Genomic DNA, 72,089 nt, shown 5'->3' with positions numbered 1-72,089 from the left:
CAAGCCCAGGTGTTGCTAACCAACTTCACCGAAGAATACCGGCATCTGAACAAAGGTACGACGATCGCTTTCCTCGACGAGCTGGCAGACATCAGAGACGTATTTACCCTACCCGACCAACCCGCAGAATTATCTGAACAAGGCCATCAACACACGTTCGACATCAACCCGGCATTACCCCGGAGCAGACAAGACCAAATACGCAGTCTTCTTCAAAGGTACACCGATTGCTTCTCATCAGCATCGAATGTGCGACGAACCCGGCTTGCCAAGCACCGCATTGTCACAGACGAACACGCACGACCACTGCGACAGAGCCCCTACCGCGTATCGCCGCTAGAACGCCAAGCTATCCGCAAGCAAGTTGAGGAAATGCTTCGTGACGACGTCATCCAGCCATTGAGGAGCCCCTGGGCAGCACCGGTCGTCCTAGTGAAAAAGAAAGACGGCACCCTTCGCTTTTGCGTCGATTACCGCCACCTGAACAACATTACGAAGAAGGATGTCTACCCCCTCCCCCGCATCGACGATACATTGGACCGGCTGTGCAACGCTAAGTACTTCTCATCGATGGACTTGAAGAGCGGCTACTGGCAAATTGAAGTCGACGAAAGAGATCGCGAGAAGACTGCGTTCATCACGCCAGACGGACTCTTCGAGTTCAAGGTGATGCCATTCGGCCTCTGCTCTGCCCCAGCGACGTTCCAGCGAGTAATGGATACGGTGCTCGCAGGCTTGAAGTGGCAGATTTGCCTAGTCTACTTAGATGACCTTGTTGTCTTCTCCTCAAGCTTTGAAGACCACCTCAGAAGGCTTCGGATAGTGCTGGAAACGATCAAGTCTTCAGGCCTGACACTGAAACCAGAGAAGTGCCACTTCGCCTACGAGGAGCTGCTGTTCCTTGGTCACGTCGTAAGCAAGGATGGAGTTCGCCCAGACCCGAAGAAGACGGCTGCGATCGCAGAGTTTCCACAGCCTAATGACAAGAAGGCTATACGCAGATTCCTTGGATTGTGCGCTTATTACCGGCGATTCGTCAAGAACTTTTCGCGCATCGCTGAACCTTTGACCCAACTTACCAAGGCTGACGTGCCTTTTGAATGGGAAAGGCCGCAAGAGGAAGCTTTCAACGAACTGAAGCGCCGCTTACTGTCCCCTCCTGTGCTCGGGCACTTTGATGAAAACGCCGAAACCGAAGTTCATACCGATGCAAGCAGTGTGGGCTTAGGAGCGGTCCTCGTTCAGAAAAATGGCTGACAGGAGAAAGTTATCGCGTACGCTAGCCGTTCAGTGTCGAAAGCCGAAGCAACTATTCGACGACAGAGAAAGAATGTCTCGCTATTATTTGGGCCACGTCCAAATTTCGCCCCTACCTATACGGACGACCATTCAAGGTTGTGAGCGATCACCATGCTCTGTGCTGGTTGGCCAATTTGAAAGATGCCTGCGGCCGCCTTGCCCGTTGGAGCCTGCGTCAAGAATTCGACATAACTATAGTCTACAAATCTGGCCGCAAGCATTCCGATGCAGACTGCCTATCGCGAGCCCCCGTAGACGCAGCACCGGAAGAGGAAGACGACGACGCTTTCTTAGGACCGGTCAGTGCCAGCAGTTTCGCGCAGCAGCAGCGCTCGGATCCTGAGTTGCAAAGCCTAGTTGATTATTTGAAAGGCAAGACCGCATCGCCTCCCCGGGGGTTCAAGCGCCAACTGTCGTCCTTCGTCCTTCACAATAATGTCCTTCTGAAGAAGAACTTCGCGCCCAACAGGACAGTGCATCTTGTTGTCGTGCCCAAAAATCTCAGGCAAGAAATTATGCAGGCATGTCATGATGAGCTGACTGCAGGGCATCTCGGGATTGCTCGCACGTTGCACCGCATCCAGGAGAAGTACTATTGGCCGCGGCAAGCTAGCGACGTTTCCCATTACGTGAAAACGTGCCGTGAGTGTCAGCGACGCAAAACGCCTCCGACTAGACCAGCCGGACTCCTGAACCCCATACCACCGCCAACTTAGCCCTTTCAGCAAATCGGGATGGACCTCCTCGGCCCCTTTCTGACTTCATCATCAGGTAACAAGCGGATCATCGTGGCCACCGACTACATGACCCGCTACGCCGAAGCAAAAGCGTTGCCTAGTGGTACCGGAACAGAAGTTGCAAAATTTTTTGTCGAACAAATTCTCCTCCGACACGGCGCACCCGAAGTGCTCATCACAGACAGAGGAACAGCATTTACAGCGGAGCTGATGCAAGCCATTTTAAAGTACAGCCAGACAAGCCATCGGAGGACAACTGCCTATCATCCGCAAACCAACGGACTCACAGAGCGTCTGAACAAGACCATCGCAGACATGCTCTCCATGTACATCGACGCCGAACACAAGACGTGGGACTCTATTCTGCCCTACGTGATCTTCGCCTATAATACTGCCGCCCAGGAGACAACCAGGTTTACTCCATTCCAGCTGGTATACGGCAGGAAGCCCACGACAACACTCGACGCAATGCTCCCGCACGTTTCCGACGAAGACCACCTCGACGTCGCCGCCTACCTTCATCGCGCCGAGGAAGCCCGACGACTTGCACGGTTTCGCATTGAAGACCAGCAGCACACCGACGCCCGACGCTACAATCTGCGCCGACGAGACACGCATTACAACCCAGGTGATCGGGTTTGGATATGGACGCCAGTTCGCCGCCGTGGATTGAGCGAAAAGTTGCTGCGACGCTACTTTGGCCACTACAGGGTTCTCCGTCGCATCGGTGACCTCGACTATGAAGTCATCCCCGACGGCACGACAGCATCTCAGCGACGCCGCCTACGCCCGGAAGTCGTACATGTCGTACGTCTGAAGCCATATTATGAACGCTAAAAGACTCGAAGTTTCATTCTCCGTGTTTATTTTCTTTTTAAAGCATCGAGACGATGCTTCTTTGGAAGGGGGGTAATGCCACGTATCATTGTAGTGTTTATTCGTTCACACTCAAGGCTGCAGGAAAGGGTTGTTATCGCTTTTGTTCGTGACGCGAGAAGCGACCACACTAATCTCGATTGATCGCAGCCATGAAAGGCTGCATCTAGGTTTTTCCAGATTGCTGTAGATGATCTTGTCTTGTTATCTGGAAGTTTCCTTGCCGGCTTTAAATTGAGCCATGCCGCGAGCGGCGGACATTCGTAGTTCGACGATTGACGAGCACGCTTGTTGCTTACGCCGCCACCGAGTGATTCAGTTCTTTTGCGGGCGCAAGTCAGTCCAAATAAAGAGCTTCGTTTGCAAGTCTTTCTGGTGTCTTCCTGACCGCTGGACTGCCGTCACTACAACGTGACAATATCCAATGAAGAATGCATGTCATATATTAGGTCTGCGGTAAAATGTAGTATCAAAAACGTCTGATTACAAAGTTTTGAGTACAACACCGATCAAAACATTCATTTAACATGTTTAATAATGAAGGCAGAGTGTACAACACGGATCGTTCCTCATAGGATGTTCTAGGGGTTGGTACAAGCCGCATTTCGTTGTCGTGTCTGACGAAAGCTCGTATTTGCCCGCAGTAGTTTTACAATATGAACTGCGTCTTGAATACCAAATTTGGCAATGTTCTTACTGCGCAATGCAGGCCTGTAAGTGCGCAAACAAAACACTAAGAATTTCATATTCCAAAAAATGATTTTAGTGCTTAATAACAGCGTACATCAACTGTTTATCAGACGGATGTTTCCTGAAGCAACCAGACAAATTTTCCGCGCCGTTCGTGCCGCACTTCATGCAGCACTACTGCAAGAGAGACAACACTAAATCAGTGTGAAGAATAATTTTCGCCTCAGCAGGAAGAAGGCGTCTGGAGCATGCTTATACATTAATCGGAAATGAGTCGACGCCCTGATTCCAAGTAAGCTTCTTTGAAAATCACGCTCCAGTGATAGTATCAGAATGCACAATTTCAGGTTCTCCAGTCTAGAAAAAGATTGGATTCCATTCTAAACGTTTTTCCGCAAGTCTTCTATTATATGATTTTCGTTTTCTTAAGGTTTACACGTAAACAGTTCGCCATTGTTCAGGGGTTTAAATCATGTTCTGTCTTATTTGTATTTCTAACTATATCTTTTTCGAGGTTTCCTGTAATACAGATTATCGTATTGTAAATAAGAAGACGAACACGCGTGACTAAGACGACGATAAACGTGCTCTTCAGTGGCATCGCGACCTCCGTGTGTTTCAGTGCTCGACCTGAATGGTCCCGGACTGTTTTCGCCACTGCTCCCGTCGTCCCAGTTATTTTCAAAAAACCCCCACCTTACAGTATCACCACGAATCAAAGCTTATGTAGAGTTATCTGTACAGTGTGCAATGACATGTCCGTAAGTAAAAAATAATATGACGTCTAAAATGCGTCGATGTGGTACTGCAGCAAAAACTGGCTTCTTCGAAGATGTCAGTACTGACATCTACGAACTGCATCTTTTTATAAAGATTGTAAGACTAGGCGCGGTTACTCGACTCGGTTACTCACACTTACAAAAGACAATTTAATAATTGATTAGGTTTGAAGCCTCCGATAAATGACACACACACACACACCCACACCCACACACACACACACACACACACACACACACACACACACACACACACACACACACACACACACACACACACACACACACACACACACACACACACACGCACACGCGCACACACACACACACGCACACACACACACACACTCGAAAAAGGCTGGTCCTCCATCCGAGACGTGGTTAATTAAATGCTGTTTTCAATTCTGGTGACTTTATCTGGTGACTTTATCGCAGCTGATTGATCAATCAGCTGCGAAGAAATCGCGCATATATATATATATATATATATATATATATATATATATATATATATATATATATATATATATATTTCAGTCACGAAAGCTGTTTCTGTAGGACGGTGCTTTCCAAAACTATGATGAAAATTAAGGCGCAAGTTGTGTGCGTGAAAGTATGATAATATTCTCACATGTATTATTTTTTCGATACCTTTTGAAAATACCGGAACTACTGGTGAGGCCAATAAGTACAGAGAAAAGTATTTGCACTGCGCGTAAAGACACCCACAGCGTGGGAAATCTGTGTTTGCTTAGGAAACCTACCTCGGGATACTACATATAAATATTGGTATGTGGAGCACTGAAAATATCGTGTACATAATTCACAGGGGGAATCTGGATCGCGTCAGTATCATGTGCACGTGGCTATTATTTGTTACGCAGGTGCAGGAAAAAAACTTTAGAGGAATTTGCTGTTGTGTTTTGGAAAAGCAACAATGCATTTCTGTTAACTGGTAAAAGCTGAGCACAAGTATTAAGACCTTATCCCGGCACTGAGAGAGTCTTTCAGCGAAAAGTCATTTTGACGCATATAATAATGCATTAACAGAAAGTTGTTGTCTATCATTATAGAAAATGACAGGAATTGTTGAATGAACCTTAGGCTGTTAAAACGAGTTTAATCTGCGTCAGATTATGTGACTGATGGTCTGCAGGATCACTGAAGATTCCTAAAAAGTAAACATCTTTTGGTGCTCTAAACTAAGTTGTCCCATTTTTCTGCGCTATATAAACTGGTTGAAGAGGGCTAAACTTCTAGATTTCAGAAATTGAGCGTACAAAAGATGTTTGTATTTATTATTATCTACATTCAGCTCGGAAGACAGCCATAGTTTCCTGCCTCAGCCTAATTATTTTTTTACTTGGAATTGTGCATTGTAGGTGGCTTTTAAACGTTAATAAAAGGTGATAATGTAGAATCATGTTCTTGTACCTGCAAACGTTGTACCTTACGTCCTCGTTAATAGCCCGGCGAAGAGGTTCAAGATTGGAGGAAGGCACTGAATGAACGTAGACTGCTTTCTCAGTTTCCGTGTAATATGATGTGTATTGCTCACCAGAAGAACTCTCTTTATTTGGTTGCTACTGAGTATAAATAAGTTTGCCTTTATTGCAATACATATATATTCATTCCAGATATTAACATTAGCATATTAGATAACATATTTGTTGTTACGTCTCCTGAAATAAGCTTCGTTTTTTCTTACGTCGCATAAGCGAAGAAGTTATCAAGGCAAGCAAAAGTGCGGCTAACTTCAACACGTGGTGTTGTATACATAACAGCAAACTAACCACCGTATTCACGAACTTAACCTTCCCTTAACTTTCGTCTCCAGCCACTTTAACGCTCCTTAAACTGTTTCATAAACTGTACCTATCAACAAATCTATCCTTTTCTTAAACTACACTGATCCGAAAATTTAGATAAGGGCCTGCTTAACTTAAGCTATACTTTAGTATCATTTTCAACATGGGGGACTACGGCGAAATGGAGAGAACATGAGTGAGTTCTTGTAGTTCAACAGCTGTGTAGAAGAAACAGAAGAGAGAGAAACGTATGTGTAAACGCCACCGCCCAAGCAGACGATAAGGGACCGCCGGAACGCCATGCAGGTTTTTTGCGAGTTATAGAGTTTCTGTGCGGCTCTCATTTTGGAAGCCAGCTTTGCTGCACCTACTCGAGATGCTACACTTTCCAGCCACCGCTGACTAACACGGTAACGTGATGAGGACTTTCCTCAATCGTCTGGTCGCGTTCCGGTTCTAGCAGGCTGGGTGCTTACAAACCATGGCCGACGATCTGGCTTGCAGTTCACAGCCTGCAATGTCGCTGGTATGTCGCGGGTTATGATCACCGCAACTGTGTTTCCCGCTCTCGTGAAGCTACCAAGTGTTGGGGAAGCCAAAGCGGTAATGCTAGAATTTTACGGCTTCGGGAAGTTCCCCGGCGTGAAAGGCTTCATTTGACTGCACTCGTGCCAGTGAAGAGCCCGGGAGGGGACAACACCGAAGTTTTTACAAACAGGAATGGACATTTCTCTTTGAGTGTCCAGGTAAGTGCATATCACTTGGTGAAAATAGTTGACTATCAGTTGTACCGTTTTGACCCCCGCCGCGGTAGCTTAGTGTATAGGGCATTCAATTAGACTTCTGAGACCAAAGACGCAGGTTCAATACCGGCCGCGGCAGCTGCGTTTCGATCGAGGTTATCCCAAGGCACTGGCGTGCTGTGCGATGTTAGTGCACGTTAAAGAACCCGGGATGGCCGCCGATGTCGCCTTCGGGCGTTAAAGCGCACGTACCATACCATACCATACCATACCATACCATACCATACCATACCATACCATACCATACCATACCATACCATACCATACCATACCATACCATACCGTACCATACCATAACATACCATACCATACCATACCATACCTTATCATACCATACCATACCATACCATACCGTGTTAATGTTGATCGATAATTCTCCTTGCCGCTGGCAAATTTATTACCGTTTTAAGGTGCGGTTATGCAAAGCTTTTTGTTGGTGCGGTTGTTTGAGTACTTGAGGCTGTGTTAACTGGACAGATGGAGTTAAGCTTACATGACGTTCTTTCATTTTAACATTACATAGAAAGATTCAAGTAGTGCTAGTAACAAATTAAATTTAGTAGGATCTCACTTTATCACTGTAACCACTATTAACTACTTTCGTTAGCTCTTCCTTACACTGTTATATGCCACATACACAGTGCAAGCCCATGGAAAAATTTTAAGTACGACCAAGTTCTTCGACATTTTAGAGCGCAGACCTTTGGCGCCCATTTCTGCGTACATATAAAGACAAACAGGAATTTCTCACCACTTACGCGGGAGAACATCCCGGTCAGCTCACGGCAGCCGCGTCTTTAATAGCAGCAATGTTCGTGTTCAGTAAATGAGTGGCAACACGGCTGCTCTGCTTCTCGGAGACCAGAGATATCTCTGCCGCCCATACCTGATGAATGCAACGAGAGACCCTTGACAAGCAGGTACCGCACAACCTAAGCTAATGTGCCCAACGCACTTTACCTCTAAACTGGTCCACAGAATTCGTTTTGAAAGGTATTTGCCCAAAATAAAGATGAACACATGAGGCAATGAGCAAAAAAAAGCTTGTAAATGCAGCATTATTTACTTCCAGATTTACCAATTAACTGTGTAGTGTTGATATTTTTTTTAAGCATCTTACTTAGTTCCATCTTAGTTGATGCAACTGAAGTGCCACGTCAAAAACATGCTACTTTTAGGCCGCCGCTGTGGCTCAGTGGTTATGGTGCTCGGCTGCTGACCCGAAAGACGCGGGTTCGATCCCGGCCGCGGCGGTTGAATTTCTTTGGAGGAGAAATTCTAGAGGCCCGTGTACTGTGCGATGTCAGTGCACGTTAAAGAACCCCAGGTGGCCGAAATTTCCGGAGCCCTCCACTACGGCCTCTCTCATAGCCTTAGTCGCTTTGGGACGTTTAACCCCATAAACCAAACCTTTAGTTGAGCGTGCAAGGAAACAACAAGTGAGCGTTTCTTGCTGCGTTCCATAGCCTCGAGGTTTTCAAATGACGAAGTGTTGGTCAATTTTATCATAGACACCGTGCAAAGAACGGGCACGACGTGCAAAGAACGGGCATTTGATAATGCCTCGCACGAGGCTATTGTCACGAACCTATCTGACATTAATCCCGGGGTGCGGGTATTCACAAATATCCGCCCCTTCCTTTCAGAGAGGACCGCGGAGCTCGCAGTTGGTGAGATCAAGTATTTCCTCATCCCCCTCGGAGGCAGAGAGACACCTCAAGCTTCAGACTTTTCGCCTTTTCTGTTCAATCTGTCCCTCATCGAACTTCCACCAAAACTCGCCGCCATACCCGGGTCGCATCATACTTTCTACGCGGACGACATCACTCTGTGGGTAACAAAAGGGAGTGACGGCCAAGTGGAGAGTACACTGCAGCAAGCGGTAGACGTGGTCGAAACATACGCCGAAGCGGCGGGCCTCTCATTCTCGCATCAAAAACCTGAACTCTTTGTACTCAGAAAAAAGCACAGAGGCTTACACCTCAAAAATTACGTTCCCCCTCCTGTGTGTGGGAGGTTTGCCCGTGAAGGAGGTATAAACATACGCATCCTAGGGCTATACATGCAACCCAAACAAAACAACACCCAAACTATTGACAAACTTAAATCTACTGTCAGTATGACGAGGAGACTCATCAGCCGAATAGCCAACCGCAGACGGGGCGACAATGAAAAGGATCTTTGTAGCCTGGTTCAGGCCTTCGTTCTAAACAGAGTCTAATACTGAGTCCCCTACCTACGCCTCTATGCAGCGGAGAAGCATAACATCGATAGTCTCACCAGACAAGCGTACAAGACCGCCCTCGGTCTACCGCGTCACACGTGAACAGAGAGGCTCTTAAGGTCGATTCACACTGCGGAAACAGTCCCCCAACCCGTCCGACAAAACAGTGTTTTCGTCGGGTTGGCGATCCTGTCACACTACGTCAACACGAACAGTGGGTAAACGTGTCGCTGTCTCCCGCCAGCCTGTGTTGGCCACATGTGCGCCACTTGTTCAGAAACACCCTGTCACACCAGAAAAACCACTTCAATCGCGTTCCCCGGCGCTTCTCTGCCTTTGCTCGCGCGCTCTCCTCCATGCGTGTGCACAACCGCGGAAACTGGAGACACCTTGCGCTGTCGTAGCTACTGGCGGTTTTGAAGAATATCGGGCTAACTATGACCGTGCGCGGCGGCTGAGGTGCAGCATTGCTCGATTCTGACTCGGACGACCGGCCGCCACCGCAGAGAAACCGCGCTGGATGATCGACTGGTTGAGAAAGGCGCATGAGCGAAGCTTTTTCGAAAACTTCATGCGAAAGAATTAAGCACGGGCTACACGCATCTGCTTTCTGTGCCCTGTGTCTACTTCTACACATTTTGTGTTTTGCGCTGCTGTTCCACAATGCATTATTAACCCGGCCGGTCACTACAAATCACGCCACAATCTCGGCAGATTCATCGAGATTGTTCCACGCTATCAGAGTACTAAAAAAAGGGTATAATTATACGCATCATTCTTGCAATCAAATTGGAACCCAGTAAAGTTATTCTGATTGCTATCTCAAAGAAAAAAATGCAGCACTGCTTTCTTCATCTCAAGTTCAAAAATAGCAGGACAGGTAACTGGTAATTCAGGCTTACCTTTGAAATACAGTCCCAACTTGCGATCTCTTGAAACACAGATTCCTTCAGATCACACCGTTGATATTTTGGGTCTGTTATATCCCATGGAAAACGCCTCTCTTCAATCATCGCGATCAGGTCACTTTCCTGGCGGCACGAGCACGACGGCGGCATGTTCTCGCCAGCAACTGGCACGTTCGTACGCCGGCTCCTGCTCGGGTGGTTCTCGCGCACAAACCCGTCAAGGAACTGCTGGAGCTCGCGGCCGAGGCAGTCCCTGGAACAGGACATTCCTCCTGGCTCCCTACAGAACCGCGTTTGTCAGAAGTGTACGCTTGCTCACAAGAATGCGACGGGGATCGAACGTGCTTCTCCACGGCGGCCGCATCCGCCAGCCGACGGTGGCCACGGCAGCCTTCCCGTCTGTATGCGCCCGCCTTCAAGACGTCGTACCGCAGCAGAAAGCATTACCACGAAAGGAAACGCTCTTTTTTGCACTTTGCAAACGACGTTTCCAAGCGCGAAAGGCTCAAAAGCGGTTAATCACCGCAATGTGCTTGGTTTGGTTGGTGCGGTGTCTCCAGGAAATTCGCCCGGCCGGCGAACAGCGCCAACCGGGTCCACGAACGCTGTTTGTTTATTGTTCCGGTTCCCGGAAGCTGTCATATCGAGCCAACACCCCAGCAACCCGTCTCGTTTCCCTGCCGTTCGTGCAGTGTGACAAGAAGTTGTACGACGAGTTGGTCAGGCGACTTGTTGACGGCTCGCTTGCGAACGTGTTTGGTTCATGTTGTTGTTGTGTTTCCGCAGTGTGACTCGGGCTTTAGGGTTTGACATACACAACACGCAAGATGAACTGCCTCCCGACACAAGCTGTGAGACTCACTCCCACTAGTGCGCGCAGAGCCATTCTCTCCCGACTAGGAATGGGCAACGCACCTCTGAGAGGAGAGGCGACAACTCAGTTACCGAAACATATTAGGAAGAACCTGCTCATAAAACAAATCCCCAAGAACATGCAGCCCGTGCACCACGAGGGACGTCGTAGGGCCAGAGCACGCGCTCTGCATGAAAAGTGCAGACAGCACTCAAGAGCGGTGAACGTGGATGCTGCGGAGTACCAACACAACAAGGCCTATGCATTGGTGGCAGTGGATGGGCCCGACGGATTCCTCGCTGCCGCAACTATCATAACAAGCTCCTCTGAGATCGCGGAGGAGGCAGCTAGTCCGGGCCGTCGAGTGGGCCAACAAGGTCGCCAACAGTCATGGACTAGCGGCCACCTAACACGGCCCTCCAATCACCAAGCTCTTCTTGACGAAATAAATATTTTCCAATCCAAATTTTGGAAAGGAATCTTTTGTTATAAAACTGCTTGTACCAAGGATTTACTTAGTTCCGAAGCTGGCTAAAGGAGAGTGCACCGATTCTCTACGCATCCTTGACAAAGCAGCGCTTGGATGCTATGCATTCCGGTAAGGTCTTTTCAACACCGAATAATAAATTCTCACGGTCAGTGCTGTAAAGCGTTAATCATGCACCAAGTAAGCAGGACTACTGATGTAAATTTTTTGGAAATCCAGATTGCTGAAAAAAAGAGAAAACATTATTCTCCCTGGAATCTAGAAACATTGAGAAGATCCTCAAAACTAGAATATTAATTTATATTTAGATGGACGTGAAGTTTGGCACCGAAAATATTTTTCATGGATTCTTGTCCACACCATCATCATCGTCATCACCATCATCATCAGCCTGACCACGCCCACTGAAGGGCAAAGGCCTCTCCCATGTCTGCAATTAACCCTGTCATTTGCCTGTTGCGGCCACCGTATGCCCGCAAACTTCTTAATCTCATCCGCTCACCTAACTTTGTGCCGCCCCCTGCTTCACTTGCCTTGTCTTGGAATCCACTTCCTTACTCTTGTTCGTTATTGCTTCTGCTTTGGCTTCCCAAAAACTGTCATCTGTTTGCGTGCGGTATCCATTGTACATACTTTTGTCTTTAACAGCTATGGTGAGGCAAAGAAGGTGCTTGTTTGTTTTTGTTTGTTTGTTTCAGGGGGGTTTGACGTCCCAAAGCGACTCAGGCTATGAGGAACGCCGCAGTGAAGGGCTCCAGAAATTTCGACCACCTGGGGTTCTTTAACGTGCACTGACATCGCACAGTGCACGGGTCTCTAGAATTTTTCCTTCAAAGAAATTCAAACGCCGCGGCCGGGATCGGACCTGCGTCTTTCGGGTCAAAAAAGGTGCATTCGGAGCAACACTGAAATGAGACAAAAGTTGCCACATGAGGGTCACATGTTAATTCTCTAAATGACGGTGTTTTAAGGACCCCGCCTTGTTGTAGTGTCTCCAGAAGCAATTAACCAAAGTTTTAGATCCGGGAGTATGGTTTCAAACTCTGCCAGCACCAAGGAAGTGATAGAAGCTTATTGAAAAGCCGGTTATGTATTTTTTAGAGACGTACGTGTGTTAAGAAAATTGCACCTTAGCCCCAGAGAATACTTCATGAGACGCTTCCACGAAAGAGATATACCTGCTAGAAAGCTTTGTCGCTAAGAGCCGATGCTGGCTTCACACAGAGGCTCGCTTTCGAGCTGCCGTCACCTGAACTCGCTAAGCAGGCGACTGTCGGTACTTAGATATAAGAGCGTGATGAAAAAGTAGTACAAAAAATTGCCAAAAGGTGATAAACTCTCACGTGGTGTCTGCACATTTTAAAATAGCCTTTTTGTTCCCTATCATCGTCATGTTTGGAAATTAAATGCTATATGTGTTTTTTCCGAAATGAGAACTAAGAAGTACTGTACTGTTCCGAAGGCCGTAAAAGATTACAAGCTCGACTTTTCCTTCAGAAACCAAATATTTTAAGCATAGTTATGTGGTAGCAAGGAAGTAAAAGCTTATTAAAACATCCAGTTCTAAAAGTTTCACCACATGTAGCGGAATTCTCATGTAGAAGATAAGTGCGCATCATTTGTCGTTTAGGTTTTCTTTCCCAACCGACAGGTAAGTATGACGTATTGGCTAATACCTGCATCATATTTTAACTCAAACATAATACTACATGTAGCACACTTTTCAGCGTTTTTTTTTGTCAACTGCCCTCCATCATAGTTTTAATGTTCACTGCAGAAAACTGCCATTAATGCATTTACGGGCCCTCAGACAATGTCCGTGTTGTTTCCTTTTTCACATTAATCGGGGAAAAAAGTCAGAATTCATTCTTGTGTTTTCTGAGCCCCGGTGTCACTAATCAGGACACAGAACGCAAATGCTGTGAAAGAATTAAATATTTATAGAAAACATAATGTCACAAACAGAAGTGCTCCAATCCGAAATGCAAGCAATATAAGAGGCGGAGGTTTACAGGTCGCACATACTAAAAAGATTTTTGCGCCAAGACAACACAAGAGCAAAGCGATTGAACTTTGCAATCGCCTAGATTTGCAAAGACTAGCTAAAGGTACAACTAAGAGCGCGAGGGCGGCGTTAAATGCTTTCTTTACCGTTAAAACGCACAAACCCGAAGCTCCATTCCATACCATTGTGAGCGAAGCTGGTACCTGCCAGCATTCCATGACTAAATTCCTTCAGAAAAGTTTGAATAGCCTCGTAATAACTGATCGCTTTCTTACACAAAGTTCAGGTGAAGCAGCCCATTCTTTCGAAGAGAAGAATGACGTAAATTACGCTTTTTCTATTGATGTAGAAGACCTTTTTTCTTCAGTACCTTATCCGGACCTGTTTTCCTCTGCTAGAGATTGCATAGACGAGAGCGGCCCTGTGGTTTTCCAAAACGCTGCTGGTATCACTGTTGATAACTTTTTAGCCCGTTTAGAATTTCATCTCCGGAGTACCTTTGTTTATTTGACGAGCAACCTTACTGGCAGAAGAAAGGCATTTGCATAGTCTCTTGGATAGCCCCTATACTTTGCAACATCTTTTTACAATTCATCAGTCGCTCTCTACACGATCGTTTTAACCATTTCATTCATTGCGAAGTCCTTAAAGTGTTTCGTTACATGGACGACTTTTTAGTGGTTTTAAACAAGCAGTGCTCCGTTTCGAATGAGGCTACAGTGAGCAGTGTTTTAGATTATTTTAGAAACCTGGGGAAAGGGATAAGTTTTACTAATGAGCTCCGGATAATGGTATGCTTCAGTTTTTAGATTTACGGTTAAAGTTTTCAGACGGGCACATTTGCTGGGCTTGCTCCCCTCGTGCGCAAAAAGGGCTCTTGCCGTACAATTCGGCCCACTCGAAGATATTGAGAAGGGGCATCGCGAACCTTCGCCCGGAGTCATCCCTCCTGTAGTCGTGTGTGCATGAGATGCAAGCCAGTTTTTACAATCAATTGGGCAGGCTCATTGCAGCTGGCTTCCCTGAGTCGGTCTTGGCCGCTGTGGCAGAAACGCTTTTGAAGAACGTGAAGGCTTGGGTACGCAGGAAAGAGCCATAGGGAAAAAATGGCCTATACTGGTTCCCTACATCCATAAAGTCATGCATAGCCTGAAAAGTGGCTAACCGGTATAATGTACCGGAGGTGTTCTCCCTCCCCAAAAGCTTGCCCTGCTAAGCCGTCGCATACTTGCGAAAGCGAAATGCTTGGCTGTCAGAAAAGGCGTCGCCAGCGTTTCATAAAGTGTGCCACAAATGTCGTTTGTGAAATTCCCCTGTCCTGTGGGAAATCCTACATTGGACAGACGAGGCGTTGCGTGAAGGACCGGCTTAGGGAGCATGCAAAAGACAGAAAATAATGAAGGTGAACGACTTGTCGCTCACAGCAGGGCTTGCACCGATTGTATTCCGCGGTTCCCCGATGCAAGGATTCAGGGTAGGGGCAAACACCAGACATCGCGTGAAACGTTGAAAGCCTGCTACATCAAGAAAGCGGATCCGAACTGTGTAAGTGACACATCGGTTTTCCTTCACGAAGCTGAGCTGGTTTCTTTCGCGCCTACTCTGTTATGACTAATTTTTACTTGAAATCTGCTTTGTACGCGTGCGCATGCGCGTGGGGTTTTGGAGGGCTATACATGTCGAGTGCGTTCACCTTCCTTAAAAAGTGGAAGTGGGCGCCCGTCGAGTCTTATTTCTTATGTGTGTTGTCTTGGCGCAAAAATATTTTTTAGTATGTACGATCACCAACTAGCCCAGCAGGTAACTCTTCCAAATTACAGGTCGTAGCACTTCCCAAATGTTCCAGAGCGCACAACACCAGGTAACGCACATTGGCTACTTGTTGTCCTTGCTGATGTTGTGTGCGAACCAGTTGACGCTGGTTGTCCAGTTGTAGTTGAGGGCCTCGTCGAACTTGGCGCGGAAGTGCACTAGGGCGTCCGCCTCTGAGTAGTCGAGCACCAGGGCGTCCCGCAGGTAGTCCAGGTCCTTCTCTGAGGTGAGCTCGGGCATGCCCGTGGTGAGCATCATGGCGAAAAGGGAGATGATTAGCGATCCGTGGCGCCGGAGGATAATGAACGCCTGTTCGCACAGCTGCTGGAACCTGCGCATTCATCCGAATTCATCCTTTTTAGGTTAGCTGGTTATGTGAGGACCCTAGAAAAGCCTTGTGTGCACTGCGTCGCCGTCTCCAAGACTGCCTTTTTTCTTCCGGTGGTAATGACACGACGCATGTGACAGCGCCATGAACGGAGAAACAGGAACTACAAGCCCAGTACCCGGATAACCACGCGTGTTTGTATTTTGTGATGTAAGGAGGCACTCATAGCAGCTATTCCCCTCGTGTTAAAAGAATTGCGGTGATTTGCCAAGAGGAAAGTTTTATGAACCACTGAAGTGTGCGGCATAAAGTTTAACACAGTATCAGAATTTTACTTAGGAGCCAATAACCTTTACTAGATGATCGCTGTTTATTCACCGTTTTGAAAGGCTTGTGAAATGGGGCGTGGTGCGTGGGGTGTCGTGTTTACAAGCTGATGTACTTTGCCTGTTTGCGCATGTTTCCACTTATTCCTCCCGTTCCTAATACATTTTCCGTCGCATCTGCTCTCTTCTGGAAGACGCGAACATTTTAGAACGTTTTCACAAGAACGGCATCAATGCTCATCAAATTGTCATCCTATCACTGACGCGAACCGCAAGGAGCAAATCGCGGCATGCCAGGAAGAAACTGCGATCTCTTAGAGCGTGAACTTACCGACATAAGCTCAATGGTAATTACGCCAATGACCATTCAGACTGTCTAAATGATATCGGTATAAGTTTACTAAGTAATCTAACCGGCTTGTGTATCAAAAATTGCTTTTTAAAGCCAGCTGAGGCTGTCTGGGGGTGCGCTGGGGTGTGCTGCAGGAGGTGCGGATACAACCGAGTTTGAACTGTGTCCTGTCTTTCATGTATGCTGTGATAAGCAGTAAACTTCATTTTGTTTTTTTACCCTTCAATAATTTATATGCGTGCTCATGCATGCCACTTTTCTTAAGACGAAAGTTGTGCTGGTTGGAGCTTGAATTACAGCTCCGCCAAATAACGCAAGGGAGAGCGACAAGAAGGACAGATGACACAGCGCTGTTCCGAGTGCTCCTTTTCGTTGTCGCTTGTGTTATTTAGCACTAGTAGCCGTGTCAAAACATCAACTAGCCCAGATTTCTTCTTCACATATGCTCCTTTTTAGCACATTGAGCCCATCATTCTTCATTTCCTTCTTGCTTACTTTTAAAGAAAACATATATAAAAAAACAGCGTTTTGTCTTCCCTAGACGACGCCTGTGCACACCTCATTGTACGTTCACCCGTCGTCGTAAAGCTCTCACCACCTCTTATTTTAACTCTCTTCTTTTCTGCGTGAATGGTGGCCAATCGCTGCCCTACGTGCCTGTGATGTCCGTCTGTGTGTGTGCAGGACATACACCACAACTACAATGCATTAGTGCAGTGTCAGCTAGTGTAAACGTGGTAATGTCATTGTATGACAATATCATCGCCTTCTCTCTCTTCGTTCCGCGGTATTTTGCTGCCCTTCATTTGAAGTGAAATTAACGCTTTTACTCTCAGGCAGGGCGGTCTGTAGGCCGAAATATCTCCAGTATAACCGTGGCAGCGTTGGCATATTTCGTTAACTCTGGAGCTAACACTTACCTGATGAACACAGTTTACCCCCATTTTGTGAAAATCACACGTGCAATGCTATGTTTTTGAATTGTATTCACTTGGGTAGGGCTAAATTACTGCCTTAAATTTTTCTTATTTTAGCCACGTATGAATGCAACATTTATAGTTTTAAACGGAATGACCCTGGGACAGAGCACAATCGTTAAAAATCATGACAGAGAGGGTCACATTAGCTTATTACGTAAGGAGGATGAACTCCAGCGAACCTTTGCCAAAAATGCCGCTCTAAGGCACCGCTGAAAAGTGAAACATGACATCAAGATAAATGTGCCATGAGGAGCACCCAAAGATATGAAAGGAAACGTAAAGTATACGCTTGCGTGGCTGGACAGTAGTTTCTAGCGGTTAAGAATAGAAAAGGCTTTAGAAGCTTACCGAAGTGCTCGTAATTCAGTATATTTGTCTGATGCATGCACTTATCGCCAAAAACAGCTGTTTCAACGTGCGGTCGGTGTCCAACACAAACTAGGTTTTCCTTAACTTGTGAAGAAATGTAAAAAATCCAAAGGCCACACCTGTTAAAAGCGCTGCTCTTGTTTCGGTGTCCGTGCGTGATGACGTGAACAAAGTCGTGCGTGAGAACGAAAGGCACACGTTCCCGCTTGATGCCAAACTTCTCCTTGAATTTGCCTAAGATGTGGCCATAGTCGATGTGGAACAACTGCGAACGGCAACGAATGCAAAGGTGCCCGTTCAGTCGCGTCGCCACTGGTCAGTGCGGATTCACCCATGGAAGCGAAACTAGATATACAGTAGCTTGTGGATCTAAAAATTATTTACGATTTACATATCTTTATTTAGACAGAAATTGTGGTTCCTCCTTCTCGGTCCTGATAGAATACAATGTCATTTGTTTGCAAAGGACATCCAGAATATCCCTATCTAAATTCAAACGTCGTTCCAACATTACCATAACATACATAAAGTTGAGCTTGTCTTCAATACATCATCATCATCATCAGCCTGACTACACCCACTGCAGGGCAAAGGCCTCTCCCATGTCTCTTCAATTAACCCTGTCCTTTGGCAGTTGCGGCCACTGTATCCCCTCAAACTTCTTAATCTCATCCGCCCACCTAATTTTCTGCCGACCCCTGCTACGTTTGCCTTCTCTTGGAATCCACTCCGTTACCCTTAAGGACCAGCGGTTATCTTGCCTACGCTTTACACGCCCTGCCCAAGCCCATTCCTACATCTTGATTTCGACTAGGATCTCATTAACCCGTGTTTGTTCCCTCATCCACTCCGCCTGGTTCTGGTCTCTTAACGTTACACCTATCATTTTCCTTCAATTTGCCTTCAATACATTGGGGTTTAATAAGAACGGCTATCAGCGATATTGACTTAGCTTAAATCAGTGTCAACGAGAATTCTTGCGTTATGGCTCCGGGATCTGCTTTGTATAAGAAAAGAATCTCCGGCCCTAGTACTACACGATGCAAAAACTTGTAATGAACAGAAAGAGAGAGCAGCACCAATAGTGATTTTTATTCTCTGTCACGGAAAGGCTGCGCTGGGGAATCTCCTTGTTACGTAGCAACAACTAGACCGCAACGCCTGCGGTTCCGGACTTGTGCTTTTTGTGCTCCGAATACAATCCTTCAAAACATTCAACTCAATTAACCTGCCGCCCCGACGGCGCTTCGGCAGACCTTTTCTCGAACTTATCGCAAGACGCTAGTAGTTTTTTTATTGTGCTGTGATCTACAAGTGCTAGTTGGAATACGATAACGCAAACGTTTGCAGTGCAACCAGTTCTATACTATTTTTCCCTCCACTGTACACCATCGCCAGAGCATGCGCGCCATACACAGTCTGGAAGAATGTTCCCGATACCGAACTCTCTATATCTCTGTCTTTCTCTCATAAAACTGCCCTTGAGGGAGCTTCACGCAAAACGGTGCTCTATTTTGCTGAAACTACTGCTGACAGTTGTAATAAGCACATTAAAATCATCCAATAAGCGTATCATTATGAGGGGATATTGTACGTATGCACTGTCGCACAAGGCGAGGTATTACCTCTCCGTTGGCCTTGACCATGATGTTGTCACTGTGCCTGTCCGCGACGCCAAGGACGTAGGTTGCCACGCAGTAGCCCGCGCATGACAAAGTGAAGTTCTCCACAGCTTTCTTGAGGCTGCAACGTTCAAGGCGTTTGTAGCATAGCAGCCGAAGACAAATCGCGAGATGCCGGCACAAATGCGAATATTCCTTGCGCTAATTTTGCAACCAGGAAATGACTCGTATATTTTCGCCGCGGATAAGAAAGAGCAATGCAGCTTAATAAAGAACGGTTTACGGAACACCTGCACAGTGCGAAAAAAAAATAAAATGGCGTCGATATGTAAGGCCTCGTCTACAGCCGTTAAAACTCAAGAATAAAGTGGCAAATACCCCTTAACGCGGAAGCCTTAAAACCAAGGTCGTCGACCTACTGTCATTACCGTCAAGACTGCGTTCGACCGCCTTGCAGACGCTAGCGTGCAACTTCTAGCGGCCTTGGTTGCTTCAACGCGGTTGACCAGAATGTCACGAGAATAGATTACGCTATTGGTTGGAGGGCCTCTGCGTTGAAGGGTATTGTCGCTTCAATCTTGGGTTGTACAATATCTTGGGTTGTACAATACAAAGCGTGAACAATATCTATAAGAGGACAAGTAACGATTTGGATCTACTCTGATAGTATGAGGTAAATTTTTTGCAGTTGCTGATTTTTGTCAACTTCTGTTCGACGAGAAATAAAGAGCGCTAATCGTCAGAGTGATAACCAGTGGGTATTTCCTTTCCCGTCCCTGCATGACTGCCTTGGGAAGTTGCGAGGTGGTTGTGTGAACTTTTTCAATGCGCATTATCAGAGAAAAGGTATTTAGTTTTGACACTGAATTGCGAGAAGCGGAAACAATGCGCCTTCCATTTATTTTTCTCAAGAGAAGAGAATGGCAATGACCATCGTGTTCAAAAGCAACGCCACAGAAGTCTGAAAACGGCGACGCCATTTGTTTGGACCGCACAGCGCTACAGTGAACAAACGGGGACGAACTGTAGAAACAAAGTTGTCGCGTCTTTTTGGAAAACAGGTACTGCCTGTATATATCTTAGGTCTTTTAACTGATGATAAATTCACATGACAGAACGCAATTTCGAGGTGACCAGGTATAGCTGTTTATAGATTTGAATATCTCGAAAGTATATTTTCCTGTTCAGGTGTACCTGCGGGGTCTCGACAACGCTTGGAACAAGAATTTCGTGTAAGTTTCTGCGGTCGCATGCAGTGCACTCTCACCTGTCTGGCGTCTTGTTGTGTCCCTTGATCCATGCGAGGAGCGGGCCTTTCTTGAAGGCAGCCGTGGCACTCGAGTTGTGCAGCTTTTGGATGTTGGCGACGGTGTTGGACTGGCGGACCACCTCAATCAGGCCGACGTTGTGATCCGTAGCCAGGCACTGATACGGGATCATCCTGGCACAGGGCAGCGTTTTATGAGGGCATGGCGCGTAAAACAAGTAGTCGATATATCAACTGAGGTACTTGTGAATCAAGCCGTAATGAAGACTCCACGTGAGAATCTGGGCAGAAAGCCGGGATATTTTAGGGGAACTTCTAGTATAAGATGTCTGGTTTGGTTTATGGTGTTTAACGTCCCAAAGCAACTGAGGCTATGAGAGACGCCGTAGGGAAGGGCTCCGGAAATTTCGACCACCTGGGGTTCTTTAAGGTGCTCTGACATCGCACAGTACACGGGCCTCTAGAATTTCGCCTCCATCGAAATTCCACCGCCGCGGCAGGGATCGAACCCGCGTGTTTCGGGTCAGCAGTCGAGCACCATAACCACTCAGCCACCGCGGCGGTTCCAGTATAAGATGTATAAAATATTTGTAGAAATCAGTTCAGGTAAACAATGAGAAATACTGTGCTGGGGCATAATAAAAAGAAAGAAGAATGAAGTCGGGCGCGTTATTCGGGGCAGCCCGCTTACTGACGGAGCGCCACGTTTTTGTGCGTCTGTGTTTGGTTGTGGGTGCGTCTTTTTTTTTTGGCTCCATGGCTGAATGATCTGCGCGCGCGGGATGCTCAGCGCCCTCAGTATTCCAAGAGACCGGGAGCCAGCATCCTTCGTCCGTGTATCCATCGTAAGCGCTGCCGTTTACGGGAAGCAACGAGTCGTATGTCGTCCGCCTGCACCCCTTTGTCCCTACAGCGAGCGGTCGTTTCTTCTAAAGTAAGAAGGTCAGGCAACTAGTGGAGACCCAGGAGACGCGCCCTGCAGGACAAGCTGTGTTCTCCTGCCCGCAGTATACATGCTAGGGTCCCCGAGGTTTTAAGTAATGACGCAGTTTGCCTTGTGAACGGCTTTTGCGGCGAAACTATACATTCTATGCTTGTCTTTTGTGAGTGTCTAAAGATTCCGAAGCGTGGTAACACAAGGATATTTTGCGAAGCTTGTGGAAAGTTAGTTTCTTTCCATAACTTTGATTTGCTGTCCCGTCCTTTCGTCAAGCTGTGATTGAGCGAACGTTTGGAAGTTACCGCAACGCTTGTAGTCGCCACTGAGGGCGGGGACGTGGGAATTAAAAGAGGCTGTTTTGGAGGGGCCAGGGTCTGGTTTGGTCAAGTCTAGCTACGCGGCAGTCACCTGTGTAGAGTTTTCTCCTTCTTGTTCTTCGTTTCTGTTTTATTTACTTTGAAGTGCAAATAAAAAGTTAACTCTCATGAAGTGACCTCGAGTAATGTGATGGAGCAAGTTCCAACCTCGGAGACGGTTTGTATCCAATTCTTTTATCATCAGCGACATTTCTTTCCCTCTCAAGAACATCAAGGCAGAGAGGGAGAGAAAATTGTCTTCACTAAACTGTCTCCACTCGTGGTGTTGGATATAGCGGGGTTCGTAACGCGTGATAAGTTCAAACTCTTTCTCCCAAAGCAACACCATCTAAAAGAAAGAGCTCTAAAATGAAACTTCGCGCATGATTTTCGGGACTTATCTAGTAATGACCTTTTCAATATAAATAATAGCGACCTTCGAAAAGGGCACATAGCGAGTGCAGGAATGTTATTTGTTATTTAGAACAAAAGTGCATTAAAAAATCTCTTGATGTTTTTCATTTTCTTAGTTTTTAGCAAGCATTGCAACAACGGGCCGCTGGCGCCTTGGAAGCAACTGGAGCAGCTATTGCTGTTTGCTTGATTCTCCAAAATTCTTATATTCACTTTCGGTGCCATCAAAGAATGCCTTACACTCTGCAGGAATGCTATGCATAACTTTGGGCCGGAATGCTTTTATGGTTGTTGTTTAATGTCGAGTACCTACTAAAGGGTTATGTTGGATTAAGCACCCGTCTCCTTAGTTGTGAAAAAAGTGAACTGGGCAGTTTTATAGAGCGGGAATAAATGCTAGCGCTTTGAAGGTTATGTCATCCGACCAGTAAGCAGGCTGGGTGCTAGGGAACAGCGACGAAGAGCATTGGTACTGTACCTGAAGTCGTAGCCCTCGTCTTTCCACAGCTTATCCATGATGCGAATCATTTGCAACGTCAGCATGTCTTGCCGTAAGTCTGCGAAGCATTAAAATAGTGTTAACTGGCAGAAAATGCTTGTAAATACAAATGCGTCAGCATAAAAGTACCTTGCTAAAAAAGTAATTGCTATTACGCTGCTTTTCGGCTAAGCTACTGCTATTAAGGTATTGAGTAATGGGCGGTTTGTTAATCGCAAGGCCCAGGAATCGTGCTGCCCCGTTGCTTCTTGAAGAAATAGCACCGAACATAAGCTGGAAGAAGTCATCCACACAGAGCACTAACTTACTACAATAATCGAAAGATTTAAAGCATTTATATACTTGCCGTCTCCGTATTTGAATATAATGGCAATGTCTTCTGCGGCAGGATCGCTGTTCTCAAAGACGAGCCAAAGAGGCTTCATCTTGGAGTCCATAAAACGGCACTTTTCCGGCCTGCGAAATAATGATAGGTTGTGAATGCCAGATCGGCGAATAGTCGATAAAGAAAAAGAAAAGAACATCTCTTGTCACCAATTTGTCGGCTCCGGAGGGGGTAAACTTTAGTTCTTTTTTCCTGCCAGTACAAAATGAAACGCTCCCTTTAAGAGCAGTTGCCAGTATAGGTATAAAACGTATATTACATTTTAGTGTTGATAAAGCATATATTGTTTTATATACGGAAAGTGCACGTTCTAAGCCACTAAGCCACTTCTTTTTTTTATTTTTTAGCAAGCTTATATCAGTTTTAGACCGTCCGACCTGACAAGATTAGTCGTCAGTGTGCAGCGGATTCCATGTGGTTGTGCGACTGGGTGACATATGTTAGCAGTTATAACTCACAGCAGGAATGCCCGTCCTTAAATAGTCGCAGCCATTTTTCAGCGACGAACCCGTAATGTAACACGGTGAGTGTCTATACCGCATTGCTCGAAGTTGCTCATAGAAGAGCTCGTAACAGGTTGCGCAACTGTTCTCTAACGCTGTGCTTCTGGCGGTGTGGGCTGGGCAACTATATTTTATTCCTTTTTGTCAACCATCATACTATTTGTTCTCAACAGCATCCGCAATACATCAGAAGGAAGGGCGAGGTTCTTGTAGAGCGAAAGCTCTACGCTCCGCTCTGCACCTCCCATGTCATGTTTCGGGCGCATTTGACCTTGATCCGGCGGAGCGGAGGTGTGACAAGTGACGCCATACCACGTGACTGGATGTGAAAACGCGCCCCAGCTGCGCTCGCTTGGAGCCTCGCCGCTGCAGCACCACATTACTAGCGGGTGTATAACAGCTGCTTCGCTAGCGCTTGGGCACTGGGGCATCTGTTACAGCCGGCGTCGTCACTTCAGCGGACGCGATTGTGGCGGCGCGCGTCTGTTCTTTCAGTCTTTCCTCTCACATCTTTCATCTCTCTTCTGTCAACACGTGGCAGCGACTGTGGCTCAGCTCGAGTCAGTGGGCAGGCCCGTGCTTTTTCCTTTTCGTCTATCCTTCAGTAGCAACAACAACAGCGCTAAGATAACGCGCGCGCCGGTCCGACTCCGGCGCCAGACCAGAACAGAGCTTTCGCTCTTATCACTCGGTTTAACAATCACTAAAAATCTGCTAGCTTTTTTTCGTTTTCACTTTAAATGCCCCAAACTTCCTCAAACTGGCTCAATATGCCTTTAAATGCCTCAAAAGCGCCCGCGATACAATCATTAAGTGGGCGAGGTATTCTTCTACTGACCTCAACCTACATTCTGTGTGTTCTTTACGCTGCTGGAAAGAGTTTGCGATACTCAGGAGAGGAGCGCCTCGATAAGCAGCAATATATAACGATACGTACTCAGTGTTGGGCGCTGAGTGCGTAACTAGAGCTCGGAATGCGGAATGCCAGACCCACATTGTGCTCTCACTGAATCCCCCTCTCTCCACTTGCAGAGGATTTGGGCAGCGGCTTTGAGTAGAGGATGGATGAAGCACACCTAACAATTGAGGGCAAAACCATGTTTGAAGAGGAAACAGTTTATGAGCCCAACTTTTTAAATATTGCAAGATTTCACTCTAATGATCAATATACCCTCAGATCTCTCTTTGGCAGGCTTGCATTATTTTGCTATCGTCAAAAGCGTTCCCCATTGTTCTTTATGGGAGCCCTAACTCCTTGATATGAGTCATGAAAACCTTACAAAAGAAGGATTTTGCTACATATACCGGAAGAATGCACCATTAGTCTCAATATTTCTTTACGAGTACCTCACAGTTTTCCAACATTAAACATTTTTGTACAAGGATATTCGACAAGGGGTAGATAGGACCATACCCTTTGAAACGTGGTGGTGACAGTTGCCACTATGCACGGCTTTATTTAACACTATCATCAATTAATTCGCAATTTTCCTTTAAGTACAATTTTTAATCTTGAATATGTAAAATTACGTCACCGCCCTGCTTTCGAGCCAACCATCATTCAATCTCTTTTCATAACGTGTACTTAGAGAAGCGCCTGCAGCGCCACTTGGTGTTTAAATCATGAAGAGCTTGACGTGACTGAAAGCAGCTGTGAACACTAGCCGACGCCATTCGTATCAGGGCGCTTTGCTCTGAAACGTGAAGATAAATTTCCAGTTGTGGAAACCGCCATCTAACTCTCATAGCTTGTGCTGGAAGTTCAATAAACTTCGGTTGGGCGTAGTAGGCATATGTTACTGTTAAGTGAGAGTGGCACAACATGGGACGATCCACAACGAAGAGACACAGAGATACACACAGGCGCTGTGTCTGTGTCTCTTCGTTGCGGATCGTCCCGTGTTTACGCAGCCTTCACCTTAACAGTAACTTGTGCTGGAAGGCCAGAGAAATTCTGCCAACTGACCCCTAAGAGTAGGTGCGTCAATCCTTAGCCTGCCTATCTGCTGCTCTAAATGATGACACAGGGATGGAATCGTTTCCACCGCCACCGGTGAGTTGAGTTCTGCTCATACTTTCACATCCTCCCACCGCTTCATATAGCTCGGATTTTGGCGACATGAAAAAACACACTGACAACAAGAGAAGCAGCGCATTCGCCTCTAATTTTAAGCTTAAAGAATGAACAATTCGTTCTTTAAGCTTAAAATTAGCTCCTGTGCAGGGAACACGGATTGGAACGCCTGCAGTGTAATGTTGTGCCATGCAGGGGCACAGAACGAGAGTACAGCGTATTCTCCTTCTAAATTAAATGTTATTAGCGCTCTAACATTTTTCCAAAGTAGCAAATGTACTGCGAGGAATAGAATAATAATAGGTTTGCACGAAATGGAGGTGGCAAAACAGCGAAATTTGTCATTTACGAAATCAAAAAAAATCGCGGGCACTTCTGGCGCACTATGTAGAGGCAGTATATCGATAGTAGCTGCAAAATGAACGCGAATTGGGTGTGGACCCCTCTTAGCGAGATTTTCTGAGCGCATTACTCTGACCGCAAAGTGCGGACGACTCATGAGACGAAATACAGCTCGGCAACAGAGACAACGTTCCAAAGAAGACGCGATTTTAGTCGCACACGGCCACAGGGGAAGTAAATGAAACGAGCGTGTGCGTGATCGCACGTATGTTTGTAAGTGTCTTTTTGAGTGCAAAATATTTTTTAACGTGGCAATCAATTCCTAGTAACCGCTGAGGCAGTTTACTAATGGTACGATGGTTGCGCTAGATTAAGGAATGCAACTGCATGTGATAGTATAGAATATACTGAGTGACAGGGTTAAACGAGACGAAAACACGAATGCTCCTTGTGAACGCTTGTGCGCGTATCGTCGCTACCGTCACTTCTATTCCAGAACTCGCTCCAGCTTCTCATCGCGTACCTCAGATATCTCTGACGGGTTAGTTACCTCTCCATGGTATACGAAACCGAGTACCTGTCTACATGCACTGGTGATCCTGCGAGGTCACGAGCACGAAAAGTTTGACTGATCAAGCTGCGCAGTATGTTAGCTAAACCATTAAAGGCTCTCGCTCTATATGTTTCTCAGGAGTGATGCAACCGAGTGACGGAGGCCTGTTCTTAAGTCTGCGCAGTGCTCTGCAGTGGAAGACACATGGCAATCTGCCTGTAAAGCAATTCGTGGAAGCAAACCACTGAGTGAATAGTGCTGCAAAGCGGGCAGGCTCATTGAATACGGCTGCATTAGCAGTGGGTGTGTAGCGAAGCTCACTTGATCTTGCTGAAGACGTGGCACGGGTCCAGCGGGCTGCACAGGTTCCGGAAGGTAGCCCGGAAGGTCTCGTTGGACATGCTCTCGCGCATCGAGGCCACCAGCTTATCCCGACTGTCCTGTCTTGACACGGACGAAGGGTGACAGTTATGCACTGGTGACATTTTCAGACGCGAGCGGCTTTCACAACGCCCCATTTGTTTTCTGCCCCAGACCCAGCTGCCTCGCGTTGCTGTGTACTTTATTCAGCTGTATCGGGGACGTTGATACCTAACGTAATGGCTGCCAGAGTGGACAGGATTTGATACAGTTTTTGTCCTCCCTTTCTATTGCGCCCTTACTGTGAGCCAGACAGGCGCGCATAACCTGTGGTGGCAGCGGGGTAACATTGCTTCATCATCATCATCCTCATTATCATCGTCGTCATCATGAGCCTGACTGCGTCCACTGCCGGTCAAAGGCCTCTCCCATGTCTCTCCAATTAACACTGTTCCTTCGCCATCTGCTGAAACCGTATCTCCGCAAACTTCTTAATCTCATCATTCAACCTAACTTTCATCCACCCCCTGCTACGCTTGCCTTCTCTTGGAATCCACTCCGCTACGCTTAAGGACCAGCGGTTATTTTGCCTTCGCATTACATGTCCTGTCCAAGCCCATTTCTTCCTCTTGATTTCTACTAGAATTTTATTAATCCGCGTTCGTTCCCTCACTCACTCTGCCTGCTTCCTGTCTCTTACCGTTACATCTAACATTTTTCTTTCCATAGCGGTCTGCGTTGTCCTTAACTTAAGCTGAACCTTTTGGTTCGTCTCCACGCTTATGCCGCGTTGTTGAGCACCGGCAAGATGCAGCGGTTGCACACTTTTCTCTACAGGAATATTGGTAAACTGCAATTAAGGATCTGTGAGAAACTGCCATATGTACTCCAATCTATTCTAATTTTTCTAGTTACTTCCCTCTCATGATCTGGATAAGTGGCCACTACCTGCCCTAAGTAGACGCATTCCCTCACAACTTGTTTAAGCTGAACTTAAGCTGAAGCCTTTACGTAAGACTCCACGTTTCTGTCACATAGGTAACATCGCTTCACCCGGTGACAAATACCAAAGAGGTTTTGTGAAATACAAAGCCTAGTTGAAACAGAATCATGAAATTTTGCTGACAATGGCTGCTCCGCGAAGATGTGGCGTGCTTAGCCTTACCATGCCGAAGTGCTAAAAAGTAAGTGAAATCATAAGCACAACTTTAGTGGCAGGAAGCGCCAGTACGGCAGCCACATTGGTGCCTTTTCCGCCTTTTGGACGCAAACGGCCGCACAAGCGCAGAGGAAAGGTGAAGAGGGCCTGCCTTTCTCTTGTTAGCCTCGTAGTGGACACGCTCGCCGAGACTGCGCAGCTTGAACAGGGCCTCCGCTTGGCGCAGCATGGCCTCGCGGTGCTCGGGCGCCCCGTGGCAGTACGCTTCCAGCACCAGGCCGAACTTGACACTGAGCGCTGCCACGTGCATCTCACACCTGTGACGAAGCCGAGGTTACATAGTGTACAGCGACTGCACCCCTAAGTGCACCACGTCGCGTGTTTGGACACGTGTACTGCGTAGCGAAACCACTTGGAACGTTTAAGCCCAGCACTCCCGCCATTTTGCTGGCGGATTTTTTTCCTTCAGTACAGCTGGTAGCCGGGAAGGAACGGCATTAGTGGGTAGATTTGGTAGTTTGATACACCTTAGCCTTTTATTACTACTTTTTTTTTTACTGAGACAGAAGTAGCAGCATTCCGCAAAATCGCGGCGAAGTATTTTGGAGGCCTTGGCTAGTGAAGCGGCCACCCCCCTGAAAAGCAACACCCACCGGCCACCACCCGCTCCACACCACCTTCACCGTCCAAAAGCACCACCCACTGCAGTCACTTGAAAAATAAGTAGTACCACATTAGGTTTCCTCGCCCCTCAGGGAATGGCAGGTATATGGCGGCCACAGCCTAAGTGTATCGAAGTCCCTTGCAAACACGCCGTGCTAGTCCAATGTAAAATCATAATGATCAAAAGGAAACACCACCATCATTGGCATAAAGTTCTTGCGCAGAGCTGCGGGGAAAGCTAAAACATCCTTGTTAAAAACATGGTGCACCAAGCAAAAAAGAAATGGTTTACGGCAGAAGTGAAAGAAGTAAAGGCGAAAGGGCTTAAAGCCACCTGCTGCCGCCGCTGAATCGCATCGGTCGGCACGATCTCACGAGAGTGAGTTGAGACTGAGGATCGTTAACAGCTCGAACTTCTGCTTCAACTCTTGGGGAATGGTAGCCGCGAGGAAGGCTCTCAATATATTTGCTTAGATGAACCTTGAGGAGTTTTCTGCCTTCTTCCAAGGCCAGCTGTAAAGGAGGCGTAATGTGAGTTGGGTGTCTTCTGTGACTTATTATGACAACATCGTGAAGAAGCGTTATATAGGCTGCGCGGAAAGTGAAATAACATCAGGATTGTTTCATCTCCCTTTTCACCTATGTCCCCAGAAATACGTTTACGATGGCTATAATAAAAGAAAGTTGTTCGGTATATATCCGCCGCTGTTGCCATTGCTGCTGTATTGATAAGTTCCGAGTCCTTACCAGAAATGCGGCACAAGCTCTTCTAATTTCCTTGGCTGCCATCACGGGGCGCATGGCTTTGAACATTAAAAAATAATGCGCTGCCATAATTCGTAACGTAAAAAAGAAAGGAAATGACTAAGAACGGTACAGAACGCGACAGGTTGCTGAGCTTAGCGGGGCTGGCTGGGCGTTGGTCTAATTCCTGGTAATATGCTTGCTTGTCTCCGTACTTAAAATGTGGTGAGAAGTTAATTAAAACACCCCAATAATTAAAACACCCCAATAATCTCATCATTTTGCTTGCACAACTCAGAGAAAACACCAGCTGCCGTGACACGAGACATAGAGAAACCTGGTTTGCCCCAACACCAAGAGCCCACTATGTGAATGAATCCGTATGTTATAACCTTCCAACTCTGCTGAACAAATTAATCCAAGAAAATTTTGATATAACCAACAAATCAAAACTTGAAATTCTGGAATATTGCCGGACAAACTGGTTTCCTTGAATTTCAGGTGCAGTTTATTATTTTTATTTAATTTTATTTGCGGTGTTCTGTTGTGATGATTTATGACATTATCTTTTTTTTGTGTGTTCGTTAGTGCATGATGTGCTTAAGTGGTCTGTAAAATGCTGATTTATTTATTTTTTTCAGCAGTGAGTGATGTATTAATCTTACTGATATATTTTTTATGTATGTATGTACGTATGTATGAGTATAGCCATCGTCTTCCTCCTGTACTGTCGGGAATGTAAAGGAGCCGGGACTCTTTGTCAAGCTGTCACCACAGCTTTTAGTCCCGGCTCCTCCTTCGTAACAGAGGAAATAAACTTCAACTTCAACTTCTTCAGTTCAGTCGCCATTAAAAAAAATATTCGAGGGGACGCTTAACCTCCGCCTTCAGAGCACGACGCGATAGTGTAATGGGTTAATGAATGACTATACATGTGGAATTCTTTCTCGACTTTACATTCATAGATCCATGGGAGTTATCATACCACTGCTGGCGCAGTGGTACAGCGGTTAAGCGATGCATCACATCCCACCGATGGCAGGTGCTGACGCCGGTCGGCTTTGTGTGGCCCAGGTTGCTCTTCCCGAGCGAGCAATCTTTCATTTAACTGCCACCTGCCACTGCGGTCAGTTTGTTCCCTATCCGGTGGGTAGGTTGTGATGGCGCTACAGGGCCTCGTGACCATTGTGGCCTTCTAGTTGCCTTTCTCGGGGATTTGAGCTCACAACATCAATGACGCCAGATTTTTTGAGCAACGGGAGCTTTAACGCTCTTGCGCTAATAACAATCGTTCTGGAACCGCATACCATGTATTGATTGCAAGAACGGTGCCCTACTCACCTCAAAAGCCAGAACATTTGATGTCCGATATGCCTGTTTTTGAGGGCCCTCTCCAAGAGAAACTTGACTAGGTCACACTCGAGGTAAGATTCGTGCTTCAACGCTTGCACGAGTTGCAGCAGGTACAGGGACAGCTCTTCATCGCTGTTGGGAAAAACAAATAAAGGTAGTAAGAGGAAGCTGAAATAAATACTGTGGTCACAAACGAACACCTTTTTAACTTCTCTCTACCTAAGCCAAGATTACGAGACGCATCCTAAACGAAACTTGACAATCAAAACTACATCTGCGATACATTCTTGGAGCAAATATTTTGATGACCTATCCTCAGCATGCCGTTGAAATAGGTCTACTGCAGCTCTAAGGTTCAGCTATGCCTTGGAGTCCAAAATTACGTAATGACAGCAAATATTCAAAGGCAGGATTGTTTGCTGGCACGCTTTGTTTAAGCACGAACATGACCATTGAAATGATGAACAACTGGAATACATTCAATTCACGATTAATTTTGAGGTCAAGAGGGCACAGCTGTGCAGCAGATAGGGCCATTGGTATGTCTCTCAGCCCGTTCCGAAAAAGAGCAGGAAAAGCTGATCGCATACCAAATACTTCTTTGCATTTAGTTTATGCTGATGCCTTGCCAAAAAAAAACGTTGTTAGGCCAAATACAAAGGTGATGATAACAACATTTTTTACTGCAAATAAAATTGGTGGTGAGTCTCCTTATTTCGGGATTCCATTCGATCTTGCAGCCGAACTAGCCCTTTGGGTCAACCCCTGCTGAGCTTTCGGTATCAAGGGATTAGGTGGGCTCGAACTTCGGTTTTCCTTTTGTTTCGGTTAGAGGCTTGGTTTGTGAACGCATTGCTATAGCGGTGTGTTCTGAATCCATCGGGCACGGATGAAAGTTGGTGAAGACGACGACATCCACAGCACAGCGCGATACACTGGCGGTTAAACACGTGAGATGTTCGGCTGCGGGCGATGGTGTAGTCATCTAATGCAGTCGCCAGCGAAGCTGATAGGCTCGTACCGCCGCGGGTTCGAAACGCGCTTGCGGGCATAGAGTGTTTTGTTATAAATTGTTTTGCATAGTTGGTCGTTAAGCCTGCTGGCAGGTTGCCCACAACCCTGTGAACCCACCCTGACAGCTGGGCTACCTGATGGATGCTTCTTTCAGACAAACAGAGAAGAAATCTGAGATTGGAGGTCTGAGTGCCAGCGCACACAGATCAGAATTCGGTGAGCTACCGCTGCTGCTCGTACATTGTCATGGGTTTCTTTCTGTAACTTACATCACGTCGTACGAATGCACAGTGATCCCTTATCGTGTATGGCCCCCGAGAAGCCAAAGAGCCATACAATGACGGTGTTCTCCGCATATGGGGAGATAATCGTAGCCCTAAGAGGCCGCCTTCGCAGGTTGATATAGCTGGCAGCACACAAGCAATTCTTAAAACTTTCTATGTCGTAGCAGTAGGAGTGCGGCATAAACATTGCCTTTTTTTTTTTGTCGTCCCTGTTTAAACGCAGCGCATGAGACCTAGCTTAAATGCAAGCGTGAAGCCCATTGCCGAACGCCAGTACAACGTTTTGTTGGAACACGAATATTTGACAAACGATGGAACAGACAGTAATTCAGCTTATCTCAAGAGGAATTACTTTCACAAAAGCAGCCTCTCCTCTTAAATTGCAGTAAGCGTTCGTCACCCACGGCCATTGCAGCTATTTTGAAGTGTTGCGGTGCAGCCGCGAAAATAAACTGTCATTCTTTTTGACGATGGGATTATTAGCACACCTAGAAAACTTCGTAAGAGCTGTCACTTGCCTTGTGATAGAGAATTCCTTATATGATAGATGCTTATTGGACGGAAAAGAGCCTGAAGCCAGGTAATTTCGTATACCACTTTTCCATGAACGTTTCTCTGTAGTATTACATTGCTTCACTGCTTGCAATTGGTAAGCAAAAAATAAAGCAACCTTCCAACAATGTGCATCATTAAGGGGCGAAAGCATAGTTGGTAAATAAACACGTGCTGTGCTACACTGGAGATATGAGCTGAAACTCTATAAAGGGTGATAGAGACGCATACCCATGCGACCACTGACACGCAGTGAACTTTAGAATGCGATTGCTGTGAATAGCCTATCACAGTCCACTAGTCCGCAGCTTTTGCACAAAAGCGATTTTCCACAAAGGAGAGCGGAAAATCCTTCGTGTGGCCTTAGCCAGAGTATTAGTAACAGAGTGGAAAAAGAATTCACTTTAATGGATACGCTTTATAGGCTGGTTGGTTTAGTTGGTTTATGGGTTTAACGTCCCAATGCGACTCAGGCTATGAAAGACGCCGTAGTGAAGGACTCCGGAAATTTCGACCACCTGGGGTTCTTTAACGTGCACTCACATCGCACAGTACACGGGCCTCTAGAATTTCGCCTCCATCGAAATTCGACCGCCGCGGCCGGGATCGAACTCACGTCTTGTTGAGAGTGTTCAATGGCGTTAAAAAAATAAATTTACCATTAATCGATGTTTTGTAACCCTAACGATGAACAAATTTAGAAGTACTCAAAGTGAAGCAAGGTAGGGCGAAATTAACGCGTTCGCTTACTTCATCTGATGTAAGCACCGGACAGCAAAGCTCCTCACAAAGGTGTCCGGGTAGCTGTAGTCGAGGAGCTCCAGTGCTTGCTCCGGCTTGAGGAGCTTCCAAATCTGCAGCAGTGCTTGCATCTTCGCCGGAAAAACAAAATTGGTGAAACGAAATCGCACTGTAGCAATTTCCGCAGAGCGCTACTTTTCTTCAATCGTACAAGCAGAATGGGCAATTTTAGGCTCCCCATTCTGTAAACACGTAACTCCGATTTATCTACACAGCCTTTCGAAACGGCAGATGCCACGCTGTATATTTGCGAATAGAGACATACACATCATCAAGTGCATATATTCGTATCTTGAAAGCAAGCAAGGAAACTAATGTGACATCGCACTCGAGCTTGAAGCTAGCGGCTTGGAAAATCTTAAATCTTGAAAACTGAGTGCTTTGATCTTATCGGAAGCCTGTACCGACATCATAGAAGCCGCCGTATTGTGGTGCATATAGCACGGCGAAAGGCTGCCGGCATATCTAATCGGCTTATCAGCACTTACTCAGGCTTGCACAAAGGAAGCTGCGCGTGTACCACAAAATGGGGCCCGTGATGTCACGAGAATATCTCCTGTTCCACCTTTAAAGGTTCCGCATATGAACGCCCTTTGTTCTCAATCCACTCGAGTTGTGTATAAAAGCTTGCGCACTTTCTACGTACTATACAGGAAGGCCACTTGCTGCATGATAAATGGCAATACTCACAAAACAATTAAAGGGAGACGAAAGTCGTTGAATGCGCTGCAAAAGGACATCACATTTTCTTGCTCCACCTGCCACACAGGGTCATGAAGTTGCCTTTGCTTACGTTTTGTGTGTAAATGAAATTGAATTTTAAAGTTGAAATAAAAAAGTAGCAATGACTCTGTAGAGCCAATGTTATTGGTTGAATAAATTATCATTTTCTCTTGACTTTGAGGCGCACTAAGGACAAATTAAAATTGATCTGTATTGATAGATTACCGCGCTTTAGCGTCAAATACGCCACTTTGACTGCAAACGAAGCTTTTATCCGGGCGTCATTTATCCTCTGGTACAGTGGCGACGAAAAAAGATTGGCACAATGACGTCACCGGAGTGACAAAAATCGCACTGTGCGACTGGCGCAGCGCCCTGCTTCGCGAACACCCCTTGGCACTTTTGTTATCGGCGTGCTCGTAACCGCAGCGCCAAGCGTTGCTATCTGGCGCTCCGGTGTCACGTCGCTGTGCTAATCTTTTTTCCGTTGCGACTGTACATGGCCTTCGAGGGCGGTTCGAGGCTGTCCGTTCGCGCCAGCATCAACGAGTATTAAAATGCTCTCACCTTGATCCCCCGACCCTCATCGTTGTATTTTCACGCGGGATGTTCACATTCATCGTGAGATAAAACTGAGAACCTTGGTGAGACTTGCATTTCTTCATACGTATGAATTCCTTCGTCGCATTCCTTCATGTCTCATCTGCCCTGCCTCACATGACCCTCTCATACTTTATTCTGCTGCCCGGTTGCTCTGGAATTGGGTCCCCCCTCCCTCCGACATAAACACAGTTGAGACCTGGCTAGACTAGCTTGGAGCTGAAGGCGATGTCAAACAGCGCCTGTTCGTGCTGCAGGCCACCAACGTCTTAGGCGGTTAATTGCTGTGCCCTAATGAAGTTCCGTACTACTGCGGCTATGAGCCATAAATGACGACATAATGAAACGCTACTGCCGCCATCACTGGCCGATTGCACAAGTAAAGCGCGGTGAATCCACATAGTTTTTTGTTAGGTGGATGGGGGGGCGGGGGTGGGGGAGGTGAGGAGAGGAGAGGGGAGGGAAGAGGAGCGTTTCCCAGAGATCAGACTCTACCGCCATTCACTTCAGTAGAATGATCAAGGAGTCGTTTTCGTTATAGACGTCTTAACTTTGAATCACGTGGCAAGAAAACTTCTAAATGCAATTTTTACCGCAATACACGCATTTCTTTGCTTCCGGGCAAACATTAGAGTGTCAAGAAAGAGCCAAATAACCTCTTTTTAGCGCGAACAAATATTGGATGAAGTTGTCCTTTGTTTACCTTCATATATTGCAGAGTTTATTTACAATGTTCTTACTCGTTCTTGTTTTCGTAAAAAACACAAAGGTTCTCGTTTCTTAAAATATCAGACAGCACGCGGAGCTGCGGAGAAAGCAGCGAGAGGAACAACGACATGAAGAACATGCGAGGGAAAATAACTTTCTTCAATGTGACCCTACATCAAGCCGTGAAATGATTTGAACCTGACCTGCATAGATATAAGCTTATGATACAGGATTTAATTACACACAAATTCGCTAAAGGGAACAGCGAGAGTGCCGTAGGCACTCAGTATTGTCAAGGATTTTAAAATTAATGGACAGGCTATGCATAGCGCTAGGACGTTGTTCACCGCTTTGTGGTGCTGTGATACGTGGGGACACTGACGAGATTGTCTCATGTTGCACTAGGGTCCTCTGCTGTTCGCAAAGCACATGTAAACAATATTCCCCTTCAACATAACAGCCTCTTTCCAAAGAAGCTTAAGCGGCGCCGAGAGGCCTAGTCTGCCCGCCACCCATGCTGAGAGCACGCCTCAGAACTCGGGTCCTCTCACCATCGCCACGTCGTGGTGCTTGCCCCAGCAAAGCGACACCAGCAGTTTGGGCAACGAGTGTGGCACCTCGAGGCAGTCGTAACGCAGGAACCACAGCAGCTGCTTGTCCTGCTCATGCACTGGGGCCAGCGGGTCCTGCTCAGCGATCTGCCGCAGCTGCTCGCGGTGACTCTTGCTCGCGTGGCCCTGCGATGTGGGGAAGCGAGACTTCAAGATATGTACGGCACGATAACGACCACGTGTCGGTAGTAATGCGTGAATTGATAATGTAAGATCGCTGGCTGCCACTACGGCCTATCGATTTTCTCATCAGGATGACGGCTACATTACACGAAAGCAAACCTCTTTGCGTTTAGCCACCAACGCTTTAGCACTCCAACGGTGCGCTAGTAGCATGTGACACTGCTACTAGCAGGAGAAAAATTTTATAAGTTGTTGCAGGTGAAGAATAGTATGGCCTGCTTTCGAAAGTAGGCGGAAAAAAGCAAAAGAAACGCACTCGTGACGATGCTAGCGGTTCATATGAGACCACAGCAAAGTATCAAAGTACTCACGATGCCAAACGCCGATGTGCCTTGCTGCTTCACAGAAGATGCGGCGCATTCTAGTATCTAGAAGAGGAAGGGAAAAAAAGTGACGTGATCATTTTTTGTTTTTTGATTTGTGGTAAAGATATCTCTCGTTCACGCATATTCATCGCTGTCGTTCCTGATTGTCGGTTGCGGTACAAAAATTTCGATGCTGGAAGCATTGCTGCGCCGCTCCTCAGAGATTTTTTTTACTTACAAACGTAGAGGTGCTTGTTAGTTGGTTGTCCATGCTTCAAGCGCAAAAGACGCGGACACAAAGTGCCATGTGTGTCTACTTTGCACCTTCGTCTGTGAATTTTTCGTTGTTCAGAAAGTTTTTCTTGTGTGATACGTAAGTTAGCTTAGTGAAAACTCCGAAAAGATTAGGTTCATGTTTTACTGAGCATTTGATTCTGAATGCAGTCTAGGGGGTGAAGCTACGCTATGCGACAATATCGTGTTGATGTCTTTGGCGCCTCAAAGCTCGATCTCTTTGTCAGGAAAATCTCAAGCGCATTCTCTGGAAAATTGATTGGTCGTGTTGTGGCAATACATCGAATGTCTCTTCTCTTCTGAATACTGTCGGATCGGAGCTGAAGGTGGTAAAGAGAAGCCATTACGAGTTACATTGGAAATGTTGCTTGAATGAACTCCTCTGCTGTAAAACATACGCATGCTTTTATAATGTGAGGTGCTGGAAAGTTTCAATTCTAAGTGCCCTGGCCTTCGAGAAGCAGTGAACCCTAACGTACGTGTCACCACAGTCCACAAATTTGCAAGTTATTCAAGGCGTGAGCACCAAAAACTCTCATGTTCTGGAGAAGCTTTTCGTTCCGAACTGAACCTATCAACCAAAGGCATCTCCGTGTCTCTGTTGATTGCTAACATTCCAGCATCGAAAGCCGATGTTTTCCTGTCGAAAATAAATTTCACCTGGCGTGTATTCTATGCTATCTATCTTGAATGCCCTGTGTGGCTACAAGGACGAAACGTTACAAAGACTGTACGTAGCCCAGTTACCCGCCTGCTACTCCGCATTTCACTGACAGCACCGGTGGTACGAAATGCTTTTGCCAGCTGGAGCGTGCACGCGTATGGAATGTCTGTTGCGTTTATGTCGCCTCACTCGCATTATTCCTGATAGCCTTTGCTGAAAGCCTTCCACAATCCGGGTGCAGTAGCCAGTCATGAGGGGCGTGGCGTTGACAGCATTAGAGTAAGCAGTCATGGAATGCGGGTCACGGCGTTAACAGTAGTGAGATGCCCCGATGCAATAAGAAGCCATTGGTCGGGGTAGTGGCTAGAGGGATTGGTGTGCACGGACACCGACGACACGACGTAGCAGAACAACACGCAGTTATCACTGTAAAACCCTTCTGTTAGCAATGCATTACCCACTCCAGATGCATGACTGCACTCAGGTATACGCAAAGAGGAATTACAACCCTAACCTTCCTTTGTCTACGTCGCATTTGTACTATGCTGCAGGTGTATAGTGAAGTTTTACCGAACTGCTAGGAGCTTTTTGTTCATGCGTTACACATTTTAGATCAATGGGCCTGGAGCTTAATACCGAGCCACTACAAAACTGAAACGTATGCGCATTGCACTGAACCATACTTGGAGCTGTACTTTGAGCTGGAGATAGGACAAGCGAAAACACTAACACTGTTTTTCAAACGTTCAACTTCATTTTTCCATGCCATCACGCTTCCGGCGATAAACAGGTGACCATGTTCAAGCTGAATAATGTATTTATTATTATGCAGTACCGTATCGAGCTGCCGATGCATGGATATCTATTGAGGGAAGTTCTTCTGTTCGGCAGCAACCAGATGAATCGAAATATCTGAATAAGTGCGTAATTTATGAGCCATACAACAAAGGGATCACTTACGCGAAAGACGAAGCACAGAGAAGACGCACTCTACTAATACTGGTATTAACAGTGTCCGAAAACATCTACTTGAACTAGCGCTAGTGTAATTGACTGATATTACAGGGACTTTGACATGGGTATAAGCTTAAGTCATGAGATGTTCTATGGTGATAACGAGAGTGGGAAGCTGACGGAAACTCTCTGCAAGCAAATTTAAAATAGGGCAGCGAACAGTAAAAATAAAAATTGACGGCAGAACGTTGAGGCACACAATGTAAATATAATGAAGGGCATACGCACTAGCCGCTATTTGGAATAAAGACAAAGGTGAGGAGTTGCAAAAGACGTGTTTAGCCCTGCGAGAGGGTGATGGCCAGTTTGAACGGAATAGCAATTAGAGGCACCAGACATTCGCATGGACAGAAGACGCCACGGAATTGGCACGTGTGGGTTACCCGCGTCGAGAGTGTGGTAGGAAATGATGCTGTCCTGTAGTAGCCTGATTCTAGTTGAAACGATGAGCCTGAGACAAAAAGCATCCGTAGTTCTCAGCATGCAGCGAAATTAGAATGGAACTTGCAGGTTCAATCCGAGACCTGTACGCCAATCTCATTGGAAGGGGCAAATTGTATTCGACAGCTGTGCGTCCGCAAAAGCTGTGCGTACGCTACGGCGCACCTTACGCGCAGTGCCACCCGTCCTGGCAACGACAGTTTTAGTTGGGAGTGGCTAGCGTAGCGCCCGGGAAGCGTAGGATACAGTGGCGCCATCTAGCGACAACAAGTCAAAGCTCCCGAACTGTGTGCTGAGGAAACTTTTTCCTCTTTTATTAATGATAGTGGTGGTTGCATTCGAACGCTTTGTTTCTTTTTAAATGTAAATCAATTAAATCAAATGAAAATATAAATTTTAGCGCAAAGTTGGAGAAGTACTTTACCGGAGGTCGTTGCTATGACGACAGTGTACGCCGTAGATAGGCTTAACATCAAGAAATTCTTGGATTTATCTAAAAAACGGTGACTATTTGTCACAAATATCGTTACGGAGGGGTGGGAATGCACAAAATAAAAGTGAATACAACCGTTTAGAGCGAGCTATCGCATCGAAAAATGCAGCGGCGATGCAGGATTTGGTCCGAAGCGGGCATGCAGGGCGCTGCCATGTTGCCAACGTTAACCACGCAAGCCACGCAAGCAACGCAACGCAAAGTCCGCTGGCTTGCGTACGTACGCAAGACGCACGGATCGCGCTTGCGTTCTGCGCATGCGCACTACGGTCCCCGCAAGCTCCTTGCGTACGCTAAGCCCTTGCGGACGCACAGCTAAAACTGTCTAATACGGCTCCTTTCCCAACTCGCCTCGTCCAGCTTAGGAAAGCACACGAGTCGGCTGGCGTCGTAGGTGTGGAAGGTGAGCAGCAGGAGGGTGGCCCGTAGCCTGTCCGGGTTCACCACCGCGGTTCCCAGCGGGTTCAGCATCGTCGACTCTTCGGCCTGCGGGTCTTCGGCGTAGGCCCAGAGGCTGAGTTCCATCGAGCCAGAGCGCAGTGCTCCGCGGTAGTCGTACGCCGTCACGTTCGCCCACGCGAGTGGCGAGGCGTATAAGTCCTGCGAAGAAGCATGCGACACATGCGGATTCCTGACAAGGCCTGAACATCTGTATCTGTCTACAACTGACGCTAAAACATTCCATGGCTACAACTGGTGACCCCTCCATCAATGGTGACCACTCGCCAATCACTCAAACGAGCTACCCTTGAGGTAGACACCTAAACTACCATGGGGTGGAGTAAAGGCGTAACCGTAACGCTTAGAAGGCTGAACTTTAATCTTAATTCATGATATGCGTCACAAAAAGCGCTGCAGAAAAAAAAGGAACCCAAGAGTAAATAAATGAAAGGGTAACATTCATGCACTTTTAAGTGTTTCAACCTGGCTGGGTGCTGAAAAACTGTGACGGAGTGAAGCTGCCAAAAAAAGCAAGAAACGATTGACTTAAAGACAGTTGGATACACGCTAGTCTCTGAAACACATTGCCGTCGCTTTTGATTAAAATGCCGTTTTCCATGCCTTTCGAAACCATGAGATGCTTTAATTAAAAAACCGCGAAATTAATTGATAGAAAATTCCAGTTGCTGAACCTGTCGCATGGATCTCTTACGGTTAAAACGAAGTGTAAACTCACCGTCAAAAGTAAATGGAAGGCGACTTTGTGCAAAAATTTTAATTTCTATACATCTAAAGCATAATGGTCCTGGTTTGTAGGTGCACAGTGCAATTCGCACAATTACAATTAGGCTGCACATATGCATTCAAGGATGCATGAATTTGGGGGGGGGGGCGGCCATGATTAAATGTTTTCCTTAATAATGCCTTCCATTTACTTCTGACGGCACCTGTAGAGCGCAAACTGATGACACACACAGTAGGACGACGAATGAGACGAGCACATCGAACATTGTTCGTCCTGCTATGTGTGTTTCAGTTTGCTCCGTTCACTTCATGAGTCTTCACAACCGACCAGCCCACCAAAACATTCAAACGCTATATCTTTTGGACGAGTAGTAAAGAAAAAAAAAAGGAGATAAATAGCAACAGAAATTTCAATCACCGGCTCAAAGCTGTCGGAAGCATTTTCACGCAACTAGGGCATTCGAGTTCAAGGGTTAGATGGCGTAGCATAAATTACTGCCAAGTATAACTCTACATCGCAGGCAGCAGGATGTGTAAGCAACCACGGCGAAGCCACCGTGTTCGCGAAGTATGGACAGACAGCCCATACCGGTGCGAGTCTCCTGCGACCTCGCTGCTGGCCCTTGGTGCCTCTGTTGACCTCGTACATGACGAGGCAGAGGCGCGCGGCGCTGGGCACGTCCTGTACGGGCAGCGCAAACTCCAGGTCCTGGTCCCAGGAACAGATTCCATCATTTGCGGCGCACTCGGCTGTTCGACGCGTCTCGCACAGCAACTCGGTGCCGTGGTACAGGCCAGCCTCCACAGCCAGCTGCGCACCAAACGAGGGATGATTGGGTGGCAGTCTTCGCGCACTGAAGCCATTCCAGACGATAAGTTTCATCAGAAAAGGCAACTTTAGCAAGTGTTCTTGGAAGGCTTCTTATATTAAATATGCTGGTTACTGCAAATATCGAATATGTCCTGTCGTGTTAAATTGAGGTAAGGCGGAGACTTGGGCAAGTTGGTACATCATATATAAGTAAAACAGCGCTAGAGTTGCTAGTAGCACCTTGTGCTGAGTTGTTCTTCCTTTGTCCCGTGTCTAGCGCTGTTTTACTTATATATGTGCTAAATTGAGTTGAGGGGGTGTTGCTATATTTAGGCCTCAAGGGCTACAGCAGGTTTTTCGCCAATAAGGCTTCACCCCGTGTATTGACAGTGTTTGTCGCGGCATGTAGGATGATGTAATTTACTAGTTATTTGTAAGCCACGAGGTTCTCTGCAAGACAATTTCCCGAAGGCTATCTAGATAGCTCGGAGGGACGTTTTACACCTTCTAATATCCGTCGAAGACACCCAACTATTATACACATGGTAACGTCGACAGCTAATGTATTTTTTTTAGTCCTCATTTGAGTGGTGACAGAGGGCTGCTAGATCATAGAAGTATACACAAATTGTCCGACCTTTTTTAATTACAATGTGCTGTTACGCTGCAGCGGTTGCCGGCGGCTTTACTTTACGCAGGGCTAACTCCACGTGTTGTTTACAACAATCGTTTATAAGAATCGTTTATACGTTTATACGTTTATACGAACTCGTTTATACGAACAAAGTAAGAAGGACACATTTTACCTCTCCTATCATGCTGTTCCAGCCAGAGTCAACTATCTTATCCCATAGCTCGAGTATATCAGCACTTACTTGAAGTTAACTGATTTTGGCTTGCACCGGCATAATGCAATGGGTCCAGTAATATGAAAACTTCGTCCGACTCAAAGTCGAGAAACAAGTGATGCACTTTCCTCCCGTTATAGTTGCAAGCAGTGTATGGTTAACTCAGCGCGTGCCCTGTACCTTGGCCCCGGGCTCGGCGTTGATGGCGGAGGCCGAGACGACCGTGATGCGAAAGGGGTCAGTGATGGTCCACGCCGACACGCACTGTTCTTTCTTCAGGCCAGGTCGCGGACATTCGTCGACCGGACAGGTAGGTTCTATCTGGGCGTACACGATGTCATGGTCGGCTGCGAGGCAAGAGGGCCAGTGAAAAGAGATAAAGTAACCAGCTTTGTCTTTCTTGCAGGAACGTGATCATTCTGCTACGCTGTGCGTGCTGCTGCATAGTGCTCGTCAGTTCGCTAGAAAAATAGACTTAAGGTCCTGAATTTTGTACGGTATCTTTTTTTTCTTTTCTTTAACTCTTCCACTGTGATTTTCAGCGGCGGCTTGTGACGTTAGGGCTGGTTGAAGGGAAGCAATGGCGGCTGTTATCAAAGCCAGGCATGGTCCGATCAAAGACAGGCCACAGGGGAAGAAGGCAAAAGGAAACAAAGCACGACACAGTTTTTAAAAAATGAGCTATTCATCCTAGCCATAAAGTCCAAGGGCCAAAGCCGATTAGCTTCCCCGCCCGCTCTGCCACGTCCACCAGCCAATGCGACCTATTAGCAGCGGGTCAGGTCGGCCATTTTTGTCCAAGAGGTTGCGTAGCGGTTCAGACTGGGTGTGATGGTAGGAATGGCATAGAATATGTGATAACGGTGGGGCAATAATCCCAGAATAGGACGGCTTGTGGGCGAAAGGGCAACCTAGCGTGGCTGGCAGTCGCAGCTGCAGTATCTTTATATTCTTTTTAAGCGAAACCTGTTTCTAGACCATTATGTTTTCAGTGGAGCATTTCTCCATCCGGTTTAGTCGCATAGAATGTGATGTAACACGTGACCCGCCACGTGTTGCCGTATCCTGATTAATGACACGTGCAGAATGACGTCAGGTGGCACGTGACTCGACGTGTACACCAAATTTCTCGGGCAAATCATTGTTTCCAGCCAGTCTAAATCTAAACCTTGTCGGCCTGCACTCTGAGCTCTGTTATTTTAGCTAGGCTGGAGAATATATGTGCAGAGCGAGAACGCGTCGTTACCAAACGCCGAGACCGATGGCCGTGTAGTCCCGAAGTGCGTACCTAAAAAACTGCTGCCAAACGGTAGCCTCGCAACAACAGGTAGAAGATAGAAGCATTCCCGTATACAACATGGTTTCGTTGACTGTTGGCTTCCTTCATAAGCCTGTCATAATGAGCCCCCTATTTCACTTCCCTTGTCTGCTAAATAGCTTAACGAGGGCCTCGGTACTGGCAGTGATGGCACCATCGGCAGCATAAGAAGGTTCTCGTACAGCTCCACCATCCCAGTTCGATCACGTCCCACGTGATACTCGCAGTAATACAGGACGTACAACGTCAGCCGCTACGGAAGAGGTTGACGCTAGTGAAAGCTGTTAAGGTTAGCTCATACGCAGAGTAAATACCCACGAATGTAGAAAATTGGGCAGCCGCCGCCGTCCCATAATTGGTAGATCGCCGGACACGAAATTCGGAGATTGTGGGTTCGGATACCCCTTGGTTTCAGTAACTGTTGGCTTCTGTCATGTGTGTGTCATAACGAGCCATTCAATTCCCTTACGTTGTTTGCTCAGGAAGGCATAAAGGTTAGTAGTGACGTGAGAATTAACGCGAGCTCTTTCAACAGCAATAAAAATTATATATGCCCTCCCTATATATGCATCGCCATCAAACCGGGAAAAATTTCATGTGTTCACTTACTCTGAATGTCGCTGATGGGCACAGTCAAAAACTGCGGTGGACTGCCTTCTGAGACCTTGTCTTGAACGTACTGGAAAAGGAACAGAGTTATCTGTAGTGAACAATTTGATACCGAGAGTTATAGTGGAGATTGTGCTCAAAACCTCTTCTTTCCGTGCCGGTGTACTGAAAGGAGTAAATAGAGCATCGAAAGATCGGTTTACACGAAGGTAGTAAAGACAAGAATCAAATTACTAAAATTTTGTGGCAAAAATACATAAAATGCTTTTCATTGCAAGGTATATTGACATACAGCACTGAAAAATCCTTGCGAAGGTTACCAAAAACGAAACCAGAAAGGACATGACTTTTTGCACACGTGTTAGCCTTGTGCTATCAAATATGTGCCTGGTCGGAAGGATATCTGTCACGGTTCTGTGTATTTTTCTGTTTTTCGGTGTCGCTGGCGCCTTTATAAGCATGGCTTACTGAATAACCATTCTATTTTTAGTCAGCGCTGTGTATCGTCCTTTCTTGTCCTCTGGCCTTGTGCCGTTGCGCTGTTTCACAAGAAATCGGAACCATAAGCAAATGCTACGCAATGAAGAACATTATGTATCCCCCAATTCGAAGAAAAGTTGTGAATGAAGTCTTCGTCAAGCCAACGAAAGCGCAAAAATTTATAGAAGCAGAAAATGTGAGCCAACAGGGAACGAGCTATATTAATTAATTATTGCAACTCACTTATTCATTATCTAATTAATCATTTCACTCATTCATTTAAACACGAGTCATGTTAATGTGAGCTTTTGAAGAAAAACTGTTCAAGGATGCGCGAAAAAAACGCCTCGTGATCCAATGTGGCAACGGTGGGAAGAGATCACTGCGACGTGCAATGGTGCGAGGCATGTTAGTTAACGCTTGTTAATTCCCGGGAGTACGACGAAATCTAAATGCATTATGCAGTGGTCTTGACACCCGTGCAGAGACTTGAGGCGGCAGTAAATCTAGCCTTATGTTATCTTGAATGAATTTTTAGGCAGAATTAGAGGGATAAACTTTATGCCACTCCATAAAGCGAATGTTCCAGAAACGCAAAAAAAAAGACTAGAAGCCATCACCCTGCGTGGAACGGCCCATAGAACCTCAAGTCGCCCGCAGACATCAAGGCGCTCTGACTGCGTTCGCCGACAGCAAGTTCCTGTAGCACCTATGGGACACCTGCGGTTCGCATGTGAACCAACGCATCCAGCTGCAAGTTCTTCTGGTGTGGGTGTCTGGCCATGAAAATATTGAGAAGAGAACAAAGCGTCCATGCCCTAGCTCGCATCCTGAACCCTCCACCTCGATCGTTATTATCATCTAATTTCATCGGTAGCCTCCTCTTTCATCCTGGAACATGGCGGAGCTAAACCCTAGCGCCTTGAGTGCTACAAACAGCGGTGTGACCACAAATACGGCGTAATTTCGAGCAAAATCAAGGTGATCAGGTCACGCTGAATACAGCGCAGGCAGAGGTGAGATTGATGTGAGCTGCAAGCAGTTAAGAGTGTTTGTCTATGTCAGTGAGCGCGCGCACATATACAGCTTCATGCACGTGAGGCAAAAGCAGGAAAAGAGTCGAGCCCTCCCCCAGAGTCTCCTCTTGCCACATCCGATGTGTGACTAGCATGAACAACGAGACCATGGCATCATCGCAGTCAAGGTAAAAGCCGTTACGAAAAGAGAAATGCCAGCGGAGCACGCTTACGACGTGCATGCTTCTCTGCAAGAGCTACGAGGAAGGTTGGCCCTGGCGTACCGAGAGGACGCGCCGTTTCCTGCCTCTCTCTCTCCCTTTCTACCACCTAACGGGTGTGAGACACTTCCGATGTAGCGGCAAAAACCTATCGAGCCTTCGTTGAGGCAGTGCGTGAATTTGCAACTCTACTTGTGCAAGTGTAACACTTACGGGCTACGAAAGCCGCCCCTGGCGCTTGGTCCTCTCTTTCCAATGCCAGCAGCAGAAGTCGAGAATAACTTTATCGTTGCTGCCGACCGGCTATTGCTTTGAAAGAACTATACGCAGATCGGATTCCTTGACCACGAACAACCTGTCTCAGCTCTGATGTAAAGACAGCTTGTTTAAACAGAGACAAGGCAAGCCAGCGCGCACAGTAGCCCACTGAGTGAAAAAGAACTTCGCAACGTTCTTTCGAAAGAAGACGCTTCGACGATTTTAACTACTGAATACGTAAGTAGATTGCGCTTTCTCGTTTCGAAAGCTCGGAGGGGGTAGTAAAATGCGGCGATATGGCACATGAAACACGCTCAGGAAGTGAGTACGTAAGCGCAACAGCCGTCTTTGCGAAATCATAACCCAAGTGATCGTTATGCACGGAAAAGCACAGAGGCCGCCTCAAGGTGCTCTCAAATGTCGTGAATCTAAGTCACTTACAAGGGTAGACGTTCGGGCTAGTTGGTGGACCATGATTCCTTAAAACAGCGCGAAAGATAAGGACATAGAAAGAAAAGACACACACAGTGCTGACTTGCAACTCTGGAGTTGCAAGTTAGCGCTGTGTGTCTCTTTTCTTTCTGTGTCCTGGTCTTTTGCGCTGTTTTAAGGAACTATGTGACTTGTACACTACTACGAAACGGCCTCGTACGGTGGTGCATCCCTCCACTTCTGCCCCTTCTAGTTATCAAGAAAACCAAGTGAGACTAGAGGTGGAAAAATGTCGGCGGATTAGAGCGCAAAATAGTCCGCCGGAATTCAGGGGCTCTTGGCTAAAGAAGTCTGCTCTAGCATTTGCCTCCTGTACAATCGCGAAGACGCAGTTTTATCTACACAACGAAAGACACGCCGTGATTGTCAGACGACGCATAAACGTTGTGCTTTTCGTGGTTCGTGGATAAATATTAACGCAAATAATTATTCCTGGTGCATCACGAACATTTACGATTGCTCGTCACTTGACCTTCCAACTCTTAAACCTGAGCTCGGCAATTGGCACGGCCATTTTTTTTTGCTGTGCTTTAAGTTTAAATCCCTTCGATGAGTGGGTATTGAGTCAAACCACAATCGAGCCAAGTATCATTTTTGAATCGAAACTATAGGTGCATAAAAGAGACGTTTGAGGCAGAGGCGATTTTGTGCATTACGTCACTGAAAGCAAACCCCTGAAAGGCAATATCCCCGCCCGCCACATTCATTCATCATTGAGATCCAAGCGGTCGGACTGTGCTCACCTTGTACTGAAGCAGGGGCAGTTCCTCAAGCAGGTACTCCTCCCTGCCGCACACCTTGAGCACAAGGTTCTTAGCAGTATGACAGATGAAGTGCCCCTTTGTGCTGGCAGTCAGCTTGACCTGCTGAAGTAGCTGCTGAGGCGTGGCGCTCACTGACGTGCTAATCACAAAAGTTTCCTGCAGAGAGAGAGAAGACCAGGCAGAATTCTAGTTCTTTCACGGCGAATCAGTAGTACTGCCATCATGAAAATACATGACGGGACCAGACGTTTCGGCTGCGACTTTTGCCCGCACGTCTGGCCTTGACCGCCTCGCATGCTTCCTGTTGTCGTTGTGGCCGACGTGCAATTGCTGCAACGGCTGCAGAAGACTTGTGAAAATATACGAAACTTGTATATGTATACCAACTTCTGATATACTCCGATTAGATCTTCCTAGTTGTTTTTATAAATAAATTAATACATACGAAATAATCCCTAGCATAACCCAGTTGTCTGCAGTAACTCTAATGAGATAAGCATGCGGAATAGTTCTTACTCAAGGTAGCAAACATGGAGGTGAAAGTTTGGTTTAGTTTTACGGGAATTAACGTCCCAAAGCGACTCAGGCTTTGAGGCTCGAGGGACACACTAGCGGAGGGCTCCAGATAATTTTGACCACGTGATGTTCACTGACATCGCAGAGCACACGGGCCTCTAGCATTTTACCTCCAGAGAAATTCGACCGCTGCAGCCGGGATTGATCTCGCGTCTTTCGGTCAGCAGTCAAGCACCCTAACTACTGATCCACTGCGGCGGCTTAGATGAAAACCCATAGTAAAGATCAGGTTCTTCTTCTTCTTCTTTGCACCACAGGTGCACCGCCAGAGACGGTTGGTAACTCGAACTGAAGCTCTTCGCACCAGGGGTGCCACGTCAGAGACGCTCTTGTCATCAGTTGACACGCAGGGATAAAAAAAGGCAATAACTGAGGTTTATGTACAGATATTTACAGCGTACAGAAGTTTAGACACTCGAGACAAATTAACGGCACAAGGACAAACAACAAAAAGGTGGATCTGGCTAATACTAGGGGAGGCCCCTACTCGGCGTTGCCGAAGATGCGTTGCATCTGACCTTAGCGCAGAACCCCGCTTCCAGCTCCGGCGCCCGGTTTTAAAGCCCTAAAGGCCCGGCCCACATTTCGTAGCTTCCAATCATATTGTGCTCTCAACATTATTGGTTCTTCAAGAGCCTGGCCAGCCCTCCAGCTGCCGTAAAGTAGAGCACTGTCTCCACCACAAAATAAAAACAAACACAAATAGACATCCGTGCCAGCACGTGTGCGAATCAGTACCGCGGGTGGGGGGACACCCGTATACCTGCCGGCGCGTTCGTGAGCGGCCGCGTTCCAAGAAAAGAGACGCTTCGCTTTGAGCGCCCCCAGCTGCGTTCCGATGGCCCCGCTTACACTACCGATACCTTACACGCCCTTCCCAAGATTCTACAAAGGGCTCAAATGCCACTTTTAGAATGACAGCAATGGAGGGATCGGTGTCGGTAACGAAACCACCCTGTGGGTGACATACCGCAGCTACACAAGCACTGGCATCAAACAAACCAAAAGCAAGAAATGTACATGGGCACCAACACAAAATTACGCAAATTGCACACTCAAATACACGCGGTGACACGCTTGCTGTGCGCCGTAAAACGGAGTCCAAGTTGACAGGCTACTCAGTTCACTTGCATGCACACCCGCGTCCTGCTCGCGAACGAGCACACACACATACACAGACGCTCGCAAGTGGAGCGTTAAGTAGCACTCGCACGACGTCCGTAAGTGGCCACGTGAGCCTCCTTAGTCGCACCGAGCGTCCCTGTGTGCGTTCGAGCCACCACGCGTCTCAACACTAAGAACGCCTAAACAGTAACTCACTCATTAGGCTGGTGCCACAACGGGGCGAGAGCTCAAAAGCTGGTACCCTCCAGGATCAAAAACGTCCCGGTCCTTGATGGGTCCAAACCCCTGACTACACGACGCACCTGAGGGCCCGCTCTCTCTGGCGCGCTGGTACGAACCGCGTGCTGCGTAAGGAGCATAGCTCTTCCCCCGTCTAACCATACCAATGCAGCCGGTCTCGCTACACTTGATTTGGCGACCTGCAGCACGGAACGTAATGTTCCACGAACCGACTTTCAACATGAAAGCTGAGCACCTGCGTCCTGGCACTTCGCCTCGCTTAGAGCCATTTGCCCCGTTCCTGCTCGGGCAAACACTGACGTTGCCGTTCTCTGCTGGATAGGCATTTGCCGGCTTCGTGGCATTGTCTAACTCCGAGGCTCCATGAGGTCCCTCGCGGTCACTTGACCCGAGCTTGCCTTGCGGCAAGTCGCCACTCATTTCCGGGTCCTCAAACGACCTGGCAGGACACACACCGGGTGCGTTCGACAACTGCGCGGCGCTCTGCCCGGTCGGCCCAGCAGGTCCACCTCCGCTCTCTGCCTCGGATGTAGAGCTGTTGTCACCAGGAACGCTACGGGGCACTTCATGCCCTGTGGCCGACACAGTGTGTGTTTGCAGCAACGCCAGATTTTCACCGGTTACTAGCTCCGTGTCGGAGGTCACAATTTTAGTCATAGAGCCTGCAGGAATTCCACCGCTGTCCTCTTTGCTATCGGACACCTTGGTCTCGATTGGCCCTTGATCATGAGAATTTGGCTGCTCTTGTTCTTTGCTAGCCGCCCGCGGTGGCGGAAAAGCTGTAATATTTCCGCGTCTTTCAGGAATCTTGTTTTCACTTCCTGAACCTTTTGCGGCCTTTCCTAAGAAAGATGCGTTCCCGCATACCGGCTGATTGCTTTCAGCGTCCTCACTGCTTTTTCCCTGACCTGTGCATGACAAGCATAATCCTTTGTCTTCCAGCACAGGCGGCCTCACCTTTTGGGACTCAGAGCAGTTCTCACTGGCTAGTTCACTAGCTTTCCTAGACTCCTTTAGCTCAGCGAGCTCCAGCGCTAGCTGCTGGCGCTTTGCTTCTAATACCTCCAAGACGCATTTAACATCCTGAGGTTTTTCCTCGCACAGCGGCGCCTTTCCTCTATTCACTTTCGCAAGTTCAGCCTGAAAGTACGCTAAGCGCGCCTTTGCTAATTCCACTTGGTACCTCACATCGAGTGAGGGCCGGCTTGGATAATTCTCCATACCGCCTTCCGTACTCCTCAACTGTCCTAACGGCTCGAACACATGCACAGGGACGTGAGCAATGCGACCAAGGAAACTCACGGTTTCGATGCGTCGATCCGCATTGCCAGCTCCTTGGCGTCGCAGTCCACCGCCACTTTCACCGGACGCTGCGATGAGCTGTCGCACGCCGCTGGTCCTGTGCCAGCACGTGTGCGAATCAGTACCGCGGGTGGGGGGACACCCGTATACCTGCCGGCGCGTTCGTGAGCGGCCGCGTTCCAAGAAAAGAGACGCTTCGCTTTGAGCGCCCCCAGCTGCGTTCCGATGGCCCCGCTTACACTACCGATACCTTACACCCATATTTTCTCTAAAAATTGTTTGCAACTTTTTACTTCATTGGCCCCGAGAATATTGGAGCACCTGCATGGTAAATAGAACACAGCAATATGTGGTTGCTTTCAGCATTAGGCAAGCTTTATTTATGAGCCAATAGACCCTTAAAGGGGCTCTGAAACATCTTCCGAGGAGAGCACAGCAGCTTGTTCAATCATTGCATTGAGCTGTCATGAACACCTGAGCCAAATAATACACTTTTACACGCAGCAGAGAACCCAGAATAACGCGCGAACGTTGGAGAGCGCTTCCCGGCGACCTTTTCATGCTCGCACCCTCCTCAGTCGCTCGCATCTGCGAACACAAGTTGACAGATGGCTACTGGTTAGATTCTTTCTGACGTCAGGCAGCTACCACGGCCGCGGGCAATAAGCCGCGTAGTCCTGGCGCATCAGGAAGCTCCGCCCCCGAAGGTGGAGCCTTGGCAATATTGCTTGGCAATATTCGTGAAGCGGCTTACTTTAGCAACCCAGTAATACCGCAACTTTATGAAGCCCCTTTAAAGCAACGGAATAGATTACAAGAGAGGGCAACCACAGTAGTGGGTGTCAGAGAGTCAAGTGGGTGAATGAGATTACGCAATTTGAGCGGATAAGCTGGCCGAAGCTTGCGTAGGACATCTATAGTTGGATATATGCGGATGAGGACTTTATAGTGCAGTCGTCGTAATTAGGATGATGAGGATAATGTTGACGAATTGCCTTTAACATTATTTCCTTCAACTGCCAGTTCACTTCTTCACTCAACCGTCTGCAAATTTTTAAAGCTATATTACACCTACGAAGGAAACTTCCTCTTAGTACTATAAGGGTGATCCCTGAATGTCTTCTTCCAATTCAGTTAATAACTCTAAGCAGTGCCCTACTATGTGTAGCTTCCTGTCAGGAGTGACTTCACGAGAGCGTTGTTTTGTGACTCCACTGCGGGATGCTTGTCAAACCCTAAGCAGTGCCCTACCATCTATAGCTTCCTGTCAGGACTGCTTTCACGAGAGTGTTTTGTGACTCCACTACGGGATGCTTGTCAGAGCCAGGCGATCCCTCACCCCTCCCTCCAGCCGGATGTGGGCGTCGAAGACGCTGTCCTCGGTCACCCTGTCGGCCATGTGGCGGGGCGGGAACTGCGCCGCGCTGCGGTCCACCCGTGGCGGGTACCGGTACTTGACCTGCTCCAGGGGCGGCCACTCGGCGCGCTGGTCGGCGATGTCGATGCAGAAGGCGCGCATCTTGCGCCTGAACTCGTTGACTTCGTCGCTTTGTAGGGCCTCGAAGCTGTTCAAACCTGCACGTGGAAAAAGGATGCACTCATGCCACTCTGTGGCTTTGAGAGGCGCCGTATTGAAGGGCTCCGGTTTTATGGCGACCACATTTCGGTTCTTTAATGAGCACCGATTGAAAAGTGGGTACATGGGCCATTTTGGAGTTAGCTTCCATCTAAACACGGCCACCATGGCCAGCACAGGACCCGCCAGCCCATGTTCAACACCCTAACGGTGTATCGACTAAGACGGCGGAGCAGGTACGGAAGTTATATGGATGGTTCATATTTACGTTCGCTAAGGGTGAGCGATTTTCGTTAAGCGTGACCGATTTTAAGGACATCTCGAATCAGCAGTCACTAAAAACCACCTTTAGAATGGCACACAGGGTACAACAATGTGGCGCTAATTTTTGCGCACACCATACCATTAAAAATGCACTCCTATACAATCAGATTTCTCCCTTATTAAGCGGCACTACATGGCTACAGTAGGCATATGCCCAAAATTGCTGGATATAATGGGTAGCAAATGTGACAGGAGTGGTTAACCGAGCTTGCTAACACGCAAGTTTCTCTAAATTTCTGGAGTAAAGTGCGCTCCTTTGGTGCTTCATCAGTGCAGTCGGTGGCGTGTTGAGCCAGGAACGATGTCGAATAACAGCGACGTGAAAAATATGATCACCTTCTCCACAATTTTCCGCACGTCACTAGTGTCTCCGATATAACAGCCGAAAGGAAAGGTTGACAGGAGAGCGACACTGTATATTTGCTAGACCAAATAATTGGAGACAGTTTAGTCAAAATATGATTACGTTTTTAAATACTGACCTGACTGCTCATGAAGTATACAGTTCGAACAGCTTTTAATGCAAATCTCTGATTGCATGAATCTTTACTAGGCCACATATTTAGAACGCCTGTGATGACACATGAATATACCAAAAGCTAACTAGAACACATCGAATTTGAGACATCTGCCATAAACAGGTATGAAGTAATCAATCTTTTCTGAACTGACGGCAGCGGCCCTTGGGTGGCTCGCACACGATCAGGTGAAGTATACAAGGGGCGCAACGAATTCTTCGGTATTCAGACAAGTCTGGAGACTGATTTCTGATTAACTCTTAGAAGGGCAACAGTGGGGGGTACTGAAGTGTCGAGTTTGTCCAAAGCATTTCTTGAATATTTTGGTTTGAGCACTTTGCAGATATGGTCCGCGCGTGCAAAGTTTTCCTCTTGATGAAAGGGAGTGCACGGTTGTCTTAGGCCTACAACGGTGCGTGGGTAGGTCTAGCGTTCGTGGCTTGGTGCGGTATCGTTACGACTAGGTCCCGGCACCTTTAAGTTCTGGATAGTGATGTTCGCTGTTGCTCTCACCATGTAGCGTCTCCGGAGTGCCAGCACCGCAGCGGAAGATTACATGTACCCCTTTGCCTAAAGTAATCGAACAACGCGCTTTCGCTTATCACCGGTACAACGGAGCCTTTACGGCAACCCTAAGGACCGAAGTGTGTCAGAACCTAAGGACAGGGGTTCACCTTGCTATACCCAGATTCAGAGCTTAAGGGAAGCCATAAGTGCTTCGCTACCCGTCCGAGATGCTTCGTGGGCTTCTTACAGAAAAAAGCACGTACCTTTGCCGATGAGCAGTCCTATCTGGGCGTTGACAGCACGGTCGTCCTTGTCGGCGCGTCGGTCGACAAGCTTGAGCAGCGCCTGAAACGGCCGGACATCGCACAGCCGCCGCGCCTCGTCCGTGAACTCCTCCCGCTCCGAGGTCCGCTCACTGACGCAGGTGAACACGTACGCTTCGCGATCGCGCATAGCCCGGTACAGCGGCAGTTGGCGGGCCTCGCGCCATGTAGACTGCGCCGAGCGAGAGGCGAAAAAAAGGCACAGGATTATAACGGGTCATGTTGGGAAAGTGGCGCTTGCTAGTGATGCGAAGCTTTCGTTTAGAACATGCGAGCGATAAAGGATCCAGGTGACCACCTCACAAAGACCTTGAGTAAGCATTTATCTACACCTACCACTGAACACCGGCAGCTCACACGAAGGGGCGCCCATGGGCGTCGCTACCCCGCCCCTGTCCCCGCCATCCCCACTCCTCTTGGGTAGCTGAAGATATATATAGTCGAAGGCAAGCCTTCATCGTCGGTTTGGCGAACGCTGTAACCTAGGTCAGTGCTACTTCACGTGTTCTCTTGCCACTGAAGCTATTGCTCATGTCATGTTGTTGTGCGAACAAAAATCTTTGTGCACAACAAGGCAATTCATAAATAATAGGACAGCAGCTCCAAGTGAGCGTATGGATGGCAGATTGTGTGGTGGGATTCCTGGACATGGCATCCTGCACAGGCAGAAAGCTTACTCGCTTGAAACAATAGCAAACAACAGACTAGGCACGGCTGCCAAGTTGTTCGTTTCGAGTGTTTAGAAACAGTTAATTTGCTCCCCCCCCCCCCTTTTATTCCGTGTTAAAACGTCAACCGCTATGCACAGAGTAGCATTTCCTTCAGCAATTATCACAAAGTCCCGCTTATAGGAGGTAAAGAAAAGGTACTAAGTAGATAATAACACTGACGACGTTAGCACCGCTGAAACATTTGAGTGAAATCATGTGCTTTCCAGATTTAACTTTTGGCTATCCAAGTACTGCAATATAAACGTCACTGATTTATACGTTCTTCAAGATTCATTTCAATATTTAGTCTACATCTTACCCATCTTTTCTTTTTCTTATTCTTCAAGACTGTGTTGATACCCATGCATTTCTTTCTTCTTAGCATGAGTTCCCGTCATAGAGGCACCATTTTACTCACGAAATCAATTGAAATCCTCGGTTGCCGCTAAATATCGCACATGCCGCTTACGCCCATGTCATATGCTTGAACTAATGAACTCTGCTCTTCAACAAAAACTCAATATAGTTTATTAAACATACCTATCGTGATAGGAAGGAACTCACGAACCTTTGTTGCGCAGCTTCGTGAGCGCATAATATCCTAGCTTAAAATTTGTGCTTTAATGTAAATTGCAAAGAAAACTGTAACTGGTGGCATGAAGTTCCGTTGCAGCAGGCTAATCGCTTCTCCTTTCGTAGTCAACAAAAAAAAAATAATTTGCCTTGCGTTAACACCATGGTCCATCTTGCCTTCGGCCGTCTAGATGTCATGCTCCTAGGAACTGCCTCTATTGCTTGGTGGAAGTTTAAATGGTCATTTCTTCTTAAACGTCAACTCCGGCGATTTGGAAGGAAAATGCCATTCGTTCGCGGAATAGTCGACCAGCTGCTAGCCCTTTTATCACTCGTTTGTTTGCCGTATTTTGACGCCTTTCATGATTCTTGAAAGCCGCTCAGGCATTTTTCATCATTGACTACAAGTGATGTTATTTTCGCTTGAATTGTTGCGGTTTGCTTTAGGAATGCTTTTGATGAGCACAGGACTCTCTGTATATCGCTTTTGTATTTTTATGCACGCGTCAACAGTATTTCACCACAGGTTACCTACATATGTGTTCATACCACGCTGTTCCGCCACCACTATCGTTCATTATGATTTTAGCTTTCGCCCTGTAGCGAAGCTAATAAATATATATTCTACAAACTGGGCATATTAGTTTGAAACACGGTTAATTTTATGACTTGATAGATCTATGAAATTAGTTCAGCTCGTTTCGACGCTGAATGTGAAGAAAACTTTCACTTACTGTGGTCTCGCATTCATTCATTCATTCATTCATTCATTCATTCATTCATTCATTCATTCATTCATTCATTCATTCATTCATTCATTACCTCTTCCTTTATTTCTTTTGGCTGCTCTTTTTCTGCTGACACACGTATAGTGCATAATGGTTTAATATAAATGTGCACATAAGAGCAGCGGCTTCGGCCGCTTATCTGGTTTTTGAGCAGCGTCCGCTCCGGCGGACGCAGTTGTTGCTGCGACGCGCGTCTTTTCTTTCCTTTTTCTCTTTCCTCTGATCTTTCAACTCTCTTCTATCTGCACGTGGCAGCGGTGGTGGCTCGGATCGAGCCAGTAGGCAGGCCCGTGCAATTTCCTTTTCATCCTTCTCTCAGTCACAACAACAACAACAACAACAAATCGAAGTTTCGGCGTTTTCGTTCCCATAGCCGACTTCTCTGACCGGGCCGCTTAGTCCAGCTTGTTCCTCGCGCGCGCATGCATACTGACTGTTCGCTAGTTTTCTTTCACCTGTCTCTTTGTTTTAATAATTTAAATCTCACATGAAACTCGTCATCAAAATAGAAGGAAACAATTGAACAGCCATCAATAAGGACTGCAAGCAGCCATGAAAAAACCATAACAGTGGGATTCAGAACAACATACTAGCCTCGGTGTGTAAACACGAACAAGTGAACTGGTACCCAAAATGGCTTCAAGGTGAATGCAAGAAGACAGTCGTCGCCTTGGGACTAACAGGGTGGTCAGTCGCGTGGTTTGCGCACCTCTTTAACTTGTCCGAGCGTGGACTCCTTGGGGACTTGCAGCAGAAGTATGAGGCCGTTGGGCAGGAGTACGGTGACCTCGATAAGGGAGTCTGGTCCCGTGATCCACGGGTCCTCCAGCAGGAGGCCGCTGCCCGGTGGAATCATGGCGCCCACTTTTCCTCATGCCGTCCAGGAAGGGCCAGCGTGTAAGATCGTTTCACGAGTGGCCGGTGACAATGCAGGATCCTGCGCAGATAGTGAAAATGTGAAATGTGGGTGTTAGAGACCCAAACACTGATAGAGATAAAAGCGGAGGCGATAGAGGGGCGATGAGCTTTCTAACGAGAACGATAAGGAAGGTATCAGCTGCTGACTGCGTGTACCGTACCAGCGTCTCGCGGCTGCATGTAGTCCACGCTGCTATCAGAGCCTACTTAACGTGGTTCCGCATTCGTGACACTGTAGGAACACCAAGCTGTGAGAGCAATTCCGCCAGGCTTTTGCCTATGGCAAAGTCCCGAGCGTAGGCAACGAGAGGCGCATTTTGTGGACAACTTGTCCGTCTAATGACCTAAGGTAACAAAGTTTTAGACAGTTTTGAATGGGTATTTTTTTTATCTGTGCCACTTCCTGTTGCCTAGTAGGTTGAGTCATTTCATTTGCGGTTTGTTCCAACTTTAAACCTAAGTCTAACAGCGGCACGAAGAAGGTTAGGGACGAATACGAACGCTTCTCTAACGACGGGATGGTTAGTTGGTTTATGGGGTTTAACGTCCCAATGCGACTTAGGCTATGAGAGACGCCGTAGTGGAGGGCTCAGGAAATTTCGACCACCTGGGGTTCTTTAGCGTGCACTGACATCGCACAGTACACGGGCCTGTAGAATTTCTCCTCCAAAGAAATTCAACCGCCCCGGCCGGGATCGAACCCGCGTCTTTCGGGTCAGCAGCCGAACACCATAACCACTGAGCCCCCGCGGCGGCCTAACGACAGGAAACATCGTTCATCTGGCAGGTTGTGAAAGGGAGGTGACTTAATTAATACACAAAATTTATTTAAAATTTATAAATAAGCGATTTCGGGGTAGTTTTGCGAAAAGTAACGCATTTATTTCAGCGTAAACCAGCAGAACCGCCAGACTGAGATAAATATGACCGTGATGATGTACGTGGACGCATAAACAAGTAGTGTGTTGTGATTTACAGAGGTGTCGTGCCTCAAAGTGGGAGCTACAGCGCTGAGTTTGCGTAAAGGAGCGTAACAGAAAAGTGGTCACGCCTTGAAAGCATCCGCATAGTGGCAGTGGACGAGGTACGCAAGAAACACGTCTGAAACGATTCGTTGTACCACGTACAATGCATGGGCGGCCCACTGTGGTCCCTATCAAACGTCAGTAAGGTGTCATGAAAGCGACAAGGACTATATCTACTGTATCGCAGTGCCCTGAGGAGGAAAGTATTTGATGGCAGTTAATACAAGTGCTTGCACCTACTCTTCTCCCACCTAAAGGCGACGTTCGTCATCTTTATTTTCGTCGACAAAGTTATTATATGATGAGCACCGCCAACGTTTAATAACAGGTAGTCTTTTCTATGTTGCTACGGGAGGTTAAGAAAGCATCGAATATTTCATCGTTCAGGTGGTGCCACAACATAAGGAACAAAAAAACCGTGTGGTCTTAAGGCGCACGTTCACATTTGTGAGATTGTGACGTGCATACCTTTATGGGCCGGCCATTGGCGGTTCGAGTTCCTGCAGTTGTCCTGCCGGTGATCGCATACATGCTATCGCTTGTAGAACGAGCGATGCAGCGAATACTTTCTTTAGATATTCAAATTCTAAACGCCTAAAGAAAGTAGTTCGTTTGGTATATGACATTTTAGGCCACAAAGCGACTCAGGCCATGACGGATGCCGTCTTGGAGGGCTACGGATAATTTGGACAACGTGGAATGCTTTAACGTGTGCTGACAATGCGCAGTTCATAGGCCTCTAGAATTTCGCCTCCATCGAAACGTGAACGCCGCGGACGGGGCCGGCCCCCGTCTTTGAATCGGCAGCCGGGCACCATAGGTACTGTTCCACCACGGCAGCTTTAAGGGCAGTTGGTTATAATGTGTTTAAACACAATTTTATCTGATCCATCTAGCTTTAAACGCGCTAATGCCAAGAAATGTGCGTCATAGCACTCGCAGATTTGCAGACGCTGGATATGAGAATAGCTTGCAAGCGCGGTGTGGCCCGTGCAGTGTTCTTCAGAAGGAGAATAAATAATAGAGTGCATAGTCAAAATGACCTTGTGTGAAGACTCCTATAACTTTGCAAAGGTAGGTGCTTGTGAATATCTGTAATGCAGTTAAGGCTGAATGATCATCAATTTTCAGTCATTCGGCACATTCGATCAAGTATGGCTAATATAAACAAAAGATAACAGACACTCAAGCTTTTATTTTAGTATGTACACTTTGAATGCATGTAATTCAAAGTTAGTCTAAGTATGCACCTTTGTATGCGGTCTGCTGTCGCTGTAACAAATTTTTGGTCCTTGTCAATGACTAGAACTGCATCTAAGATGTGGTCGCTTGGGCGTGTGCAAAAGAGTAGGAATTAGAGTGTATACAGTTTATTTTATCGAGTAGATGCGGTATATACATCGACACGTGATGTAGCGCGACGTTTGAATGATACCTGCTGTTAAGGTCAGTCGGATCTCCCCTACTTTTTCTTTGTATATGCAGGGACCCCATAAGGTAAGAGAAAAGAGCAATTATGGGCTCATTAGAAAGAAGAATGAAGGGCTATGGGTGAAGTATTTCTGGAGGAGCCATAGGCATAAAAATGATTCTTTTTAAGATAGTTCGTTAATTATTGGTTAAGAAAATTGATAGCTCGAAAAGAAGAACCATTACATGTGTGTGCGCCCGTAATGTGATAGTGCTTTTTCAACGCGAAGTTTTCGAGCAATAAAACAACTAGCAAATTAGACTTCTAAGCAGGTTGTTTTATTTCATGCAATGCAATTAAACCAGTGCACTTCATTTCAAACGATAATAACGCGACTTTATGTAATTATAACTGATTTACAAATACGATAAAAAAGATAGCCGCCTGACCAAGACAACGTATGCTCAAAAGCGGCGATCTGTAGCTATAATAGTCTCTCTTTGAGACATACACATCGAGCGGAGCGATAAGCTCTGTATACAAACCCGCATTATCACTTAGGCAGGTCGTCACTTGTGCGTGTTAGTGGTTGTTATCTGGGGCAACTTACGATTACGTTTAAGCATACGCGTGGGAAAGGTCGGCGTAGGATCACTGACCGCTGTTTGTAGGTTGTGCTTTAGGAAAACGAGAGATTAGGACCGGGCTGTGCACAGATCTTTAGGGAGATTGTTTTAAAGTTTCGCGCCAACGCGGCATTGCGATCTCGACGCCGCACCCACGCGCATGCCCACAAAGCACATGATGCGTACTCCATTCCGCCAAACGGCCCCAACCCTTGTTTTTTAAGGGCACTGAGGCCGCGTCAAGGATATATATCCCTGATCACGTGGCACTTAGCGCAACACTGGCGGATACGCTTCGCGCCCGTCTGAATTCAAGCGAAACGAATTGATGCGGCAGTGTGTGGGTATAACCTTGCCGACTTGCGTAAGGCGCCGGTTTTCTTTGAACCCCGTCGGGAAAAAGAGCCCAGATCAGACGTTATCTCGAAACAATCGGACGAAACATTCGGACATGCAACCCCAGGTGGTCGAAATTTCCGGAGCCCTTCACTACGGCGTGCCTCGTAGCCTCAATCGCTTTGGGACGTTAAACCACCATAAAACAGAAACCAACCAAACATCACTAAAACGACCTCCACTGCTTGTTAGGAGTGTGCAAATAAAAGGGGCTTCAACTGTTTATAGTTTAGGGGGTTTAACGTCCCAAAGCGACTCAGGCTATGAGCGACGCCGTAGTGAAGGGCTCCTGAAATTTCGACCACCTAGGGTTCTTTACCGGGCACTGAGATCGCACACTACACGGACCTCTACAATTTCGCCTCCATCAAAATTCGGCTGGCGCGGCTGGTATCGAACCCGCGTCTTTCGGGTCAGCAGCTGAGCGCCATGACTACTAATCCGCCTATGCGGCTGACTTTAACCGTTTGGACGCCGTGATGGTAATATAAGCTATAATTAAAGGATATTTCATGGAAATATAACAACGCAAGGTCTTCTCAGTGTGATGTACTTCATTTACGTAGTTATTTCAAATTTAACCAGTAGCGCCGGGAGTTAGTCTAGTCACATATATGCCTCGTAAGCCGGAGCATCTGAGGACAGGCTGGCAAGAAATCCCATGTCTACTGCTCGTGCGCGCGCAGCTGCACTCAATCTTTTCGCTTTATTACGAAGTTATTCCCATGATTGCTTTGTTTTTCTAGCCACATTTTATTTTGCACATATCGCCCGCGTAAAATTAGAGAGGCCCGGAGGTGCATATTCCTCTTTTATAGGTCACCAGTAAGAATGTGTTAAGTTCGTGTCAGGATTTTGCGCGAGCATCATGGACATGAACTGCTTCAGCCAGACGAGATGAAAAACATTGAGCGAAAAAAGATGCGAGCCCACACTTACGATTTCTGCCGAAATTGCAAGCAGCAGAGAAAGTTTCCGAACGGAGCATACCGCGTTATATCTCCGACTACCTGCGAGAAATACGTTAAAGTATACTCTTTTACTGCGTTATTTCTTTAAGAGAAGTTGGCTTGTTTCGCAACGTTCGGCGTCCGTGCAGGTGGGCCTTCGTGCAAGATAAGCACTAGTGCATGGGTAACTGACTTTTCATCATTATCATCATCAACGGCCTAACTACACCCACTGCAGGACAAATGCCCCTCGCATATCCCTCCAGATAACCCTAATGAAGCGACGGTGAGCAGGTAGAGTCCCCGCCTCGTGTGCAAGGGGTCCGTGGTTCGAATCCCTGTGCAACCGTATTTTGGCACGAGAAAAAAAAAACATCCGCGCGTCAGTAGAATTTTAAGGACCAAGCCTGCGGGGCGGCCTGACTCCACCGACCAGACGCGACAAAACACACTCTCATCAGAACAGTATTGAGCCGCCATGGTGTAGTACAAGGCCACGAACTACTGGATGAAAGCAACAAATAAGTGACTTTTACGCTTCCAGAAGCGCTTTCGCGCTTCCCTGATCGATAGCACCCTCTGTAATAACTGCTCGTCTTAATTCTATCACGGCTTATCGGTAGGCCGCATGGCAGGTCGTCATCCAGCCATCTTACTGTCCCTTGTCGCTGAGCACAGAATGGGCGCCCCGAAGCAATATTTGTTTTTTTTTGGTTATCATTACACTTTTATTTTATTTTTTTTTAGAAACAGTGCTGTGCCTAAATGGCAATGTAAGAAAAAAAACATGCCAGAATGTATGAATGCATGCATGAAAGCACGCATACATGAAAATGCATCAATGAAAAAAGCACGAATTCAAGTATATACCTGATTAGTGCATAACATATGTAAGCCGGCACCTTGAGAGCGACACCGCATACGGAAAAAGCGTCGAATAATTATTGACTGACCCGTATGAAAGACGGAAGCAAATTATGCGTGCGACTTTTTAGAGCGCATCTCCTAGGCGCCCGTTACTGGATTCCGCGTCATAGTCGTCGGTGTTGTCGGCGTAACACGCCACCTGACAACCATGGCAGGCAGTAGTAGGGCGAAACGCCACCTACCCCGGCACGCCAGGAGCTGCGCTCTAATTTCGCATAGCCACTATCGTAACCGGCACTGGTTCAATCTGTACAAGGCAACTTTATCTGCGTTTGAAAACTGACAATAGTCCAACGCTTTGTCGGAATCTTTGTTGCGCTCGAATGAATGCAATATCCGCTTTATAAGCAGACAAGTGAAAGGAAAAGAGATGCTCGTAATGACATACATGACTGAAGCCAACAGTCACCGCCAACAGTCACCGAAGCCGAGGAGCATAGGGGATGTTTTTTAACAGTTTGCAGCGTTAATTAATGGAGAATAATGTGCAATTATTTTAATGCTTAAATATAATTAGTAAGAAAGCAGAAGAAAAAATACAACCGCATGCCGCCGGTGTGATAAGTACTTACGAGGGTGGAAATTTGGGCAAGTCGGTACTGATCCATAACATAAGTGTAGCGCAAAACCGGGACGGCGTACAAAAGGGGAGAGAACACACCAACAACCCACGTGCCGGCGTTGTGGGTGTGTTCTCTCCCCTTTTTGTCCGTCGTCCCGGTTTTGCCCTACTCTTATGTTATGGATCAGTATCCACGACCTCCAATTTTGAAAACTGCAAATTGGAAAAACAAAACATTCCCTATGCTCCTTGATTTCGGTTACTGTTGGCTTCCCTTATGCATATCCACTTTATGTATGACAACATTTGCCCCTAGTCTGCCATGAGATAACACTGATTATTGTGGGAATTTTGCGTGGGTAAGAAAAGTAGCTTGAGAAGCTGTGTTCAGAGTAGGCAGACTTGTTTGACCGTGATTACTCCTCAGTATGGTTGGCCACAATGAAGGTTGGCACAGCTGATATTTGTAAGCTTGGTAAAATACGAAGTAAGTTGAAATAAATAGCGTTGACAAAATTACCGAACATATTCAATTAGGCTTACACTTATTCCCGGCGGGGCATGAAAGTCACAGTGGGCTCAGAGCGCGCAGCAATCAGCGGTGATAGCGAGGACATGGGGCAATGCACTGGCAAGCAAATGAACAGGCGCCAGGCTTAACGTTCACACCGAGAGTCAGGAAACGGAAGGTAGGCGTCTTTTTCCCGTTTCCATCTAGCATGAGAAAGTCCACAATAATTGTTAGTGCAGGGCCATTTCTTGTTGCGACCTTCAGTGCCGTGAGCCAATTGAAGACATCGGCTGGGCAAAAGCTTATTTCAATAATCTCCAGTACGTTAACCGTGTCTTGCGTCAGCGGCAGCCGTCGTGAACCCCAGAAAAACCCATGACTCAATCGCCCTCTACCGCTTTCGAGTAAGCCTCCTTCCTTTTGTATTCGCTATGCCACTGTAAGAGAGACCACTGGGTATATTGCCTCTGCATCAGGTATGCTGGCAAAATCCTCGCGGACTTATTGCCCACATAAGCCACGTCCTCCAGAGCGCCGAGTGTTGGTTTATACGCAACTCATTTTGCGAAACCGAAACCAAGAGAATTAAGTCCAATGTAGAGGCAAGCCAGGTCAGGTTCAAATAGGATACTACTCGGAGCCGCTTGGAGAGTCAGCGTTTCACGTAGGCAATAATAAAGGGTTGCATATGTTAATCTCTTGGCCAGGTTGTCTCCTATTAAAGAACGCGACAAAAACCCGTCGACTAGTGAGATCATGTGATCACAATTGCCGCCCCGCCTGAACCTCATGACAGAAGCTATAGCCAGACTAACATTCTCCAAAAGACCTCACATCAAAGGTGCAGACGTCTCTTCAGAAAATGCTTGCAAAAATCTTCAAGGGCCTTCCACCATCCATGAAACGCCTCTACTATCAGCTGCTATGTACGAACGGCTCGGCACCCGCCATTTACGGGCTTCCAAAGGTTCACAAAGAAGGCACCCCTCTACGCCCAATAGTAGACTTCAGGAGGTCTCCTGTGCACTCGCTGTCACAGTACTTTCACGGTGTTTTGGCTGCACTGGTTGGAAAGACAGAAACGAACGTCAAGAACTCGTCAGATTTTATCAACAAGGTAAAAGCCATCGTCCCTGAAGACAACGACATGCTCGTGTCTTTCGACGTCTGCTCACTATTCACCAGCGTTCCGGTCAATCTAGCCGTTGAAGCTTGCAGGCAACGCCTTGAAGATGAAGACTCGTGGCAAGATCGGACCCCTTTCGACGCAGCAGAGCTATGCGAGCTATCGCGCTTCTGTCTCGCTAACACCTATTTTACGTATAATGGCACCTTTTACCAACAGACTTTCGACACAGCAATGGGAGCACCAATTTCGGTGACAGCGGCGAACATCACGATCGAAGTCATCGAAAAGAAAGCCCTAACTACTTTCCAGCCGCGACCAAAAATATTTCTAAGATACGTGGACGACTATTTCTGTTTCTTGGAGCGCAAGCACATGGCCCTTTTCCTGGACCACCTGAACGCCATTGAACCCTCAATCAAGTTCACTGTTGAGGAGGAAACCGACGGCTGCCTCCCATTTCTGGACACCACGTTAACCCGTACTTCGACTGACCTTTCATTTAATGTTTACCGCAAACCTACGCACTCTGGAAGATGCCTACATTTCAGTCCTGTGCACCCAGTCGCTCACAAACGGTCTGTGGTTGTCTCCCTGATCAACCGTGCCAGACAAGTCTGCAGTAAAGATGGCAATCTAAAGAGCGAAATGAAAATAATAGAATCCGATCTGCGAAGAAACGGCTGTCCTCTTTCCTTCATCAGGAACACCGAAAGAAGAATGCCAGCGAATCAGCCTGCCTCCGAAGAAATCGAGAGCACAGAAAACCAAAAGAAAAACGAGCTGCTGTCCCATACGTAGCGGGAATTAGCGAAGCGCTTGCACGTATTTGCCGCAAGCATGGTGTCAACATCGCGCACGTCCCCGCTGGCAAGGTACGAACAGAACTGGTGAATGTGAAGAACAGGCTCCCTCGTGAAAGGTTTCCAGGAGTAGTGTATGAAATTGACTGCGCCGATTGCGCATCAATATATATTGGTGAGACAAAGGACTTTAGGAGACGCCTGAGAGAGCACCAGAACGACGTCCGAAACCAGAAAGTAACATCTAACGCCATCGCCGAGCATGTGCAAGAATCCGGCCACGAGATTAACTGGGATCAAGTAAAGATATTGAGAACAGAAAAGAACACATCAGCACGGCAGAATCTTGAGTCGCTGATCATACAGACATCGTCTAACACACTAAACAGGAATGACGGGGCTCTACATCCTATCTATGCTAAATCATTGAAAACGCTACTGAGTGCTACAAAAGGACGGTTCCGCGCGCCGATTGCTTCATAGTGAACAAGGGAGCCGTAGCGCTCCCGAAACGTCTTTCCATCTTTATTAACTTTGGCCAGTGACCAGCAATCCTCATCACCATGATTTCTGACCAGACGGTATGCCGTCAAACCCTCGACTACATCTAACATTCTCATGTTCCACAAAATTAATGCGCAAGTTTTCGACTATATCATCTGAGGTGACCGCAACGACTTTTACTCTTCAGAAAAATCCACGTATAGCTGTAGCTCTGAAAGGCATTCAGTGCCTCCTAAGAAGGGGTTCGGATGAAGCTGGTATACATATCTCCAATGGCAGTATGGTTAAATGGCGGCACACCATCCACATACAGTGGCGGAGAGATTGAGAGGTTCAAGGAACTAAGCCGACGTAGCTGTCTGGTATCTGTTGACGTACACTGCGCGGTATAAACTGGGACGAGAAAATAGATTAGCACAGCCATGGGCTGCAGTAATGCCTGCCAGCCGCTTCACCCTTGTCTTGGTGCTGTTCCGTCTTGTGTCCGCGGAGGTCTGTGTAACCCATGTAGCTTTGATAACTACGACCATCACTACCTCACCCTGTTCAGCCCGGCTGTACCAGGACCGCTTCATTAGTGTTCAAAGGACTAAAATAGATGGAGCAGGAGCTGAACACATTCTGGTGCGTTCATTTTTGAAGGCGACATCTAGCAGCGTTTAGAATAAACAAGAGCTGCAAACTAAATTTATTTGTTACAAATTAAGAAAGAAGACAACCCTAAAAGCGCATTGGGGAAGTCAAAAGGGCCTGCATCAACGGGTGTATGACCGCATGAAAACTGCATTCGGGAACCAGGATACCTCAGGATGGTTAGTTGCACTCAGGCGACGGTGAGGGTTAGCGCCGTAGTAGCACGAGCTATTGCGAGATTTGTAACTCGCTAAAAAAAACACCCCGTTTCAAGTAAAAACAGGACACCTACCTGATGACGTGACTGTCTTCGGTCGACTATAAAACCAACAAGGCTGAGACCACCAAAAAAACGACTTCTGGTGGTCAGAGTAGGTGGTCTCGAAGATCGCGCGCCACTGGTAAGTTCTGCTATCCACACGCTTCCAATCCACGCGCTGCTCTCCGCAGCGCGACGGCGACGGAAAGGCAGAGTGACAGTCGAGGCTGCGGCGGCGATTCGGAGCGCTGCGGTTTCCGGCGAGTTCTATCGAAAAGGAAGCGTTTTGAAACTGCACGAGCCCGCGGTTGCCGCTTCACGGGGCGAGGGGTGTGGATATCCTGTTTCCTTTGCGAAGCCACGCGCGGGCGGAAGGTCGAGAGAAGCGACGCGCCGCTGTGCGTGCTCCCTGCCTGCACCCCCCCCCCCCCCCCACCCTCCCCGCCCCCCTTCCCGTCCTTTTCCCCCACAGTCCCTGCTGTATGCCTCTCTGGTTCGCTTCTGCACGGAAGTTTTGCAGTGCCGAGGCTACACTGGGAGCCTTGTTTACACACGTCAGCTTGATACCGCCGCAGCTATTGTGTCGCTCGCTCGTGCAACGCCCAGCCGCGCTCATACTATCTGCTCTGCCACCGAGAGCTCCGGCAAACAAAGAACTGTTTCAACCAAACTGGGCGCGACGCGGTGCGCGATGATGTAGAGTCGGCGAGTGACGCGTCGCCTGCGACGACGGATGGCTCACGCCGCGTGTCGCGTGCGCGCACTCCTTCGCGCTTCCCTGCTTCTCCGCGACGAGTCTGGAAGGCCGACGAGAGTCGTTGGCCTGCGATGCTAACTGAGGGTTTGGTGACCTCTGGCAGCATGTTGTGGTCCGTCTTGCGAGGATTTCCTCGAAGTCAGATGTCCTGGTATGAAGAAGGCAGCTGTTGTATACATTTGCGGGGCCTTGTTTGGTGTGAGATTAAAGCCGAAGGGAATTACAACCGTCAGATGAAAAAAAAGAAGAAAAATATGCAAGGTTAAGCAGAACACTACGAGGGTGGCCTGTATCTTGCATCAATCCAGAGATTATGCGCCCGAGCTCTGCGAGGAATGAGCAATGTACCCTGCCGTGGTAGCTCAGGGATCCCAGCGCTCGCCGGGCCCGTTTCAGGTCTTTAGATGACGCCGGCGGCCACATAGGCAAAAGACGCAGATATGCTTTGTGATGGGAGCGCACATTAAAGAATCTCAAATGGCCGAAATTAATCTGGAGCCCCAAAGAAAACAAACACATACTTCCAACCATTAGACAGTAACCTCTCAATCTTCCTGGATTCCCTAAACTGAAATTAACGGATAATTTACGGAAAGTTGAAACTGGCAATAGTAATTACAGTTTCCTGTGAGGAAAGGAAGGATGCAATAAAATTTACACTTGCGGTGAACGTCCGAACTGTGCCGTCACATAAGGTATAAACAACCGGGTGAAAAGAGACGAGATAGCAATAGCCGCAGTTTTTAATGGATCCTGATGTATGTGCACCGCCTGGGTACTTAAGGCGTGCACTGACTCAGCACGGAGCCGCCGCGGTGGCACAGTGGTTATGGCGCTCGAATGCTGTCCCGAAAGACGCGGACTCGATCCCGGCCGCGGCGGTCGAAATTCGATGGAGGCGAAATTCTTACGGCCCGTGTGCTATGCGATGTCAGTGCACGTTAAAGAACCCCAGGTGGTCGAAATTTCCAGAGTCCTTCCCTACGGCGTCCTTCATAGCCTGAGTCACTTTAGAACGTTAAACCCTCATAGACCGTGAACCATGACTCAGCAAGGAACGGCGGGGGTCTTTTGAATTTTGCTTCCATGGAAATGCGGCCGCGAGGAGCGACAGCTGAGATCTTGCTCAGCAGGCGGTCGACGTAACCGCTTTATTGTGGGAAGTTTCTTGTGAGGAGCACAATGAATAATCACGAAGGTTTCCGGTATCAACAACTGTTTTAATTTTGTAGTCCTGGACTCATCAAATGCGCTCTTAACACAACTATGAGCTAAGCAGCAATTGGCAGTGTTCCCGGTGGCTGTCTGCACCACAAAACAAAATTAAAGGACCTCACTTGCCCCATTTTATTGCAAGTCTCAATAAGCGTCGGTTTTTATATTTAAGATCGAATTACATGAACATCCCAAAGGCCTCAATTTTGATTATAAAGAGACTGGCGAGAAAGTAGAATTATTCAACCTCATACGCAGTCCAGTACACGAAGATTCATTTTTGCTCTGAGATGCTTACGACGTAGTACAGAAGTCAATAATCCCAGCGTAGCGCGCTTCCGGCGCTACAAAACCAACCTATTGAAAGAAAGATTTTAATGTACACGGTTTCGACTGCGAAAGACGAGAGGACACATGCTACACGCTTGTTTTTGAACAAAATTTCATAAACGCCGGCCGTGACACCAGGATTGAGAGGCAACGTCCATAGCCGGCTGAAGATTGATTGAACAAAGGGACCACCATCGGGTCCTGTGCAGTGCTGCAAATGCGAGAATGCAGTTCCTCCGGGAACGTAATGCACTTTTTCGGTGAATAGACCTTTCTATGGCACGTTTTCTTTGTCTGCAGTACGCGCCTGAGCCCCTAAAGTTCTCTAAAAGTAAATCCCTAAATGTGAAAGGCGCTAGATATTGCGGAGAAAGAGCAATACCGTGTCTTGAAATATACAAAAGAAAAGTAAAAAAATAAGTACTTAAAGTAGGTTGGTTGGTTTATGGGGTTTAACGTCCCAAAGCGACTGAGACTATGAGAGACGCCGTAGTGGAGGGCTCCGGAAATTTCGACCACCTGGGGTTCTTTAACGTGCACTGACATCGCACACTACACGGGCCTCGAATTTCTCCTCCAAAGAAATTCAACCGCCGCGGCCGGGATCGAACCCGCGTCTTTCGGGCCAGCAGACGAGCACCATAGCCACTGAGCCATCACGGCGGCTTAGTACTTAAAGTAGAGCAAACGACGTCTTCATGGTTGGCTAACGGAGCAGCGTTCATTTCAACTGAGTTTGATATCAAGACTGGCACACGTCATTGCTTCTGTAAACTGTCAGGTTTGAAATTGTAAGCACAGTTGCGGAGCGTCTTTTCCGCGCCCTGCACCCGCAGATACAGAAGCTACAATTGCCTATAGTCGCTTGCTTTGTTGTTTACACATGTTCTTTCGCGTGTGGTAGGTGGCAGACAAAAGCCGTGGTGGAGCGTATGTTCCTCAGCGTACAAAAAACACCCGTCTTTCCACTCACCAGATTGGGTAGGCCCAGGTTGGTCCAGTAGAGAATATAGTGGGTTAGGGCAAAAGTGCCCTTCAAAGCCATGCCACCATGCTGTCCTCTAGCGGAAGCTTCTTCAGCGTGCTTGGAAGAGGACTGTGTCGTAGTCTCTGATGGAACAGGACGCACTTGTGTGTATGCATGTAGGTGAAACAAGGCACGAGATTGTCTCAAATATTTCGCTCGCAAGGTGCAAAAGATACGCAATTTAGGCCTATGCGAGGCAGTGGCTTGGTCATTGCAAGCAGCAACGGTTGCGAGGAGTTGGGGTTCAGAAAGCGTTGGGCAAAATGCGAGGGAAGAGAAGGCTATGACTGCTTTGAAGCGGAAATATAATAATGCAGCCGCGGTGACATCGAAGATACTGGGCTGACATATACGACCTGACGAAAGCTGTGTCGTTTGTACGGCTGCAGAAAGGGGCAGCATGACAAGCCCTGACAGGCCGGCGTCTCTTGATGTCCCTCCTCATCTTGTATTCCTATATGCATTACGGTTATTTCTTTATGGATATTAGTAAGACTTCTCACTGGCTCGAGCAGGTGAGGGCACACAAAATTCGTTGGTCATTTTAAGAATACGCAACGTCAACATGAACAGCAAAAATAATAAAATAAAAAAATCTCAGTATGTCAAGTAAGCGTACACAGAGGGTTTATAAGCGAAAGAGATGAAAAAGTTCACGATTTCATGGTTCTTATCAGTAAATATATAGCACAACACTGGTATGTCACTCAGGCAAAGATTGCAAATACACTCCAAGCGCGTCACAAAATCCTCAGCAGATTGGGCTTCGGCGATGTGACTTGGAACACCATTTCGCTGTTCTAAAGAAAACGAAAAAAAGGAGTGCTTCTCCGAATTACATCGCGACAGATATGGTCGAACACAATTAGTGTGATTCGTTTTACTGGAGTGGCAGCTGGATGGTATTAAGTAGACATTCTTGGTAGTGTTATTTGGTCTTGATAAATCTGGAAAAGAACCTTCAAACACGCCGACTTTCGCAGGGGAGAAAATAACTGCATGGTTGGTTGGTTGGAAGCACAGATGGGTCCCCCCGGAGGTGTTAGGGCATGGTGCCGAGGGCCGGTGGGCAGATAGGTTGACGTCCTAGGGCCTCTACTGGCTGGATCACATCACACATATATTGTGCGATGTCAGTGCACCTTAAAGAACCCCAGGTGGTCGAAATTTCCGAGCCCTTCACTACGGCGTCTCTCATAGCCTGAGTTGCTTTGGGACTTTGAACCCCATAAACCAACCAACCAACCAACCTACCAACATCACACATACTTTCGGAGTCTGAAAAACCGTGAAAAGCACTCGTCGGTTGGTAGCTGGCAGGTTGGAAACAAGCCCGGTCGTGGAGGGGCCCGAGGTAGCTCCTGACCCCGTGTTAGGTTCTCCTGACTCCGGCGGTCGGAGCCCGCTGCGTTTGGTGGGTGGTCGGGCATCCCGTGAGTGGGGCCACACCATTGGGCCATCTCGATGCTCTCCCTGCCCTGGCCAGGCAGGCCAGCAATGGATTCCAGACAATCGAAGGATCTGAACAAAAACCTCGCTGTCCCCATTCCCAACCTTTGTCCCAACCCATTCCCTACAATTACTTTACCCATCCATCTGCCCTTCCCTTCCGCTACTTCCCAGGGGAGATCAGGGGAGTCTCCCCGGGTCCGCTCCCCCGGCTGTGGGTCGCTATAGTAGCTTTTCCCTTTTCATTTACTTTTGCACCTACGGGTGGCAAAATTACAATTGCCTACGAGCCAATTCGTTTATTTTGATCGGCTTAAACCCGCGATGCAGAAGTGGTTCGGGAGAGGCCTATTTTCTTATTTATTTATTATGCCTCGATCTAATATACCGTATTGTGCGTTTTTATCGTAAAGACTTTCAAAATTTTTCTTTCCTCAACCGCTGGCTCGTTTGGTCAAATGTTTAGGGGAATCCCCTCGTTTGCGGGGAAACTGCACGCAGAGCTTGCGTATTATGGTAACTTTTGTATCGGAGCATGT

At 47.3% G+C, this 72,089-nt stretch overlaps 1 protein-coding gene across 1 annotated transcript; it reads right to left on the bottom strand.

Moving 5' to 3' along the window:
- Nucleotides 1-13,381: 13,381 nt before the first annotated feature.
- Pi3K92E (phosphatidylinositol 3-kinase 92E) lies at nucleotides 13,382-67,030 on the bottom strand. The gene is made up of 21 exons (XM_089573263.1): nucleotides 66,806-67,030; nucleotides 56,831-57,058; nucleotides 53,991-54,222; nucleotides 52,142-52,377; nucleotides 47,539-47,715; nucleotides 44,329-44,398; nucleotides 42,582-42,748; nucleotides 41,332-41,553; nucleotides 39,909-40,157; nucleotides 36,658-36,714; nucleotides 36,104-36,289; nucleotides 33,471-33,592; nucleotides 30,859-31,002; nucleotides 28,262-28,427; nucleotides 26,913-27,031; nucleotides 23,081-23,190; nucleotides 22,714-22,792; nucleotides 20,526-20,699; nucleotides 19,262-19,379; nucleotides 17,756-17,901; nucleotides 13,382-15,612 (listed from the first exon to the last, which is right to left on the bottom strand). Exons 2-21 carry the CDS (start codon nucleotides 56,975-56,977, stop codon nucleotides 15,345-15,347), a joined length of 3,189 nt encoding a protein of 1,062 aa, XP_089429389.1. The 5' UTR covers nucleotides 56,978-57,058; nucleotides 66,806-67,030; the 3' UTR covers nucleotides 13,382-15,344.
- Nucleotides 67,031-72,089: the final 5,059 nt, after the last annotated feature.

This window comes from Amblyomma mixtum, chromosome 2 (assembly GCF_055824585.1).
Source record: "Amblyomma mixtum isolate Tamu chromosome 2, ASM5582458v1, whole genome shotgun sequence".
Classification (NCBI taxonomy): domain Eukaryota; kingdom Metazoa; phylum Arthropoda; class Arachnida; order Ixodida; family Ixodidae; genus Amblyomma; species Amblyomma mixtum.
The sequence above is the reverse complement of the archived record's forward strand: the minus strand, read 5'-3'. Positions and strand labels throughout refer to the sequence as shown.

Excerpts from the sequence above, each read along its gene's own strand:
- Pi3K92E (XM_089573263.1), bottom strand. The coding sequence starts at position 56,977 with ATGATTCCACCGGGCAGCGGCCTCCTGCTGGAGGACCCGTGGATCACG. Across the intron at positions 20,700-22,713 it reads GACGAGGGCTACGACTTCAG|GATGATCCCGTATCAGTGCC; the intron begins GTACAGTACCAA and ends GCCCTGTGCCAG. Across the intron at positions 15,613-17,755 it reads AAGAGCAGCGCTTTTAACAG|GTTCCAGCAGCTGTGCGAAC; the intron begins GTGTGGCCTTTG and ends ATGAATGCGCAG.